The sequence below is a fragment of the Sinohyriopsis cumingii genome, unplaced genomic scaffold, assembly GCF_028554795.1.
Source record: "Sinohyriopsis cumingii isolate HCF-2022 unplaced genomic scaffold, ASM2855479v2 utg001621l, whole genome shotgun sequence".
NCBI classification, from domain to species: domain Eukaryota; kingdom Metazoa; phylum Mollusca; class Bivalvia; order Unionida; family Unionidae; genus Sinohyriopsis; species Sinohyriopsis cumingii.
In genome coordinates, this window is record NW_028316027.1 from 784475 (window position 1) to 845422 (window position 60948).

The window sequence follows — 60948 nt, forward strand, 5'->3', positions numbered from 1 at the left end:
CAATAAGTAAAACATTTTGTGATCATATGGCCTCATGGGGAATAAAATGAGATGCTATGGCGACAAACGGAATGCGATATACGTCCATACGATTAACATTGTCAGACGGTATGGGTAAATGGAAACTACAATGCTACAAACTTCCATACAATTAATATTGAGGGACGATACGCTGACAAAACTGACTTTCTGCCGACAAGAAATCATGAACATTAGTCAACAGGAGTAACGTAAGTATGACCCTATGTCGACATGCTGAATATAATAAAAACTCGTCAGAATGGAATGTGTTGTTTGTAAGGGTTAGTTTTTCCAACCTTGGAGTGCATTGCAACCTTCATTCCCTTTGCCGATCAATAAAAAGCAACTGCTGAAATGTATGGGTATGTCTGGATATTATCGTAAAGTGTGCTCAGATCTTTCCATAACTGCTGCGCCCCTGACTAATTTATTAAGTAAGAAGACCAAGTTATATTGGCCTGAAAACACGTGAGGAGGCGTTCGATAAATTAAAGGCCATACGTAGGAGTGAAACGGGTCATTCAGCTCCAAATTTTAACGTATCATCTATTGATTCAAGTAATGAGGGGTTGGTGGCGTATTAATTCAGGAAGATAAAGATGGCGTGGAACATCCAGTGTGCTATTTCTCATATAAGCACCAGAAAAATTATTTCACTGTCGAAAAGGAGTGTTTGGCTCTTAATTTAGCTTTATAACACTTTCAAATGTACATTAATTCTGCTCCTATATAACACTTTCAAATGTACATTAAATCTGCTCCTACTCCAGTTATTCCATTCAGTGATCACAACCCGCCTACTTTCATCAGCAAAATGAAAATTAAAAACCAGAGGTTGTTTAGATCGATTTTGATGTTGCAAGAATACAACATCGATATTCAATACATCAAAAGAAAAGAAAAATTAATTGCGAATGCATTTTCACGTGTATAAGGTTTTTCTATTGCTTTATTTTGTATGTATTATGTATGCTCATTATACGTCTTCCTTTGAAATTGTGTTATATGTGTTTTGATTAATATGGAAAAAGAAATCTTTATTGCATAAATCTTTCTTTTCCTTATGATGGGAGGTGTTTTATACTTTTTGTAACTCCTGGTACGTGATTTTATTTAATTTTTGTAAATTTTATTCATAGTTGAAAACTGTATAGGATATCGTTTGCTATACATTTTGTACATAACCTGGCTTTGTTAAGCACGCAAATTTCACTGCATCTTTAAAAAGATGTTTGCGCAACTGTTATAGGAAAACTCAAAATGGCGCCTATGGCGTAGTTTTTCAGTGACTGAAGGGATTCTAAGTTTTCAGAATAATTATGTAGCTTCAAATTGGTTCCGCGGGGTCACGTGAATATTCTTTATTCGACGTAAAATCAATAGTGTATGATGTTACGTGGAGCCTATTGCGAAGTACAGTCGCAATATACAGTGAATATGAGGAGAAAATTAAGCAATCAGATTCGCTACGATCTTTTCAATCAGTCATACTTATTGTGCTCCTGTTCTAATTCTGTAGATGTGTTTTTTAATGTTGTACATAGATATTTTTCTAGAGGAAAAAAACATTTGTTTGGACTTTCAGTGGAAATAGAAACTACTCATTATTTGGACTATAGCATTATTCTGGAACTGTTGAAAATTATTCCAAGAAGTTCTCGAAAGCGCCATCTTCACAACGTCACGGTTCTTGGACGACCAGTACATTTCCGGAATAGAAAGTTATAAGGAACTTTTCATTCATTTAGGACCTTAATAGACCTCTATAAGGACTAGTTTGGATTTACTTTACAATACTATAAGTTCTTCTCACATTGTTAATTCATAATTTTGACAATTAATTGTTTGTTAAGATCTATGAACTTGGTTTTGCTTCTTTTCTGTTACTTAAGTTTGTCACCATAGAATCGTAACAGAAACATTCTTTTCTTATAGGGAGTAACAAAGCATAACATTTTTAAACCTAGGCGACGAATGTCAGTCGCTGCAAGTATTGCGATAGTATATTTAAATTAGGTATTGCCAGTTCTGAGCAAATCGACATTCTCTATAAGTGGAAAGTTTCATCTGAGCTCTCATGTGACATTTTAGAATGCCGATAGCACTTTCACACCACATTAACTAATAAAATGTAAGACACCGGTTCACGTACTTGGTACCTTCTTATAGTCAGGCCAACATAAAATGAAGAAGCGAGCTATTTCTTGTGAAAATAACGTTTCTTGTATGTAAACCCGTATCAATGAGTGACGGACTAACCGGAAGCAATCAATGACGAACACCTTAATCTTGCTTCAAGTCAAGACACAATGATTATGTATAGATTTTATTACTGAATACCGCTTATTTCTAATTGATGGTTTGATGTAGATACGTCATCTGTGTATACTTATAGACATCACGACTGAAAACTCTTATCAGGAATCGACCGAAAATCTAGTCCAAGGGCCTACACGCATGTTGACAGGTAAATCTTCCGGCATTTTCCAACCACCTGAGGTATGCATTTCTGTATCTATCTTCTACCTGTTCTCTTCATGCTTCCATGTTAGCTATATGGGTGTAGACGCCGTATGTGGATATATGTATGAAATTAGGTAAATATAAAAATGTATTTACTGGAGGATTATGTCTGCGGGAATGGTACTTCTGCTTCCAGAAGGATTACATCTGCTAGTTGATTGAGTCGTAACCTTGACGGGCGGGGGGTGGGGATGACAGAGAATGTCCATTGTCATTATGTATATATTTGTGTCTGCCCATCTGTCCGTAACTCAATCTCCTCCTGAACAGATCCATGTACGTATGATGCCCATGTGATTGATATGTAGCCTTTCTTCTGGAGTCCATGGTATTGTGTTAAATACCAACTAAAAACAAACTGAAATCAGAGAGACATTTTAATAGCAAAATCACATGCTGTATATGCATTCGAACTAGAGGACGATATTACTGTGATTACCGAATTTGGAATACGATCACTTTATCACTGTCCCAGAGGTATGGTTGCCTGGGGATCTGGGTTACCGAGAACATATAATAATTGCGTGGGGATTTGCAATGGTTATGGATAGAAGTATACAGTGCCAGATGTATAAATGGAGAATAATTTTGCTTACAAATGTGGCTCTATGCTCACAGTAAGTATTAACAATACGGCCTCCATGGTGAAGGACTCACAGTACTAATAAAGATCCCATAGTAAGTCTTTGCAAACACCATGATAATAAATATTTAGCAACTTTAAATGTTTGAAGACTCAGAATCAAACCTATATTTATAAGTATAGAAATATCCTTACTGACAGCTTCTGTGTAGAGAAAACCATCTGAACCGCGGCCGTTTCAGGATCAAAGTGTGTTTGAAACATGTGTTTCAAATCCGTACCATAGTGTCAGCTGCTAATTTCAGTAACGTATTTTTCAATTACATTCATTTTCAATCAATCGATTCCACCCAAACTAATGTATACTGTAGTTTATGTTCATCAATTTATAGATTGGTTTCATTCTTCCACATCATTAGCACCATGAGTCCTATATCCACCTATGATTTACCAGACATTCCTAACATTGTAGTAGAACGCTTAAGTAAACATTTCACATAATTTCTACACCAGACTGAGCAATGGTGCATTTCTGGTAACATTAAAGTATCTGAGCCTCAGTTCAGAAAATCAGAACAAATATTAAACTAAATCTGGACGAGCTGCCTTTTTACTATCACCATTTATATATATCTATTTTAAGATTCAAATATATTAACGGCTTTGTCATATTATCCAATAATTGAGGTAACGGTCAAGGTGACAATCTATTTGTGTCTGTATTACTACATAGAAGGAGGTTTAACTTACATAAAACAGTCCACCGAGCATAGTCAAATCAACACACTCTTCATCCCTCCCCATTCAGGTCAAAAGGTGCCATATCTGAAAGCATGTTTAATATCCCACTGAAAGATACTCTGAGGTATACATAATGCATTGATTTTGCCTGTTATCCACAAATATAATCATACTTTTGCATTGATGGTAAAGTTATTTTTACATAGATATGTGGTAAAAACTCTAGTGTTATTGTTCTCTGTAGCACGCAGAGTTCTATATCGGCTCCCATTGTAAACCTATGCAAAAACCATATTATAAATTCAATAAATTATAATTCTAAGTTCAGTAATGAGTTTTCCTAACTCAGGTCTGTAAAATGACTAAAATTCCATCAATAAAGCATTGTCTCTGTTTTTGTCATTTACTAATAGGATAAACTCTCAAAAGATGTATGTACTTAAATATTACTTTCAGTATAAGTAAATACTGGCCAGCCAAATCCATATATACTGTATTTTACGTTCAGCTATTTCTAAACCTGTTCCCATTCTTCCATATCACTCGTACCGCGAGTCCTGAGCGAATGGTGCTATGATGACATTATAGGCTTAACATTAGAATTGCCTTCCGGTCTGAAGGTGATGAGATTATAACCTTTGGGACGGTTAATTATCTTATCTATAATCTACCTGTGTAAACTCGTGCACTCCCTCCCTCCCTCCCTCCCTCCCCCTCTCTCTTTCTCTCTCTATCTTTCTCTCTCTATCTTTCTCTCTCTCTCTCTCTCTCTCTCTCTCTCTCTCTCTCTCTCTCTCTCTCTCTCTCTCTCTCTCTCTCCATAAATGCATTTATGTATTGGTAGACATATTAAGTAAACAGGAAAAATGGTCACTCGGAGATTACGTCTGCTAGAAGTTAACTTGAGTGGTGACGAATGGAAATGTTTCATGTATAACAGCAGAAGCCTCCTCAGTGATTAAATTATTGTTTTCTTTCCACAAAGGCTTAAAACATATGACAATTACCTCCCCATATATTTTCCTTCTGTGTGTTGAGATGTTGACCCACGTGATCAGGAAAAATTCAAATAATACGGGAATGCAACTAAATCATAATCTTATCTCACAGTATGCAGATGACACTAAACGCACTCTTGATGGTTTCTAAAGCCCCTCAAATCAGCAGTAGAGCTTATTTATCAATGATCCAAACTTTTCAGGTCTTACTTTAAATATAGAATACTGAAAAAAAGTTTGGAATTGAAGTAGAACAGTTAGTTAAACTAAATCCTGTTAGGGGTACAATTTAGAATGGGATTTATATCAGTTTATTTATTTAGGCGTAGCAGTTTCTGCGTAGGTAAAACATATGATTACATTAAACTATAATAGCAATGCAAGGCAAATAAAAAAGTACCCCTCCATGGGTAACAAAGTTTACTAATCCCATTTGGTAAAATTATAGATGTTTAAAAGTTTGGCTTTATCAAAACTTACTCATTTGCAAATGAGTTTGCCAAATCACCTCATAGTGTTCTCCAAGAACCAGATTATCTTTTTTACAGTATGGTTTGGGGTGGGGCAATATCACAATGCATAATGCTAATTATTACGTAGTTTCAAGAGGGATGACTTAGAATGGTTGATTTTACTAGAATTGTTGATTCTATTAGGATAGCATGGATCGGAAGAATGATTACTGTCCAGCACAAATGAAAAAAAAAAAAAAACATCTTACATGATTAATACTAATCAATGATATGTATTCCTATGTAGAAGAGATGTTTTAATAAGAGTTTACTCTTGAAAACAAGGAAGAATTCTTTCAAATACAAATTTTGATGAATCATAATATCATTACTGGAAATGCTGGTGTAACGAACGAAACATAGATTGAAAAAGGAGTCTTCAATATAAATAACTTTGTGAATCAATATTGATAAGTTTCGTAATATATTTGGATTATATATAAATTTTCTAGAATTTCAGGTGCCGTTGAGTGCCGTACAAGATTAGAAAAGTAACGTTGATGTCCGTATCGATTCTAATATACGGTACTCATGCATGCGGCCATGTTTTACTTATAATAATAGATAAAAAGTGTTACAAAACAACATACAAAACACTCATTGCGATAATCAGGAGCCAGCCTCGATTGCAAAATGGAATATATAGAATTCGACAGATTTAAATGAGAATAAGTGGAATAAGCTTCTTTAATTGCATATCATTGAATACAGTCTAGTTTAAAACGAATTCAAACAATGATATTACAAAGAATTGTTAAAACTAACATTAAAAAGTAAAATTGGAAAATTTTGAAATTTTCTGTGCCCCCTTTGTAAAACCTATATTAGAAGTTTCATCGTATATTTTAATAGAAGTGTCCAAAATCAGAATCAATCGGTTTATATATTCGACAAACAGTGAGCACAATCATGTTCTTAACTTGTATTCATCAAAGAGTGAATTTCTTCTTCGTATAATAGATAAAAGAAGAACTTATCATCCAATTGATGTATTTGTAGTACATTTGAAGTTCTATATGTATAACTGTAAATTTAATATCGAATTACCAAATATGAATGGTTTTAGCAAAATACGAAATCACACATTCTGAAAAAATATTCTGCTTACGTATACTACTCAAGCAATATCAGTTTTTCTTGAAGGCAATAATTCTGAACATAGTTTTAAAGTATATATTACCATAACAATTAAATTGTAATGTCATTCGCTTTTTTCAATTTTTCTACATGATTATCTCAATGTGTTCGTAAATGTTATAATTTTGCAATCTATCAACTCCTGCCTTGCTTTGCATTACAGCTTATATTTCTAATGACATCGTACAAATGGAAGCCATCATTCCCTCTCATATATGTAACTATCGTCTTAATCTATCAGTTCAGACTAAACATGACGTTTAGCATCTTCAAAATGACCTGATGTTACACAACGACACTTTGAGATAAAAAAATGTTTTTATAGCAGCATCTAAAGTCCTATTAATAATTCAATGAAACATAAACCGCCGCTCTTCTTGAAATAGATAATACCAAACATGCATTCTGGTAACTCGAAACATGAGAAAACGTATTACAATTACACCGTTACCAAAGTCCCATACAAATTTATTTATAACGCAGTTACTTTTTTCTTGCAATCCTGGATTTTCTAGTCTTATTGGTTGCATATTAGATCTACACTAACGAATTTGCCTGTTGAAAAAAAAAAAACTTGATATAATCAAATAACTGTGCTAGTACCATGTGACGGAATTATGTCGCTTCCGTTTGTTGCAGTATGAATGTAGTAGTGGAGAAGGTGGTGTATATTTACCTGGAATAGAATAGTTCCTGGAACGTCATATACAATATATTTCTATAGTTTCGATCCGCGTGGCAAAGATATCTATATCGTGGGATAATTTGTATCGTTATTTTCCTACAAATAATATGTAAAAGCCTTTTCAAACGTATGATATAAGCAATACTAAGGATGCAAGTCTCGAATTTAACTGGTTAGTTTCTCGCAGATTGGTGAGTGGAGAAAAAATCAACCTGTAAAATCATAGTTATGTTGACATTTTCCTGGAATCTGATTGATTGATTGATTGATTTTTTAACGGCGCATCAGCACTGTTAGGCCATTTAGCGCCAAACAAAATGTTATTTGTATAATATTTTTAAAAAATTATAAAAGGTCCTATATCGACCAGCGATATAAAAGAAGAAATGGTTGAAATAAAAAACGGTAAGATGGTAACGGTGCAAAATAAAGCTTCCCGATCAACGGGAGATGTAAATGTTCCATGTTAATGAAAAAAGATGAAAAGGTATTAAAATGGGACGGTATATATATTGCATAAAACTGCACAAGGTGATAGCATAAAAGTTTAGAGTAAATATTTACAACTTTCAGAAACTCTATAATACGAGTGATGTTTATAGTATCAAAAAGTTTTTCATGTCATGCACAATGTAATAAACGATCGCGCGTAGGTTGCAGGTCAAAACACTCTATCATAAAGTGCTTGACAGTGAATGGTTCATTGCAAAAAACGCACTCTAGTGGGTCTTCACCTTTTAGCATGTGGGTGTGAGTGATATAAGTATAGTCTTGCAATGACTACCTCCTCCCTACGTTTGGTTCTGTAGGAAGGAGTCCATTCTCCTAGAGTTGGCTTGATTACATGAAGTTTGTTATTCACGGCATCATTCCATGATGCCTGCCACTTCTGACGAAAGAATTTTCTGATACAAGGTTTAAAATCAGTAAACGGCATTTTCAGATCAGATGGTTCTTGAGTAAGGGCCATTTTAGCAGCGCGATCTGCTTTTTCGTTACCTTTGATACCAATGTGGCTAGGTAACCAACAGTATATTATATTGTGGGAGAAACTCAGCTAGGCATTTTTGACGAGTATGTTTTTCAATAATGGGTTCTCCAGTTTTCTATTGTGTAGTGACTGGAGTACTGATAGCGAGTCGGAGAAGATGATACTGTTTAAAATATGTTTCTTTTCTATATGTTGCAGAGCAAGGTCTATTGCTCTGATTTCGGCTGTAAAAATTGATGTTCCATTTGGTAAGCGAACTTGCGTTGTGTGATTTACACAAACAAAGGCTGCAGCAGCCTTTTCCTCCTCCTTTGATCCATCAGTGTAAATTCTGGTGTAGTTTTTAAATTCGGTGAGGAGTTCATGGTAAGAGTTGTGGAAGGCAGAAGGGTTTGTTTCGGATTTTTTTCCATCGTGTAGCGTAAAACGTACTTTTGGTTGTTTAATTAGCCAGGGTGGTGTTTCAGAGAGAGACATGTTCTGAATTTTAGAAAGATCTATATTTGTAGTGTCAAGGCTGGATGATAATCTAATGCCAAAGGAAGGTATGGCGTTTGGTTTGTTTTCGTATAAGATTTTGTATTTGGGCTGAAAAACAACCGAAAAAGCAGGATTCAGAGGATTTGATTTTAGTTTGAGAGCATACTATGCGGAAAGCATTTCTCTACGATGTGATAACGTTGGTTCGTTCGCTTCAGCTAGAAGGCGTTCACACGGGGATGTTTTAAATGCTCCCAGAGGCAGTCTTATTCCTTGATGATGAATTGGATCATGCATTTTAAGATATGACTTTCGGGCTGAACCATGCACAACGCAACCATAGTCTAGTTTGGAGCGAATAAACGTTCTATATAAATTCAGGATGACTTTTCTATCAGCACCCCAGTCAGTGTGCGCTACTACTTTAAGTAGGTTAAGTGCTTTTAAGTATTTAGCTTTTAAATTCTTTAGGTGTGGTATAAAGGTCAGTTGTCTATCAAAGACTATACCTAAAAATTTTGTTTCCTCAACAACTGGAATAGGTGTTCCATCCAGCGTTAGGTTCGGTTCATCGTGATGTCTTCGTAACTGACAGAAATGCATGCATACCGTTTTTGATTTCGAGAATTTGAAACCGTTTGCATTGGCCCAATTTTTAATTTTGTTTATATTTTGCTGCAGTTGTCTTTCAGTTGTATGCATGTGTTTTGATCGATAACATATTAGAAAATCATCAACATATAACGAGCAATCCACACCAGGAGCCAAACACTTGGTGATGTTATTAATTTTGATGTTGCTCGTGCTCTTGCTCGTGCAGATCTGAGTGGGTAGAGCCCACTCGTACTTTGAATTCTCTGTCTGAGAGAAAGTTTAATATGAAATAGGGCAGACGGCCTTTTAGACCTAGCCCGTGCAGGTCATTTAGTATACCGTACTTCCATGTAGTGTCATGGGCCTTTTCTAAATCAAAGAAAACCGCTTCTAAATGTTCTTTCTTAATAAATGCATCGCGAATAAATGTTTCCAGTCTAACCAGATGTTCATTGGTGGTCCGGCCATATCGAAAGCAACTTTGGAAAGGAGATATTAAATTGTTAGTTCCAAGTACCAGACAAGCCGAGAATTGATCATTCGTTCCATTGTTTTGCACACACAGCTTATGAGTGCAATTGGTCGATAACTGTTGGGGTCCTCGCTGTCTTTTCCGGGTTTGGGGACTGGTATTACAGTTGCTTCTTTCCAGATTTTTGGTACATTACCAGTAATCTATAAATCATTGAAGAGTTTCAAAAGAGATGTTAATGATGATTCTGGAAGGTGTTTCAAAAACTGGTAATGTATCTCGTCAGGCCCAGCGGATGTATCATGGGCCTTATCTAAAGCCTCCCTAATCTCCGATAACGAGAACAATTGATTATAACTTTCCGAATTGTTGGATGTGAATTTTAAACGTGACTTTTCTTTTTTGAGTTTTGAGTTTTAGGAAGGCTTCTGAATAATTAGATGATGAATTTTTGGAGAAACTGTCAGCAAGAGCATTTGCAATGTCACGTTTTGAACTCAAGTTGTTATTGTTCAGTGTCAGATGTCGGAGAGGGTTTTGTTTTCTCTTTCCGTTTATTTTGCATATAGTGTCCCAATCTTTCTTAACAGAGGAACGAGAGTTTAAGGAAGAATCATATTTCTTCCATGATGCTCTTTTACTTTCTTTGATTGTGCGGCTAGCTTTGGCCCGGACAATGCGATATATATTTAAGTTTTCGGGCGTCGGATGATATTAAATTTTTTTAATGCTTCTCGGCATAGTCTAATAGCTTCCTTACATTCCTTAGTGACCCAAGGTTTTTGGGTTCTTTTACAATGCGGCGAGGACTTGTGAAGGGATTCTTCTGCAATCTCTGTTAAAATAGATGTGAAATGCCGAATAATGTCATTAACATTGCAAACTGTATCTGCATTCAGCCTAATTTTACAGAGTGTTTCAAATTTAGTCCAGTTAGCCTTCTTTAAATTCCATTGTGGAATTACTCCATCAATTGTAGAGTTATGATTTACAAGGGAGATTGGGAAGTGATCGCTGCTGTGAAAGTCATCAGCGACCTTCCATTCATAGTCCAAAAGCAGCGAAGTAGAACAAATTGTCAAATCGATGCATGTGTATGTACCCGTGCCTCGGTGTAAATATGTCGGTGTTTTGGTGTTATATAGACGCAGATCGTGTCTGGAAATAATGTCTTCAACTTTGTCACCTCTGTCACTTATATGATTTGATCCCCATAAAATATTATGGGTATTAAAATCCCCGAGTACAACAAAGGGTGCGGGAAGCTGTTGAACAAGATTGTCGAGTTCGTTTGGTACTAGGTTAGTGCTTGGTGGTAAGTAAATAGAGCAAAATGTAATCACTCGATGTAGAGTGACGCTTACAGCAATGGCTTGTAAATTGGTGTTTAAATGGATGAAGCTATGAGGGGCTCTGTTGTTCACAATAACAGAGACTCCTCCTGAGGCCTTGTCAACATTCTGTGAGTAAGTGTTGAACAGGGATTAGTTTTTAAGTGTGATGTTCTCCGTATCTTTCAAAAATGTTTCCTGAAGACATAATACTGCAGGATCATGTAAGTTTAAAAGCAGAAGAATATCATTGTAATTTGCTTTAAGTCCTCGACAGTTCCATTGTATGATGGTGTTCTTCATTATCCTTTTAAATTAAAGATTGTGGACCTAGGTTAGACTTTTTGCGGAGCCGATTTGAGTGGTTATTTCTCTGTAGGAAGTACGGTGGTGAGTTTTTTGTTGTTAGATCTGGAGATACCTTGAGCGCATGGACCAGATTCTTCCGCATCCATGCTCTCAATGTCTCCAAACCTGTTATAGAGTTTGATGGGGTCATCTGACCCCTTTTGTTGTCTGTTTCCGTGAGACTTTTTTTGACTTTCCGGTGATTTCAGTGATTGGGTATTGAATGTAGTTTGTGTAGATACCGTGATTTTCTGTGCTTGGTAATGGGGAGTATTAGAGCTTGGTGTTGAATCGGGTAAATCTGTCTGTGTTTGAGCGTCCTTCGTTGTTTTAGGATTTCTCTTCACTACAGTGGAGAAGGATGGGCCAGGATGGGCTGTTTTCGCCTGTACAAGTTTTCTGGCTTGTGGATAGGGAATATTATTTGTGTATTTTACCCTCTGAATTTCCTTCTCCTGTTTCCAGGTATCACAATCTTTCGAATTTGCGTGGTGCTCTTTTCCACAGTTGACACAATGCGAAGTTGCTCTACAGTTAGCTTCCTGATGAGAATTGTCTCCGCATCGGCCACATATTTGACTTTTAGAGCAGCGGTCTTCGTGAGGGTCGTATTTTTGACACTTATAACGTCGAAGGGATTTGGGAATGTAGATCTCAACCTACACTTGCAAGAAGCCAACTTTGACCACTTTGGGTACTGTTGGCATGTTGAAGGTGAGAACAATGGTGTTGGTGCCCTGAAGGTTGTTATTACGTTTAATACTTATTCTGCGTACTGCAGTGACACCTTCATTTTTCATTCCTTCAATGATACCAGTGTCGCTGACTCCAGCCAAGTCGCGACAACGAATTACTAAATTGGATATATTGAGTGTGGTGTGAGCGAATGAGCTCACTGGAATATCGAAGAAAGTTTTTATTTTCTTGATATTGTCTGTCTGACCTCGTCGTTCACACTCCACAAGAAGGCAACCCGATTTCATTTTTTGACGCTCTTTGGTGTTCCAATCAAACCTGTAATTATTTTCTCGATCACAAACGGAGAGAGTGAGGTAAGCTGTTTCGTGGCATCTTTTGATTGTATGACCACGAAGCGTGTAAATGAATCCACACTGCATGGTCCGTCGTCAGAGTCAGATAGAGCTTTGGAACGGTTATTTTTATTTTTTGTGGAGGTTTCCATCTTGGCTTAATTAAAATTCGGCACCCGTGCTCCCCACCCACCAAGAAGCCCAACAGGAGGACACTTTTCAAGTGCCAGGGATACACAGATGCCATACTCAGTTGATAAAATTACCTTTGATTGACCCTGAAGTCGCCAATTTCTAAGGTCGGTTAAATGATCCCCCGATTGACCCGTTAAGCTACAGCCTTCTAGGAATTCTTCTAAGACTTGGAAAAGGGAAAGATAAAGGAATAGAATATAGGGGCAACGGTGGTATCAAGAGAGATACAAGGAGAAAGATAAAGAAGGTGAGAGAGTAAATAAAGACTTCCTAGGGCTCGGCGTGACCAGCCGATTTGTCAGAACCGGGCCCATCCCGACCACCCGTCTAAGAGAAATAGAGGCCAATTGCATGGAAAGCCTCTGCTCAACTACCAGGATTCTTTCCTCCCCCGACACGGGACGCAACCCACGGCAAATAGGTTGCCTCTACCTAGTCGCCTTTTACTACACGTAGCGAGGCACGTCGGGCCAATTCTACAACCCCGGACCCGCTCCTGGAATCTGAATTAATTACAAGACACTTCTATTACTTTCAGTTGTAAGTTTGATTTGAACTCACGTCCATAGTTGACGTTTTGGACCTTGAAATGTTCATGAATAATCAGCGTCACCAGGATTAAGCATGAGGGTATTAGAGACAATACTTCGCTTTTTTGGAGAGCCAGGCTAATACATGACACATCTATCTGCGATCAGCCAAACTAAACTAAACAGACCAGTGAATTAGCGTGTCATCAAAGTAAGATTTTTGCTTAAGTAGGGTCGATACTGGAGTCATGCGTTTGCAAAATTTACACTCTCCCTCTCCCCCCCCCCACCCCCGGCGTGACTTGGACTAGGTAGTGAAAAATAGGGCGAAGTGAGTGTAAAGGAGCCAGAGCTTAAAATGTATATAGCAATCGAATAATGCAGCAGTTTCGCTAACCTCAACTAATATCCAAACGAAATAAATGTTTAGTAACGTATGGAAATATGTCTTTTGTTAGGGAGAATTCTTTTACAACCTTGTTATTACAGCAATTATAACCTTGAAAATAACTTACTGTCGAATTCCGGCAACAGATATTCAAGTACAAGTTTTTCTTTCCAAGATGGAATTTCACCGACGTATTCAAGACCTATGTGTAAATATTAGGCTGGAATCTCCAAAATTAAAACGTATATGGATGAATCTCTGTTATGTCATTGTCTGCGTAACGAATTGTCTTTAAATACAAATTTATGGACGCGTGCATTTGTTGATATGTAGCACATGATATCTATTAATTCAGCAGAATAGACTTTCACTTTGTTTGATCTGTAAATGCAGAATGCGCTTTCACACAGAAACATTTACTGGCACAACTCGTCAACCAAACATAGTTGTTCGCATTAGGCAGTTCTTCATTGTTTCATAGATGTTCAATGTGACGCTTGTCACTTAAAATTTTGAAAACAATGAACTCATTAGTGGCATCTGTGCTGGAGGTATCAAATAACGTCTATCAAACCGAGCTACATTTTCTATGTTTCTTCTTCTGAATCGACCTAAAACTTAAACTCGTAGCATATAAAACGAATTTATTGGTCCTTAACTCGCTTGAAATGTTTCTTAATATTAAATATTTATCATCCATAAGTTATATAATAATCAATATACTCTTTTAACATATAGTTTGATCCTTTTACACGTGTTTTCCTCGACATACATGGTGACTACGTGCCATTTATTTTCCTCAAATTTATAATTTGTGACAGACTTATTTCGCTACTAACATAAAGTTTGGTCCTATTAAGCGTATTATCCTTGACCTGCATGATGACTTCCTGTCATTTATTGTCATCAAATTTATTATTTGGGTCTTGTATATTTCTATTTTTATGTTATGCCCAGATTAGGAATTACTTACTGTGACAGTTTCGAGGCTTAAGCTGGTTCTCACCTTAGTGTCTTTGCATACGTGAAGTCAATATATCCTTGTATGTTGTATAGTCTTTAGTGTATTAGTAAAATTATTTCTAGAATGTGGCAAATTTACGCAACAAATTTTGTCTGGATTTTGTTTGCAAAGTTATTTTTGGGACGACTTGTAGTCATTGTGAGATTATAGGAGGGACTGAAAGTCATGATAAACTGCTGAAGAAGAGCTCTTTATCGTGCATCAATATTTGCCTCATATAATTCTTGGAATTCATTTTATATTATCGTCCCCAGTTGCTGCCCAGTCTGGTATGTACTTTCCTAATATAGCATTATTATTAAACTTCTTGCACACAGGCACATATCAAAATGGACACACACACACACACACACACACACACAGATATATATATATATATATATATATAGAGAGAGAGAGAGAGAGAGAGAGAGAGAGAGAGAGAGAGAGAGAGAGAGAGAGAGAGAGAGAGAAGGAGAGAGAGAGAGAGAGAGAGATAGAAATATAATTTCTTCATCATGAAAGGGAGCTTGTGTGAGTATTTTGGAAATTTCATGTCGAAAAAAATTTATATACATTTGTTAAGTTCACTTCTCTTTTTTATACTTGAACAGGTCGCTGCAATCAGTACCTTGGTTTGACAGACGGTAACATTCGTGCCTTAGGACTTAATTCATCTTCTGAGGATAGCATCTATTCACTCAGACGTATAGGGCTGAAAGACATCGGGTGGTGTGCGTTGTCTGGAGACCCAAATCCATTTGTGCAGGTCATTGAACGTCACTTTAATACCTTATATTACGAGTCTTTGCTCTTAAATAGGTAATAGAAAAAAGTGAGAAACAACAAGCTTTGTAAAATTCAGCAAATATATTATTTCCCTAGAACACAAAGTGTAAACGTAAATATAACTTACGCTATTACGAATTAAATCTAAAATAATCATGTAATAACGAACACAAGTCCTAATCTATAAATTTCTGAACAAAATTTAGTGGTATTCCAACATAAATCCAACGCTAGAAATGTTGATGTGCCTGTGGTGGCTTGTGTCGTGGTGTTGTAACAACAGTTGGATCACAATAATACAATCAAAGCACATATCCTTATTTGCAGTTTCACTATAAATCCAAGTCTCTATTTCCAAGAATGTTATTTTTGACACTTTGAATATCCAGAGAAGAATATCTTGAATTAAATAATTTGAATAAATACATTCCAAACCAACGAAATACTGGACACATCAATAATACAAATGATTCTACTCAGATCCAAAAGCACGAATGACTAATTTTCCAATAAAAAAGATTTTTATATAAAACTAAGACACAAAAGAGTATCTAGTATGTAGAACAAAATTTCATCTTTTCAAGAAGAATCCTAGTTAGTATTAGAAAATCCTTTACTAAAATTATACTAAAGAAGATGATATACATAATGTTCTTGACTCGGACAAAATATTAGCTATGTACTAGTCCTTTACAGAATAAAAAAATCAATGATTTTTGTCAGGTTCACAATGCACTTGATTCTGGAAACGGTCATCTACATGATACAAATTTACAAAACTAATAGCATATAATAAAATAAAAAATTTGATTAAAAGAACAACTAATCAACAATGCAAATTAAACATGCATACCACATAGTAACATCACATAAAATGCGTCCTGATTAAATACTGAATAATATATATGTTTTATTAGCGTTTATTTCCTTTACAGCTGTAAGATGTAGCTTTAAATATATAGTTCAAAGATGTTCAAAGTAAATTTTCTGAAAACAAATTAGTAGTGGTAATCAGTCATGGATAACAAATTTCATCGGATACATTAACGAAGTATAATCATAAGATTGTACATATCGTTTGTACATGCAAATATTTTGCAACAATATGCAAATTATAGGTTTATATTCTAGTATGTCAAAATAAAAATACACAAAATATATGCCATGTTAATCATGTGAGTCAAACAATATCGGTACTGACTCTAAATTCTATTGGCTATTTTCCTGAGCATATATATATATATATATAATATATATATATATATATATATATATATATATATATATATATATATATATATATATATATATATGTCTGTGTATGTGTGTGGTATGTTTGACAGCTAAAGATTCTCCTTTTCTTTCTTAGTCGCCACCTCAACTGTTTTTAAGGAATGGTTAAATCATAGCATTTATATGAAGCTAATTGACGATTGCTGACAGTTTTACAAAGGTGTCCTAGTATTGATTACTTTTCCAAAGATCAGTGTGTAAAAGACGTGAAGTATTTGTGTAATAGTGCATACAACGATTTTTATATAAGTTACAATGAAATATATTCATTGTGCAATTTTCAACACTGTAGTCTATTTTAACTTAGAGTGTTTCATTTAGCTCACTTAGTATTGTAAAGCGATAATGCATGGCTTAGTGTGTGCAAACATTTTCAGGATTAGGAGCGAAAAGATGATGCACAGCGTCTAGAGACTTTATTTAGTACCACGAAAAACATTTCAACACACCGGCTGTGTATTATCCTTAGTCGTAAATTACCAGTTACTTTGTACACAAATGACATGCCACATATTGAGAAAAGTGGGGGTTAAAGAAGGAAAACCCGATACAGAAGCAAACCGTGCATATGACGTCCAAGCAATCGCATGTATCTAAGTAAACTGGGTCTGATCACACTACAATACTCATTGAAAATATATGTGCTATAAAACTGTATTACGGTTAACGCTTTTTAAAGGTCGACCTATTAATTGCGACGATTGTAGAAGGACTGCGGGTTCAAATCGATGGAAAGGGACAATTGAGGAATATATCAAATAAGGCTGGTGTAACGAAGTTTTTCGTTTCCTATGGATATCATGTTGAAGAGCTTCTGAAAATCAAAGACGACAATGATACTGATCCTAAGGTAAACTCACTGCTACGACGAAATAATAATAATAATAATAATAATAATAATAATAATAATAATTCCAATAAGAGTAACACTTATAACGTTTGTTGTTTTGATGTAGGTTTTGATGACAATTTCGTAAACTTGTTTGTAGATAGTATTAGTTTATGTTCTTATTTTACTATCTCTGTATTAAAGATAATAAATTAATCGATGACAAACTATAAGTCCATAAATAATTGATATATGCAGTCAGCAAAAAGTTTATATACGTTTATATACGTGAACATTAAATAGTATATAAATACTAATTAAATTACCGACACATCCCTCCACCAATGCTCACATCCTCACACATTCAAAATTACGTTTTCATTAGGGTAAGTCCTTACACTTTACCTACATAGATTACCCAATCTACCATCAATGTTATGCAGTTTAGCCAGCCATACAGCAAAACAAATGATATATTTGTCATACTCATTTGAAGACTGGTTTTCAACTGGTTCTTCTTTATTTTTATATTATTTGACTTATATTCGTATAATCGACATTTCAGTTAAACAAACGAAAGTTCAAACTGTTTGCACGTGCTCCGCTAGCAATTTTTATGTATATCTGTCTCTGTCTCTCTCTTTGTCTCTCTCTCAAGATATATATATATATATATATATATATATATATATATATATATATATATATATATATATATATATATATATATATATATATATATATATATATATATATATATATATATATGTATATATATATATATGTGTGTGTGTGTGTGTGTGTGTTTATGTATAGGTAATCCTACAGTTTAGCTGAACAATATATCATGTTATATTTAAGGATAACAAACAGCAAAATAAAAATCTGTTTGAACAAGGGCAAAGAGTGTTTGAAACATTAAAGTTATTTAGCATCAAACTATTTAATGTAAACCCTTAAATATATTTCAGATATTTTCCTTGGCTGACTTCTGCTCTGCAAATACTGTATTATTTCCAAGTCCATTTGCTTCACGGTATGTGAAAATCGACTTAGTGAGTGCATGGGACAAACCTTGTCTGCGTTTGGAGATCATTGGCTGCAGGAAAACAGGTGAAAAATAGGGATATAGATAAGAGATGATACACGTATTTTCCAGTGCAATCGTTTCACCTTATTCATTTACCATACTCGGTTAAGGATATGTTACTTTAAATCAAACATTTTGAAAAATTCTTTTAGAGAAGTTAATGCTCGAAAATGTATAGGATGTTTTCGATTATACGAATTTTACGTTTAATTTTGCAAACTCTTTAATTTTTACAGAAGATTTAAGGTATTTTTATATATATGGTGACTGCAGACAAAGGAATACAGTTGCCTTACCTATACAATTTTCTGCACTGTTCGACAAACACCAAGAAAATTGTTATGGTGTCCACTGGTATGGTTCTTCTTTTCTAGCGACATCAGTTTTTGTAACAGAACAGTGGGTTACAATTGCCATCTTTTTGCTCGATAAATAACTATTGTCATCAAGCTAACTTTGTCTTTTTAATATGAAGGGTTTAATAGGCTCATAGGAGATACATATTGGGACATTTGATCATAATGAACAATTGTTTATAGTGAACACCCACACATAACACACACAAATTGTTTAGACATAATGAAAATTAGTGTTTTCATGATGTTCATATTAAATCAACACTGATAACATATATAAAGTTTCATTCATTCTGCAGGATTGTATAAAACCCAACACAATGACACCTTTGTTCCCCATGTCAAACCAACACACATGCAAACTAAATCGACATAAAGACTTCCGTGATGCACCAGTGTTACATTAAGTGAGAAAAATATACTAGACCAGTCAAACTGTTTCAGAAAGTAAAACCTAGTAGACATTGAAGAATTGAGATTTGATAATTTGGAACGATAAAGGCTAATTGGTGAGCATTAACATAGCGCAATATTTGTATAGTTGAATGGTTTCCATAGAGGTTGCACCATGGAAAATACACAATCTACACATATTGAAGAAAGCTGCCATTTTCTTTCAATTGCCATCACAGTAATGTCTTACACAATTAGAGCTGTTTTACTTTGGAAATTATTTAAAATACACAAATTATACAACACTTCGGGCCTGAAATGGGTGTTTATTCGTTGCACAGTTGGTTATCTTTATACGGACTCTTTTATTAGATTTTGATGCGCCATGGGCAATTAAGCTTCACTTCTCTCATTCATTGCCGATGGACTTTGTAGAGACTCTGCCTTTGTGTTTTCATGTTGAACCTTTGGTGTTGGTAATGATTCATCATTGTTAATTACAGAGTCGATAACAATAAGGAACATCATGTTGAGTCCAGTCAGTGTTACGTCGTTTTTCCTCATTTCATCTAGAGAAACACGAGATGTATTTCATTCTGATTTCAAGCTATCCTCCTTTTACTCAACTATAGTTTGTTTGATCTTTTGTAAATCCAAAACCAGCTGCTACTGATTTCACATAAATATGTCCCACAAATGTGATCAAGGTGACATCAAAAAATAGCATTGTATAGTGTATTCCCGTTGAAGCACAATATATCTTAATTTTCAAGAGTATGTACGTAACCCGGACCTTTGGAATAGGTACGTGTATTGAATTTTTTAGAATTTTTAAATGCTCCCGCTGTAACATATATCTGCATCTAAACCTTCTTCAACAGGTTCTTTGAAAGATTTTCGTAATCTTTATCCAGCATCCAATATACACTATTACAAATGTTGATATTTAAAAAAACTGAACAGTTCTCGACAATATCAGATTATATGTTTCTATCTTAGTAGTTGTTACTTTAGCATCGTTTGTCTTATTTTTGCTGTGCTATCAAACTTCAGAGTTCCCTTCAAATCTCTGTAACATCTCAATACTTCTAAAATATCCTGGATGAGAAGGTATCAGTTGTAATTGATGTTTTATTTCACTTTGCCTAAAATAAAAAACTGGGTTTTAATCGTGCTTAGAAGCAGTTAAAACTTACTATTTATGGGATGTTTTGCAAATAATGTTTTGGTGGGGAAATAGGTGACAGTGACTGAGAAAATAATATCAACTGTGTGGCTGCATTCATGGCGAATTAGAACAAATATCGTGGTTCATATACTTTGACAAATAAACAGTATGAAAACATAACATTACATTTGTGCCACTGCAATAAATATATATGCCCTTAGAATTGTATATTTTCTACCGTATTAACAAAGTTGATGAATAATCAAGACAGTACATCACGTATTATATGTCTTCCAAATTTCAGTTTAAGTCACCAGCTCAAATCGGTATTATTATTGCTTTCCCGAATAAAAATAAAGCTGTATTTTCAGTCATTTGTTTTATCTATTAAATCTATATTTCATGCATACATTTAGTGGATTACAGGTGTAAACCCAACAGCGTCCGCAGAGGTTGGTCTTCCCATGTTGAAGGGTTTGTGCGGGCGTCTAAACTTGATATTCACGGCATAAAGACTTCCGAAGCATGTGCTGCTGAAGTCGACACCAGAAATGCTGTTGCTTTTCAATATACCCAAGGAACACAGCGATGCATAATTTTAGTGAATAACATGAGTACCTTGACGTGGATACAGAAGCAAGACTACACACTACGGATATGTGCCGACGGTAGTACACGTGTCCTCTTCTTATAACGCTACGTTTGCAATAACAACAAGCTTAATAACGGGGTAACCTAAATTGAAGGAGAAACTATTGATGTTATACACTTATCATTTAACGAGAGATGACCTTAAGAGGAGGTTGTCTTTCTTGGGAGTCCAGTAACTTTAGGGGACACTCTGCTTTCAACATATTTGCAAATCCAATGCCAATGAAAACAGATTTGTGAAGTTTTATGGCGATCATAACTATTTTCTTTGTGGTGAAATTTATATTTAAATTCATGTTTTTGTTCTATTACTTTAACTCCCACTTGGAATTATTGTTAATTTAGAATTAATTTGTGCATATGTAATAGCAATGGCAAATACGAAATAGAAAATACATGCCTCAAGGTAAAACTGGCAAAGAATTTTTCTTTTTATTTGATGCAGATTAGTGCGTGAAGGCAAATTATGTTTGCCATACCCCACCGACCGGGGCACAAACCTGAGTGGGAACGAATTGAAAAGTCTTCAATCTGGATGATAAAATTCATTCTTAGTTTGCACTTTCCATCATTCATCACGCATTCTCATGCAGGATCCACTGATAACAGTAATACCCTTTGGCTACGAGGCATACGAATTCGCAAGTTTCCGAATCTTCTCTTTTTTTACATAAGAATAACTTTAGCAAAACGTTGTACATTTATGGAAAGAAAATTTGAACATAATCTTTCTAAACTAAAATAAAAATCGCCTACCTGGTAAGTCCTAAATGGATCTCAGGAATTGTTTCTTTTCAATTGCAGTTGTGAGCAGTTTAGAAACGCAGATAGATTCCCAGATGGACGGTCATACAATTTTCGCAAGTTATGGTTATCCCTTCACTTACAACCGATATGATCGTATGACATGGACTGTAGAGATAGATACGAACATCTATCCTGACATCTATTTCATCCATATATCCCTTGTACGTACAATGAGATAGACGAAAATGCATTTATTGATCCATTCTTTTTTAATAAACTATTTTTTGCACAATTAGGTCTCCCAAAGCAGCTTCATTTCCAATGTAGGCGTAATGTGTTCCTGGAAAGGCTTTTTGTGTGCAAGAATTTTTGGAAATGATTTGTTATTACTATGCTATCGTATGTATAAACGATACATAGCTAACTGTTTTATTATCTATAACATCTGTGTCGAGACATATGCAGTGTTATCGCTCGTTGCTTTGATAGTACGTTTCGGATTCAGCATTATCAACTTGCCTTTGTTTTAACGTCTCCTCTTCTTTTCAAAACACAACAGAGTTCTTTTTCGTTTTGGAATTTCATTTAAAGTTTACATCCAACATCACAACGAATCTTTTAAATTTGTTGCTTTATTTTGGCAAGATAACAATATGCACGCTATTTAGATTATCACATTTTTTTATCCGAAGACCGTGAGAATAACATTCTAATCCTATTTAAATGTATATCTTTCGATTTATTATAAAGCCTTTTGCGTACAGGTCAAAACTTGTAAACATTATTAAACTTTATCTGCATAAATCTTTAGTTTATAAATTACCTAAAGATTATAATTAATATCAATTAATATAAATATGCAGACACAATCCATGGTTATTATCTAAATGTCACATGTCAAAATTTCTTTAAGTCTGAATGTAGGATCTGCAAAGAGACGTACTGGCTGTTTTTGGCTACTTTATACTGAATATGTTTTTATATCAGATGAATTTAGGATTCATCTAAGTCTGGCATATTTTTCACAGGATGTCGGGGACACAATTCATATGATGCAAAACATTAAAACATCTACGAAAAATAGTTTAGGTTTTCAACGCACCATCAACAGTTCTTTGAATGAGAACCAGGTTCGGCATCTCTCGTCTTTCCACTCCTGCACAATTATCTTTGTAACCCGTTCATACCGAAACATGAATACGAGGAATGGAAGTGGCTTTGTCGCGGTTGTGACGTCATCTAGTAAGTATTCGCCAGTAAATGTTAAGAGTATATAATTAAATACAAATGTATTGTGTCCCTTTAATTAGGATATGTACGTAAGTATTCGATAACAAATGTCAGGAGCATATACTTAAATATAAATTTATTTTTCCCTTTTAATTGGGACAAGTACTGTATAAAGTTTTTACTTCATGCTTTAATATCACATAAGTCTCGAAGAACAAACCTTCACAATATAACAAAATCAAACTATAACATATACACTAATGGATTGTACCTAGCCAGGCGTGTCAAGCTTCATTAATTTAATACGTTAATAACTTATACCATTGTTACCCCAATACAAGTAACCTCCATTAAAATAGAACTCGATTTGAAAATGCCAATATCCTGAGTCACAACTACTCAGGTTAGATATCAAGAAACGTCTTGAGATTAACATGTACTAGTTGTAAATAAAACACGGCGGGATTGGTATTATATTGGCTATTAGTCTGAACAATAGGTAGTAGAAGAATAATAATAATGAGATCATGTGATGTAGTGTTGACAAAAAAAGTCAAAAGTACTTAGCAGAAGATCATTGCATACAAGACGTTCATAGCTGAATGATACCAGCTGGTTAATGTTATGTAATCGAAAGATTTGTGTTAAAGAAGTCGGTTTAACAATATTTTGCAGGATACAGACGATATGTCGATGCGATCAATTACTTCGATGATTTGCCTGGATTAATCATAAGTGAATCTCTACTATATGGGCCAGGTCTTTCCAATCATCAGATGGAAGAGGTTATAACGTTTGACAATGATGCTCCTTGTGGCTGTATCTTAGATTTATACCCCGTCTACATGGACGTGGTGTGCAAGTCATCAATGTTCCTTGTCGAGAGGAGCAATTACATCTGGAAATCCACAGAGTCTTGGTGTAACTTAAACAGGCCACTCATAACTGAGTCCAAACGGGTCATGCCAAGAGGAAACCTGAAAATCACATTTCGCCCAAACCTATTCAGTGATCGCCAGGAGGGATTTGAATTCAAATATGTATATAGTGGGTGCTTGTATAATGATCATAATTTGTTTTTAATTCTGCAAGTTTCCTTAATCAAAGTCTATATAAAGAGTAGACCAAAAACTGTTTAATAGGGGAATCTTCCACTTTTATTCCAGCGATGTCGATGACGCGTAAGCGCATTAAGAAAATGCTGCATGTTGATAAACGGTTGAAAAAGTATACCGTATTTAATTTATTAATTTATCTCTGATCTAATGAATACCAAACATAGTCACATCTAGCTGTAGGAATACTAATATGCTTGTATAGTATTAGGGTTATGCTATTAATATCTGTTTCGCCCATACGTTAGAGTAAGACGCGAATAAAGTCGTTAAGGTCAGGGTAAGAATATAGATCGCTGTAAAGAAATCTTTGATTTCATTCCTGTAAGTTGGAATAAATTGAAGCACACATTTAATTTTATCTTATTTTTGTATTTTCCAGATCACAATACTCCTCAGTGCATGAAGATGAATAGTGGTACGTATAAAGTATAATAAATGCTAGAAAAGTCAAAGATAAAAGTAAAACGTAAAATTGTTGATTCTTGAATAATATTTGCAACAAACTAGCATACAAAACTAATTCTTATATTTTATCCTGCAATATTCATTAATATATCATGATTAACCCTTAACCTCTTGTTCATAATTTACAAGACCTACCATATATTTTCAACGAAGATGACTGGTGGTATCGTAGAGAAGGAATCAGTGTCCATATTCTGCAATAAAAAAGAGAAAGAGTATGGAAGCACACACCTAAGAGTCGCTAGTAAATAGAAAGGAAACACGCCAGAAAATCTGATATGAAAAATGCGCATATATTTGTTATTCCTTTGTGTCCGGTGAATCAGGTCGCTAAGTTTAACCTATTTATGCAATGTCCCATTAGTTTGATTGACTCCAGGTCTTTACGTTTATCCTTATTTGTAGACCATAACATGACCAAGAAGTTTTGTCTATCTATGGAGTTTAATGAACAAAAACCCACGTGGACTCAGGCGAATGAAATTTGCGTCAGTAAACATGATGGAAGACTCGCTACCCTGCATACAGAGGGAGAATTCCAAATGGCACAAGAACTTGTTCACCACTCAAGAGCATATTTCCATATGCATAATAGTTTTTCCAGCATTGCTTACATAGGTATGTACAGATATCTCCATCGTGTGTATATATATGTATGTATATGTATATATATATATATATATATATATATATATATATATATATATATATATATATATATATATATATATATATATATATATATATATATATATATATATATATATATACAAATATAGTGAGAGAGAGCGAACGACGGTAAAAGTGTGGGAGAGAAAAATATTGGTATATCTATCTATCTATCTATCTATATATATATATATATATATATATATATATATATATATATATATATATATATATATATATATGCACGTTTTAGGTGCGTTGTGGGCAGTCATCCCGAAAGTGGGTTTACGGGAAGGACATGATATAGTTTACATTTCAAATCAAAATACATATACATAGGTTGTATTTCTTACATAGTAATTATGTATATGTTGAAAATAAGTATATACACTTATGTTATAGTCCTATTCATGTTTTCGGTTCGTGGGCAGATATATAAATTTCATGGGCAGTTTTGACCTTTAGGTTGAAGATGACAAAGTAACTGCCCAAAAATACGTTCACGAAGAACAAACATATAGCATTCTGCCCGCGAATACGGCCCCGGCAACAATATATAGCGTACTGCCCACGAATACGTTCACAAGTAACAAATATATAGCATGACTTTCCGGTGTGCGCGCGCAAAATGGTTGTCAAGACACGACGATAAACATTAATCTATTAAAGCATCCTTTGCAATGGCCAGCGTACATATAGCGGACGTAAGGTTCGTTTTTCACAGCTTGTTTGAAATAAATGGATGATTATATATCCAGTGTAACAACTTGTCTTGACAGCTTATGGATGCTAATGTTTGACATTCATTGTGAAGATGATTGTTCACTGCTTGTTGATGAATTCGTAGCTTCTGTTAATCGATGTTATAGCTCAATTTAACTGTCATACACTGATATGTTTAAGTCTGCTTGCACAGTTAACTATGCAGAGTTATGGAAATATAACAAATTGGTTTTAATAACTTTCAGAGTTTGTTTTACTATTACTCAATATTTGTTTCAAGTACTATAAAGGCTGTGATAGGTTGGGTGGCTTAGATTACAAATCAGGCCCTTCTCACTTGGGGGGTGGGGGGTGGGTACTGCCCATTATGAATATTACTGGTCCTAGATGTCCAACCTGATATTTATGACATATAGGTTCAACATCTTACTGCCAGCAGAAATGGTGTTCTGTAGTATTTTTCCCAGTCAATAGTTTATGGATATATTATGTCATGTACTATGCTTGTTTAATTCTCTCATCTCAGTTCTGACGTTACCATTGAATGCTATAATGTTCCCAGACATCCGGTATTCTTGGTTATTAAAATTATATATATACACAGATAACTGAAGGTGAGTTCTCATTATTCCCTAACAATTGTAATTAGTGGGGCTGTAGCAATTGATGGTCTGAGAATTCAAGTTAACTGGTTCAAAACTTGGGTAAACAACAAACTGTTTTCTTCCTTTGACAGGCATCATAAAGTTTTGCATCTTTGTCACTCTGATGACTGTGGTACACAAGTTACAGACTTTGCCTTAGAATGAGCCTGATTTTTGATACTTGTTACTGAATGGGGTGGGGTAGGGAAGTAACAAAATTATTAAAGGTGGAATGTATGCAAACCATGCTGGAAATAGATATGTGCCAGCAACTGCAACATGTAAGCTTCAATCAATTTGGAATCTATAAGCTTTATCCTGTAAATATTAACAGTTCACACCCTGTATAAAAGATGATTTTGTGTTTGATTAACTGGAACTGTTAATTTATTATGTTAAGGAATTTATTGTTTTAACCCTAGTAAATGTAATATAATTAGGTCAAAAGTTCCAGTTTGTTTATTGTTTCCAGAGTTGATTATTGTAACTTGAAGAACCTGTTTCTAAGTGTTAAATGAAACGAAAGAGATATTGTTTACTCAAGTGATATAAAATAAAAGTTTAAAATGAACTGAAAGAAATATTGTTTATTCAAGTGATACAAAATAAATGTAAAAGTGTATATTCATTAAGAAGTGTATTGTCAATTGCAAATAAATGAAGATTTATCTTATTTTGTTCTTTACTTGTGTACAAAATTATACCTGGATTGGGCAATAATTACTTGGACTCCATTTGGAAAAGAAAAATTTATATGTTCTAAATACCTAATGTTCATATCATAATGCTCTTTTAATGGATGATTATGCTTTTCAGCTGACGTTACCATATTGCCAAGTGAACTAATAGTATGGCCTTCGGTGTGGCCCACTAATCACATTTGTAAATGAATTATGCATACAATAGAGAAATAGCTCTTAAAATATCTTAGGAGTTGAACAATGTGTGTACACAAATAAACATAAAGCAAATCTTTGAACTTGTATGCCACACATGCAAGTGAATTGGTGGTTTTCATATGTAACTTGTGTACTCTTATGGCTTTTGTCTATATTACTTTTAGCCATTTCTATTCACACACCAGAACACAACCTTTTTTGTCTGATTCAGGTACTAATGCAAAACTTATTTCAGCTGTAACTGAAGTATACAGAATTTTTCCTGATACTGAGGCCTACTGTGTAGACAGTATAGCTGTAAGTCATCAAATCAAATGGAAGACAACAGTGTGCAGTTGAAGAAAATGATATATACCCAGTACCATTTAGAGTTATCTTAAAGAAAAGTCACAATGCACACTGATACAAGTAGTTTTAGAAAATGCATTTGTTCCACATACATTTTAACTTAACCCAAAAGTTCAGTCTCTTGCCTAAAATTCAATCAGATGTATGCATTTATTCCATAAAACACAAAGATATAATGAACCAAATCATTTTCATTATTGAGTTAGGTAGTAGGCTATGTTAAAGAGTGCAATCACTTTATCGATTTTTTTTTCCATTACATTTTTATTTATTATAAAATGACATTTCTTAGTGGAGTGCTAGCAACTGCAACTTGAGGAATATTTTGTACATGCTGGCCTAAGTGTCATGAATATACTGTGCTACATTTTGCTTTATTAGGTATAATACTATCATGAGACTTGCTTGATTAAATCCTGAATTTGTCAGTTACACTTACAAGTCCACTGGTAGAATTTAAAATCTGTGACAGTTTGGGAACTTTTTTTGCAGTAACTGCAAATCACTTTGCCTTCACAGTCAATGAATTCAAGCCATTGATAATTGTCAAACCATTGTGACTGAAAATGTGATTGTCTCTTAGTTGTGTCCTATTTGATAATTTTGCTGCCACAGAGTCTGGATTGTGTCTCTGAAGAAATAGTTCATCTAGACTCTGTTGCAGTATAACATTTTATATGTTCAATTTAATGAATTTTCTTTCTTTGAATCATTCTTATGTCATAACTTGCGAAAATAGTTTAGTTAACAATATTTATTCAAATAGAAAAGATAACCTCACTTGACAAATCATCCTACTAAAGTGATCATGGCATACACTTTTATCTTTGAAATTCAAATATTGCCCACTCGTTAATTAACATAACTAATATTGCACATTGAAGGTAATCATATGTATCATCAGTTTTAAAAAAATAAAGACATAATACTATCATTTAATCACTGCATACAGGAAACAGACACTTGTGTCTGTAAAATGCCTTTCATTGGATTACTTTGGTTTATTAAAACCAAACAGCGATCCACTCAGGATTTTCTAGGGTAGATACAGAGAATATATTATGGTCATTCAGAACGCTATCAATACATCAGACCAGATTGTTTTTATTATTATTTAGGCAAAATAACTTAGTAAGTCAGATGGCAAACATGAGGATGGTGATAGGTTATGTGGAATTTGCATTGAATCATCTGATCCCAGAAGATTTGATACAATGTCACTGGTTGTGGTAATCATCAAGTGCAGTTGCACGGCACCATAAGACTTATCAAGATACCATAAGCTAGAAAGATGAAGAAAAAGAAAAACGATGACCCAAAGACAAATCCTGCAAACTGTGTGCAAAAACGATTCCACAGATTATAGATGAAAACTTTACTATATTTAGCTTCAAGATATTAATAAATTCGGATTACTTCCTCCAGTCTGCTACAGTAATTCATGCCCATTGCACTCATAAATTGATTATAGTCCTTGCAGTATTTTGTGTGGGCCACAATATTTTAATTGATGCAACTGATGCTCCATTCTTCAGTTCAGTGTTGATTCAAACATAGCAATGTCCCTTTGGGATGTGTGCATAAATAAAGAATGCCTGTCTCTTCATTACCACACTTGTTGAATTTATCGTGTCTCTCTGAAAACTGTACCATGTGAGAAAGAATTTTATAAAGAAACTGGACATAAGTATTGCTAGACATATACTCAGACCTGAGACTTCATAAAAGACTGCTTACTTGTGAGGCATTATTAGTGCTAGGGTTTGAGGTAATAACTTGCTATATGTTTGGTAAGGCAAAATAAGGGGCCTTATGACTTAAATTGAAACTGTGAAAAAACAAAAGGTTCAAATGCAATAAACTTTTGTTTTTCCTCATTTGTTATATTACAGTGCCATGAAAGGTCATTTCTTTTATCTTTTTAATCCCTTGCCAATTTTAAGTCATCATCACTAACCAAGTCTCTAAATCAATTCTTGGCATATTTAGCTAAAATGGTGTCTACTGTTCCATTATATCATTGATTGTTTAGCTTGCTTGTATGGAGCTTAACACCATTTTTCAGGACATCATAGACTTTACATGGCAGCCAACATATTTATTGGAAGAAATCAACACACATAACGCTACTGGCAAGCTTTCCCATATACACACATTGGTTGGACTAGAGAGAGTTGATTAGTGATGTGTATGCCTAGACCATTCTATAATCCAGGGCCCCATGATTGAATACAGCTTGAAGAAATTAACCCTAATTCAATTTCCTTGTTGCATTTAAATCATAACACCCACCATGCAAAGTGACACATCTCAAGATTTTCAAATTTGTATATGTTTTGCAACTTTTAATTCTGAGTTGATGCATGTGGATGTGGAAATTCAGTTACTGAATACTTAGCTACTTATATAAGGAGCTCTCACACTGGTAAAAGCATGCAGTTGGGATTTTATTTGCAAGAGGGCAATTAATTGTTCAAAATACTGTTTTAGCTAACTACATATGCGAAGGGTTGATGTATAAAAAAGAGGATCAAGAAATCCTAGCTAGTAAAGATAATTGTATCCAACTTGATAGAAAGTCAGAAGGCCTTTTAATTTTGTACAGCAGTTTCATTAAGGAACCAACTATAATACCATTAGAAGTTTATGAGCAGCAAAAACCACATTTAGGACCAACTAGACATCAAAACCATATGCATAGTTCCATTTACGGCCAACCAGACATCAAATAGGTCATCTAGTGAAAGCACAATGTCAAAATGACCAGCCATCTAGGAGAAGTAGCAAGGAAGGGGTTTTCCAGATGCCCATTAAAACAGCCATATTGGAGGTCAGATTGGCACTATTTTCATTTACGTCCAACTAGACATAAGAAGTCTTTCACTGATATGACGATTCATTCAGGAGAAGTAGTTATAACAAGATTTTCAGGATGGCCACATTGGTGGCCTTATAGGATGTCTGTACAGCACCATAATTCTCATTCAGGACCTGCTAGACATCAACATAAGTATTTTGTACACATGTTGACACGCTGACACAATTATCCATTCAGAAGTAGCGATAAAAAGTTTCTTAATATGGCTACTGTGGCAACCACATTGTATGTGTGAGTGGCACCATCTTGTTTTTTCTTCCAGATATTTTCACACAAATATCATATTTAAAGATAACATGAATTCATACAAGATCTTGTCGGTTTATTTCATAACAGATTTTTCCCTCATATTAATATAATCTTTTGAAAACATTTATACATTATAGTTCTAGAAATTTTTCATGCTCTCAGAAACTATTAAAATCACAGCAGAAAGTGTTATGTTATATCTTTATTCAGCACTGAAAAATATTTATGAACTCTTAAAGTTTTTTCCCCTATATTAACTTAATTTAATGAAGATGTTCAGACTATAACCTTTCCATTGGATTTATTTTTTCAAACATGGCGTAAAAAGTATGTTATAGTAACCAATTTTTACATTGCCTTCACCATCGCAGAAATCTCTATAATCAATTTCCTAGTAAAGAAAAGCCAAGAAAATAAATGGACAGTTAATATTCACTTCAGGATCACAGACCTGAGGCAAATATGTCATTGTTAAATCAAACATTTTTATTGTGTTTCCTTAGACCTAAATATATATATATACTTGCTGTTACTCTAAACGAAGGCTGGTGATCCAGTTGATAACCTTTTGGGGGTTTTAAGGATGTCTTTAAAATTAAGGCCTTAAAAATGTTGAGATCTTATATTAAAAATGACAATTTGAGCCTTGCAGATTCATGTCCACAGGTGCCCAAATAAAAAAAGGGGGGGGGGTGCAAGGGGCAAGCTTGTTGGTGTGTTATAAAATAACTGACTTATCATCGGTGTGCTGACAGGTAATGTGTAATTAAATCACTGTTGTAATATTAATAATGAGCGAGTCTGCACAAAGGAATTTCATACAGCTAAACTAACTCAACAACTAGAGGCAATTAAGAAATATATCCACATTCGTGATTCTGTCAAATGGCAGATACAACAGCATCAGGAAGCTCAAGTGGCATTTACAGAAGGTAAAGAGCCGCTATACTTGTTATGTTTTTAGGGATGTGCTTGGATTTTGCCCTCAAGCTGGAGCAGTCATAGGATATATAATAAATCGCCACGGTCGGAATTTATCCCCAAGCTGGGGTAATCGATGGGTAAAGTCTTATCCACAGTCGGGGATTTATTCAAGCTTCAGGTGCAAGTTTTTGTGCATCTCCATGCCCTTGCATAAAACACAGTTACACGTTTTTTTATATAGATATTTTTCAGTTGTAGACAGGAATAATATGTATTTGCGAGTGTTTGAAATGAATGGGTTCATTATGAATTGAGTGGCACTACATTTCAAAAGCAAAATTAGATTGAAATGCAAGAACTGTAGTACGGAATTAGTGTTGGTTCTGGATCGTAGAATGGAATTGTGTGTGTGTGATTGGATTTTTAACGTAGCTTGAATAATTTTTCAGTCATATTGCTACGATGTCTGCAGTGTGGCAGTTTATAGTGATGTATAGCACTGGGGCATCATGCTGCAAACATGTAGTATGATGTTGCACCCAGTCACATTATCCTGACACCAGGCCGATCAGTCCTAACACTAACCTCTTAATGCTGAGCGTCTAGCGAGGTAGCTGTTAATACCATTTTTGTAAGTCTTTGGTATGACTTGGCTGGGGTTTGAACCCATGACCTCCCGCTTCTGAGGCGGACGCTCTAACCACTAGGACACTGGAGTGGTCAGAATGGAATTGTAACAATTACAATGGAAGCAATTTGTATTATGCTTGTTGGGGCATTCCTCACTGATGGCTGTCAGTGACATCATCATGGGAATGTGTAACAGCCACATTTTGTAAGAACAAGGTGTAGTTGGTGAACAATACAGACACTTTTCTGCCATTTCCACTGGCATCATCTCATATGATGTTATTTAAAAAAACTTCCTACAACATACTCACAACATATAAAACCTATATGCAAATCTGATGAAAGCTGCTTGTGTTTCTGAAACACATATTCCATACTGGTGGCAAGAATGTCCAAATCTACATTACAAAAATGAAAACATTACCATCCACCTAGGAGTTGCAAATGTATGAAATCCTCTTGTTGGGTAGTTTTACTAACAGGCTTTACAGCAGGGCCTTCCATTAGATCTAAATGTGGCAGGTAAGTTGACAAAGTAGGGTGGGGGGTTGGGGGGACCTACCCCAATGGGGATAATTCATTTTTTTTTAAAGTAGCATGGTGTAAAGTAAAAGTAGATGGGCTGATAAGGAATCCACTGAATTTACAGACTAAAGGTTCAGACATTTGTTTTAAGAGAAAAATGAAAGAAGGAAACAATACAACAGATATTTTAATATGACTTTAATGTTTATTTTCTAGATTTAATTAAGATTATGAATCAGAATCAGTCTCCAACTCCACTGTAAAGTTTATCTATTACTTCTTCTGCTCAGGCACCTGCAAATTAAAACAAAATTGTAATGCTTAAATAAAGTCATATCATCTCAGCACTAGTTACATATGCAGAAGTCATGTTAATCAGCATTATAAAAATGTATGAAATTTTCTTCACTGCACTTGTGCTTCCCTTACTATCGTTAAGCCATGATACAAGATAACTTTGCACTTACTTATCATTTCTGGCAAGTGGATGGTGCAATCAATTTGCACAAAGATGAATTTATTTCATCCAAATATTTCATGTGAATAAAAATTCCAAATGGAGGCACTTGTCCGATCAGACAAGATATATGCATATTGTAGTTAGCTGGACTCTAGCTTTGATAGTCCTGGGCAATAGGATAAGCTGATTTTGTTATCAGTTTAGAAATGCATCCGCTTTGCAAATACTATGCTTTAAAAGACGAAACTGAATCCAATATTGATGAAATAAGAGTCATTTGGATTACCTTGTTTTTTATCATTCTGCATTGGTTGGGTGCATATTTGAGGGTCTCTGATATGGTCTCTTCCATTCCATTTGCCTTTGCTTTGCCATTAGTTTTCAAGCAGGCTTCTGCAAGAGTAATACAATGTTTTAAAAAAGTTTCACAACAAAGGATGCATTGCATTTTTCTAAATGCCAGCAATAATCAATGGAATATTTTTAAAACATGTACTTTGAAATGTGGTCTCAAGTTACTTTATCAATTCATTTAAAAATCTCTGGCAAGTCACATGAAAAACACAATTTAAATCAAGCCATACTTACTTATCAAAACCTAACATATCACAAGCTCTTGAAATGCTTTTTTCCCTTTACGTCCCTTTGGACTATACTCTGGCCAGTCTTTTTGTTTTAAGCTTTTTCATCATCCTGCAGACACTATCCCCAATTGTAAACCTGCCAAGGGAGCTCAAGTAGCATATCTGAAAATAATAATAATAATAATAATATTACTAATTTGATTTTGATATTATTATTAGTAGTAGTATTTCATGATCGATGTGACAAAATATGCTTGTATATAGTTATTTTTTGCCATGGTTTTGCAAGCAAATTTAATTTCTCTAACTTGAAAAAAATTTGATAACATAACTATGCAACACAATGTACTAATAGCAATTATAAACCAAATTAACCACCGTGAATCTATTAACTTCATAAATGACATTCACTCAAGGATTGAATTAAAGTAGCCACATAATATGTAATAGTGTATATGTAGTAAAATACCTGTTACATGTTCATCTCTAAACATGTTTTGGCCTACATCCGTAAGACAAAACAGCCAACCACTACATGTTCACCCCACCCCCAAAAATAATTATACAGGCACTGCAGAACTTGCATAAATTATTTTGAGGTTCACAACAGCAAATAAAGGTTATAACAGTTTTTTTTAAATAGAAAATAAAGCCCCAATTTACCATCTTCTTGGAGAGTTTGGGATTCTCCTCCAACCTCTGGCAAAGGCCCTCTAGTTCCTCCACTGAATCACATGGCATTGCAAGAATTTCTTCTCTATATTCTGTGTCTGGGCCTTGTGTATGAACTTGGAGGGCCAGCTGCTCCAACAAATTCTCAATATTTGTGTCCAGTTTCATAAGTACATTGAACTGGAAATCTGTAACAGATTTGTGATGAAATTAGTTTTGAAAGATCAAGATCATTATTATAAACTCCTTAAAAAGATCTGTACAGTGAACATGGGTTTAACAATGAAATATATTTATGGAATGAAATACATGGTTTTTGTACAGTTTATATGAAAACTTTTCCCATAATCCTTTATTTTTTTATTCCCTGGATATGTTGTTTCACTGCTGGTGTCTGTAAAGTCTGCATTCAATGTAGATGGTTTAGGCGTCTGACTTACACAAGACAATGGTATACATCAGAAAGAAAAATAAAAAAAACCAATGGAATGATGAACAGTCGACACATCAATGAAAAACAATTCATTGTTTATTTGCACAAATAAGTCTTGAACAGTATGTTTTATGACCTATAATTTAATTAATTAACATCTCACAATGTTCTGAAATAACAGTATCTAAGCTACAAGAGCTTGTGCTTTCATGTCATAATCTTCCATTTTGCAAACAAATTTTGATGTTGAATCAATGTATATGACCTTAGCATTGAACACTAACATTCAAAATGTCTACAAGATGACAAGACTATTATCAACTGAAGTGACAACAAACCAATGAGTTTTACGTGCATTGAACATAAGCATTTTTAAATGCTACAAAATGTGTTTTTAGTGTATGGCCACAAATTACCCAACATTTTGTCAAACATAAAACAGTTCTACTACCTTAGATGAGAATTAAATTCATAAATACAGTGTATAGTTGACCTACTCGTATTTAGAGAGCTGTAAATGAAATAAGAGATTATATAAAAGTCAACACCTGTAGTATTTGTTTCATTATTCTATAATGTACATTTTTTTTCCATCCTCAATACTTACTACTTGCAGAGGAACTGGCAGAGAGAAATCTTTATATTCTCCACTCCAGAGTGGATGGGGATGGTGATGGTGTTGTCCTTCTGGATGCAGCTAAGAGTATAAAGATTATCACTACTCCTTAATTGCAGTAAAAAAGAAACAAAGAAATCAGACTGGATTTTTTGGCATGTAAACAAAATGCATACTGGTTGCAATGACCACTGTATATAAAGCAGTGATACAATATATCACAAAATGCATTCTTTTTTAACAAAACATCTAATCTCATATATACAGCATCATGAGTAAGTAAGTACTCTTAAACACATCTTATTAAACAGACAGAAAAATGATGAAATTTATACATACTTTTGATAAAGAATTTCCAATTGTGGCATGGTATAAAAGCAATTGATAAAAAATAAAAAGAGAACATACCAGCAGGATAAGAGGAAATCTTGGAGTCTGCAAAATACTCTCCATTTCAGGAGGTTTTGGATGAGATGGCTGACCAGAAAGGTTTCCACTTGAGATTTTCATCTTTTTTCAGTTCTTCATTTTCATCTGAAATGTCAATGAGAACTTGTAAATACTGTATGAGTCCTTGAATACACTGACTCCTTGTGGCATACAGGGTTTGCAGAACAATCGCTAGCAATATTCACCACTTTTAAATCCAGCTGGTGAATTTTCACCATGAAATGCATCCGAATGCAGTGAATAATCCTGGATTAAAGACAAAATAGTGTACAGAAATGTGCAATAAATTAGTCAAGCTCCAGACAAAACAAAGATATGATTTATCTCTGATTCATAATGACTTTTCTTGTGCTACACATTTTACCAATGCAAATTACATTGAATTTTGTAAATTAAATGGTACAATTAAGATATGTATGTCAAAAGATTACTAATCTTCAGCTTTCCAATTAATGCTAAACACAAGTATCAAGTCATGTATTTAGTCTCTCACCACCAATAAATGCATTTTTAAGTAATCATCCTAGAGTGCACCAAAGTCATGTGAACTTGATCCAATTCCAACATTACTGCTGCTTGAGTGCTTAGATCCAGTATTGCCTTCACTAACTGATGTTATTAATACCTCTCTCTCATCAGCATAATTTCCATCATTTTTCAAAACTCCCATTGTAAAACCTCTGCTGAAGAAACTAACACTACACCATAAGGATTTAAAGAACTACTGCCCGGTTTCTAATCTCCAATTCATATAAAAAATCTTACAAAAGGTTGTTCAATCCCAGCTTGCATCTTGTCTGAATTCAAACAGTCTTTTTAGCAATGTACAATCTGCATATCGCCCTTGCCACAGGACACAAATTGTGTCTGCAAATAGATTACACTCCAGCCCAGTTGATCTATGTTGTGGTGTTGCACAGGGGTCTGTTCTTGGACCTGTTCTCTACACTCTATACACTCAGCTGCTCTCAAGTGTCATAGATCATCATCCAGTGTCTCACCAGTTGTACACTGATGACACCCAAATATACAAATCTAGCCACCCAACTGAAGTTGATGCTACCATCCAAGGTGTAGAGATGTGCATTTCTGATGTGAAATCATGGATGACTTGTAACAAGCTGCAGATGAATGATGATAAAACTGAGGCCATTCTGATTACAACACAAAGACTTTCTCATTCACGTCCTTTACCTCACACAATAAATATCAGCAACACCAACATTAAATTCACACAATCAGTACAAAACCTAGGTGTTACTCTGGACAGTACTCTCACATTGCACCAACATGTCATGAACATATGCAAGGCTGCATATCTTGAGCTGAGACGCATCAGCTCCATTCTCAGATATCTTTCAGTTGATGCCACTAAAACACTTGTGTGTTCATTACTACTTTCAAGACTGGACTATGGTAACTCAATTCTGTCTGGTTCATCTTAATATCTACTGCAGAGACTTCAAAAAGTTCAAAACATAGCTGCTTGGATCATACTTAGAGTACCACAATCAGAGCACACTGCTCTGTACCCAACACTGGCTATCCATTCGATCCAGAATCAAACACAACATTAGTTCTCTGTGCTACGTTTCACTGACAGACTCTAGTCCAACATACCTATCCGACCTCACCTATGTGTACACACAAGCAAGATACTTACACTCCTCTTCCGACAATCATATACTCATTATTCTCACTATGAAAACAGAGTCACATGGACAGCATTCTTTTGCATACCAGGGCCCAGCAACATGGAATGAATTGCCTACTGAACTTAGACACAAAGACGCAGTGATCCCATTCAAGAGTGCTCTCAAAACTACTTATTCTGACTGCAAAAACAAAGTTAATGACTTAATAATGTTAACTACCTTAAATATTCTCAGCATGTTTTTTATGTTTTCTAATTTCATGGTGTTTGTTTTTGTAATCGTATCATTGTGTATGTTTTTATGTTGTCTAATGTTGCAAAGCGCTTAGAGCTTCTAAAGATTAGGCGCTATACAAAGTCCTCATTATTATTATTATATTTAGCTTGGATGAATATTTTTTAAATCAGTGGCCATAACTAAAACAATGGGATTTTGTTTTATGATCATAAAAGTATGTTGGACACCATCCATGATGTACAATGCTGTCTGACATTTCTATGCACCTAAGGTTTCCATCTCAAATATTAAAGCAAAATGCATACCAAATTTGACAGATTGACGAAAATAAAAAAAGCAATGCTTACCATTTGAAAAGAGGCAATTGTCACTAGAATATTCTATTCAAAATGATATTAATTTTGGACACAGGGGATACCACCCCCATGTTTTCCTGACTCGTGATATGTCGGCCTATTCTGTGCACAGCTTTAAAAGATGTAATGTTTATCCATCGAGCTATAGAAATGAAATACATTTACTGTAGACTGTTTCTGTCAGCAGTTAAGTTGAGTAATTAGGTCAGGTTTATAGCTAGTTTACAAAATTCAATGTAGAATGCCAATAAATGACAAGATATATTTTTGCAAACTAAAGTGATCTTGAAAAAAGATTAGTAAAGTTTAACATTTCATAAAAAATAAGCTATTATGTGGAAGAGAAACAACAATGAAATAGGATGCAATGTGTTTGCGTCTTGTTGATGGGGGAAAATTACTAAAGAATTTAGAAACAGACTATACGCTGGGGAATTTTTTGAGAATTTATGTTCTGGCGACAAGTTTACATATTGGGTAGCAGATGATTTTGCATGTGCGGGACAACTTCTTGCAAAATTGGAAACTTGGATTAAAATGCAGTATTGTTTTAAGGTATACATTACCATATTTTATATAATGTATTGTATGATTCTAAAAGATGCATAGTTAATCGGAATTTCTGGGTTACAGATTCAAGAAGGTCATGGAGTGGGTCTACATGTTGACTAATAAATTACTATTTGATCCCCTAGGTGATATTTCAATTCTAAATTAAAACTAATAATACTTAATGTATAACCAAAAATGCGACAACCTGGTGGAGAGGCGAAAATGGATATAAAAAACTTCCATATAGCCTCAGCAAATTTAAACTGAATAAATAGGGAAAAAATAATTAAACTAAACAACAAGACAAATTATGATATGATTTTCATACAAGAAACACATAATAAGTTGACTAAAGAACTAATAACTTCATATGAGGAAAAATTAAATGGGGTTATAATTGTGAATGATTATAAGGAGATGTAAGGGGAGGGGTAGCTACTTTTATCAAGAATAAAATGGGAGTAACTTGGGAGCAAAAAAACAAGGGAAACTTTTTTGCAGGAAGATTGATACATATTGTGATACAGGACACTCATTTTATAAATGTATAAATACCTGCTAATAAAAACAAAAAGCAACAATTCATTGAAAACCTGTTTAAATATGTAGAAACAATTTCAAAGGCCCCCCTCCAATCTGTGTTGATATTGATGGAAATATTGTGGATCTGATGTGCAATCTTACTGCATGCAAATCTTTCCAGAAAGCACCTATGTACTGTTTAGACACCGGTATTTGGTAACAGCCATATCTAGCGCAAAATTCAAAATGGTCATAGGACAGAAGGTTGAGTAGCTACAATGTCATAGCCTCAATGTCTCCATGAAGTAGGGATAGTAATATTTGTGCTAGGGTTGTGCTATTCCATGTCGATTTACAAGTAACCAAACAGGATTTGATTTGGAAATATTTTTCGCAAAAAGATCTCTTCTGCCAATGGTAGCTCAATGGCTGGGAGAAATACTGGCAAGTCAGATGTGTATGAAATGTACAGCAATGTGTGCAGATAAAATTGTCAAAAATGTTTGCAGGTTTTAATGAAAGGGCTATATCAGCCTTGAAAGTGCCAGAAATTATCATTATAGCTGTGGCTTGAGTCTACATGTTTTCAGTTAACAAAAACAGAGCATCAAAGCTAGTAACTGGCATCCTTGTTAATTTGACTAATAACTATTTTTAATTAACCATTTCAGATTTATAAATATATACTCAATAGTAGTGAAGTGGGATGATATAGCGTCAATGGGACTTACCATTAAAAACCACCCTGGGACGATATAGCGTCAATGGGAAATTTAACATTATGGAAACCCTTGGGACGATATAGCGTCAAGGGGAATTTAACATGGGAATATGGGACTGTTTAGCGTCAAGGGGAATTGAACAGGGTGGGACTGTACAGCGTCAAGGGGAATTTAACATGGGCAAAAAAAAAAAAAAAAAAAAAAATCTTGGGCCTGTTGAGCATCAAAGGGAAATGGAACAGGGTCAGGACCCTATTTTAATAAGGTCCCGACCTGATGGGTCTATGGAAATGGAACAGGCGAATATTGAAACAGGGAGGGGTCTCTATTTTTTATTTTTTTTAAAACAAAAAAAACAAAGAAAAAAAAAAGGGTAGGCAATGAAAGTCAAGATCTTTTCGAGACCTATGAGTGGCCCTGAAAAGGGCCTTTGGGTTTCTTCTTCTTCTAACTCTTCCACTTCTTCAACCATCTTCTAACTTTTACCAATATTCCTGTCATCTTCTTCTTTATTTCTGACTCAGGCATCCAGTCAGGATGACCTATCACTCGGAATTTCTCCTGTATTCTTATCCAGTTATTGTTGAGTTTCTCAAAGCTTTTTTTTCTCTTTCTATTTTCTTCTTCTTTTCTTTCCTTAGACCACTTTTCTTTGATATTCTTTACCTCTTCCGTCAGCACTTTCCTCATTACTTCTTCCGTTTTTGTCAACTGGTCGAACCCCCATTTTACGTATCACCACTCCATCCAATACAATACTTTTTCCAGGAAGCACCCGACTTGGATGACATGGTCCAGTGCTTCCTTCAAACTTCCCACTCTGACATAATTTGGGTCAGTAAATCCGCTTGACTTGTTGACTTCTTCTTCTATCATCCCTGCGATGAGATCTCCGGCCACCTTTAGTCCTTTGACTTGAATAGTTAACAAGTCTTGCCTATTTCCATCACTCCATTCCTTTTCTATTCTTCCTACAACATATTCAACATCCATTATCCAAAAATAGATATCTCTTAATAGATTGAATAATTTTGTCACCTCCATCTTCTTTGTTTATTCCGTGGAATGGTCTGAACGATTGTTGTTGTTGTTGAGTTGAATTATAGTGGCGTGCGCTTCGCATTGAGCATGTACCACTGGTTTATGATGCCACAGGCACCTAACTGATTACTCCTTGGAGGAAGGAATGGAGCCACTTCCTCCAGGCATATCTGTGTTCACAGAACACTAATTGATTGGGCCGTCAGGTCAAGGTACTTTTGTGTACACATCAATCTGATTGTAAGGCCTATGTTTTGTTTGAGTGGGATTGGACCCAGCACACACTCTGTCATTCATTTGCATTGATTAGCGACTAGTGGGATTGGACCCGATCTAGTCCGTATTTTTAATTTATGATGCGTGCACTGCACGTATGTGTTTTGATGTCTGTCCGTCGCAAAGGGCGAAAGTGGTCAGGCTCGGGCGGAGTTGTCTTGCCACAGGTTAGCAGGGTTTTTCCGATCCAGGGTGTTTTTGTTCTAAATTTCCGTCTTTGGAATTTTGAATCATAAAAACTCTGTGCTGTTTTTAAGAGAGATAGAGGTCTATTGAGGTCGATGTTAGCTTTTAGGTGACAGTATTTGTCGATTGGTTTTGCAGCCTTGTGCTGCTGGCCCTGGATGGAGTTGGTGTTTTTTCCATCTTACTGAGTAATTGTTTTTGGGTCCTAATTATCTAGTTGTAAATTTTGGTTGCAGCCTTGTGCTGCTGGCCCTATAGTCACTGGGTTTTTTTTGACTACCTTATACAAGTAATTTTTGGGGTGGTATTCTATATATTTGTTATATTTGCAGCATTGTGCCGCCGGGCCCGATAGTCGTTGGGTTTTTTTGACTACCTTATATGTGTAAGTTTAGGGTCTTAATACGGGGGATCCCTGATGGTCTATTCTTGCGACCACCTTATACGTTCTATTTTGGGACTATATGGTTATACCTAGTTTTTGTCTTAGCTGTCACCTATGTAGAAGATAGACTTTTGGAGCTGTTAGTTAGGGTGTTAGGTGAGTATTAAGTTAGGAGAAGTGGAGAAGGTTTGTTTTGTTTTTCCCACCACCCACCCCCTGTATATTTCTTCCTGGTATTTGAACTAGGTGTTTTTTAATTTAATGATATTTGTTTGTAGAGTTTTATCAGTCAGTGGGCTAGTTTTGATAAAATGAGTTTTTCTATTGTTCAGAATTTGGTACTTGTTTTGTGAGTGTATTTATTTTGTAATACTTTTGGCTAGATTCGGATTAGATTCCCTCGTCGATCACACTCGCCTCTCATAAATGGATAGTTCGGGGAGACCGAATCCTTGTCTTCGCCATTGGTCCAAATTTGATATATATATATTTTATGTAAGTATTTATTAGTGTAATTTAGATAATTTCATTGCTTAGCCGGTTTCGGATTAGATTCTCTCGTCGATCACACGGTCTGAATGACGAATACTGTAGGTTCTTATAGTTAAAGCGCAGACGTGAAGGAAAACATCCCCCTAAGACTAAAATCTTATATTACCAAGATCATCACTTAAAACGTACAATTCACAATCTTCTCCTAGAGCAAAAGTAATCCACATAGTAAGTAATTTCAGACCACTGCCATTCAGGGTAACGTTCAAGAATCTCATTGAACTCTTTTGATGTAAACGGTCTAAAGCGATATAATAGTATGAATGCACCCTTGACCCAGAGAAATCTAACACACTGGTTGACTTTTTTCACTTATCTCTTGTGAATTTCTCGGAATAAAAGTTCTACAGTTATCCATTGAGATTTCACTCTGGCAAGCCCCTGCCAAACTTCCTTGTAAATCTTCTCTTGCAGTTCTTTAGGTAATGATTCAATATCGTTTTTGAAATGAAGTTTAAATACTGGTCTCGATGATGTCCAACATTTGACTCCTAACCAATCTGGTTTCTTCTTTAACGACATGGTAAGTTACTTCAATGTCTCGGTCCCACTAAGGGTAAGTAATGACAATTCGGTGACCAACGAGCATGTTCTAGATAGGCCGAATCTTGTGGTTCCCAGTGGTGAAGTGACACACCGCAACTGAAGCACTTGACTTTATCCCCTTCGTGCAAGTAGAAAAATCTGGCTCTGGCTAATTCTTTGGGGATCGGTCCTCCCAGATACTTAGGCCATTTTCCTTTGAATGATTGAAGACGATTTTCAAAGTCGCAGTATTCCGACAAACACACAGGGAACGAATATTCGTCTTTCACAGGTTCGTTTCGATGAGGGCTGGGTGACATGGACAGGAGTTTGCTCAAGTCTGGATGACATCCGTAGGGGGGTAGACGTGAAGGTGAACATCCACATTTAAAATGAAACCCAGTAAAGTGTCCAAGAGGACGAGCAGCATCGCTTTCGCATCCCTCAGGTTTGACACGCACAGCATCACTTTCCATGAGAGGGGTAGTGAGAACAAAGTTCTCATGATGCTTTACGGCATCGCTAAGGTCACAGCGTACAGCATCGTTCCCATCGCAAGGCTCACAATCACATTCCACTTCAGAAGCCCCAAACTTGAATTGTGCCTTTCTGAACTTGTTTTGTGTTTCTCTGAAAGGATTCATCTTGTTCGCTTGGTCTTGGTAGTCACAATGAACTATCGATCTTGACCATAGCCCCTTTTTATACTAGTCACAATGCAGTCTCAAGCTTGTACATCGTTCCTTTTTTGTATCTAGTTTTTGAAGGTACTGTCTCTAAGGTACCGTCATAATTGTACCGTAGTGTAATGGGTGGAAAGGCCATAGAAAGGTAAGGGCAGTGCAAAGACCATCGAGTGTGTTCCAGAATAGCTGAACCTTTATAGATACATAGATCCATTCGTAACTTCAGTCCACAAGCGAAACACTGTACTTCGTATCCCAATCCTGACTCAGGTCCCAAGTAGACAAATCCTGTTCTAGCTAAAACATGCGAAGAAGGTAATCCTTCCCTATCCGTAAACTATTTCTGAAATGTGTCCAATCGACGGGCACAATCACAATAGTCAGGTAAGACGACTGGAAAATGGTAGGGTTTGAACTTGGAGTTCTCATCAGGTTTCTCACTTGATTCTTGCTGTGGCGTAGTCATGCTTCTGGTGAGTGGCTATCCACTTACAACCAATGTTTTATACCGACATGTCCATATGGCAATATAAAGTGATTGGGAAGCCGCACTCGCTTCTGATACACGATTTGACAGACTTTTTCCAAGGGTCGACTGACGATGTGGTGAGTGGGTAAACGTACAATCTTGTTCGGTTGATAGGTGGTCACTTTAAAGTGTTCATCTTCTCTAGACTGCAAAGCTTCTTTCAATACGCCAAAGTTCACCACTCGACTGGTACGATAATTCAGAGTCAATCCTTTCACTTTACACTTCGTGTGCACTTCTCCTTGTTTGTCCCGGTATTCGTAGCCGTAATTTTTAAGACCGCCACTGGCGAAACTTAGAATCTTGTCGTCAGAATGCTCGTCTGTCCAGGCTCCTAAACGGTCTCCTTCGATGTTAGGGTGCTGTTGACTCGGGTGATCGATGTAGATGCAACTATCCGTGTTAAAGTACAGGACGCGTTCCCCTAACAGTTCTAAAGCTTCGTACAGTTTTAAGCGAGCATGAGCTGTCACGTAAGCTGCAATGATGACATTTCCAAAAGGATCGGCTTCTACAAAGTCCAGATCTTCTTCGTAATTGACTAAGATCAAATCTTCGCGAACGACGTCCACGTGTTTGATGAATTTAGTTTTGTTGTGAATCATCTGGAAGTAGCAGGAAGGTTCTGTCAAATATTCTGTCTTGGGTAAACACGGTCGTTGTGCCATTTTACCCCACAAGCAATTTAACATCACTTTGGCAAACGATCGCCTGCCTTTGTTTTTCTCGATGTGATCTAAAGTAATGCCTTCTTGTGCCCAGTATTTCTCTTTGAATGTCTTTTGGTCTTCGGGAGTGTGATACCAGGACGGATAACCACTGGCTTCTTGCTTTAGTTTCAAAAAGGCATCCACGTAGTCTGCCAAAATGCCTTTCTGAGTGGGGTCACCCTTGTTGTATTGTTCTGTCTTGGGAAAGTGACAAATTTCATACACTTCTAACAGTTGGTACCCCATGTCCAGAGCTTTGAACAATTCTACGCTGACCCACGTCCCCGTCAAGGCCCGTTCTTCCTGGGTGTGCTGACAAGGCTGGTCTTGGTTGCACGTTTCAGCACAAGTACGGCACAAGGAAACATCAGTTTGTCTTGACAATGGTGAGGTAGAACGGGATGGTACAAGTCAGTGGGAGCCAAAACTTTACATTTGATCAAGCCTTCATATTGTCGAATGTTTTTCAAATCGATGTGTTCCGTCAACAATTGTGGGTGCCCTGCAGGAAAGCGACAATATTTGCACACGTAGGGATACAGTGAACACACGTCTAAGTATTTGATTTCTTCTCCTTTCTCTTCGTCGGCTTGGTACAGCAAACTGGTGGCATTGGTCCTTCCTCCGTACAAACTATCCCTCGTGTTCAGGGGGTCCATGAACTGGTAACTTTCCACGAGGTGTTTAAACTCGGGATCGGTTTTCAAACGGTGATGGTACTCGTGTTCCCACATTTCCACCACTTAGTATCCTTCCTGTTCTAACTTTAGGCGTTGCTGACATGTGGCCTGGTACAAGTCTTCCATGGTTCATTGTAAAAACTGATTTTTAGTGCCACGGTCAGGGTAACAGACGGGGCATCCGTGAAATAAGCAACCTTTAAACTCGTACACAATCTTGGGGTTTTCTAAGTCCCAACCATCGACCGAATGCATTCTGATGGTCTTTTCACCCCCTCCGTTGCGGGCATGCTGAATCCATTTGTCTTCCTTGTCGCACAAGTAATGTAACCAGCGTAGGGCTTTGACCGAGTATTGACGTCTGACATAGTTGGTCATTTGAGGACTGATGACAGCCACGGTGTTTTCAGGCATGAATCATTGCCGGTACACTAAGGAACATGCTTTGGCAATGGTGCAAGCTTCTTTGAAAGGATCGACCCCTCCGTGTTCCATGAACAGTTCTCGAAATTTTCCACAGCAACGCCGTAAAATGTCCACGTCGGAACGACAATACTTTAGCATTTCTTCCTGAAAGTCGAAAGGGTCAGAGGCGTGAGCCTGGTACCAAGCGTAGAAAGCTTCTCGTTGTTCGGTACGCATGTTGTCAGGGTCGTAATAGTGAGCCTCGGGCAAATGGGGTAGAACGGTGTGTTGATTGGCTTCCGTATTGAAAAAGTGTGGAAAGCACCCTTTAGCCATTTCTGTCATTCCAAACGTTTTAGGCATTCGACTCAAAGGCATGGCTAAGTAACTCATCGAATCTTTAAACTGTACTTGTCCCACTTGCATGAAAATGATTTTGGCTCCATTCAAAGTGACTTTAGGACGTTCGGTGCCATGTTCTGTATAGTATCTGTGAAGAAACTGTCCATCGTATCCGGAGAAATTGTGAGCCATCACTGTGGCATGACGATGACAATCTCCGTAACGTTCGATGTCCTCTTGGATCCACGTCTTGTCGATGGGGTGTAAGACCCATCGAGCGAAATCAGCTAGCGTGTTCGGTCCTCGAAAGATTTTTTCACGTCCTCCAGAAATCTTGCTGCAGTGAAGGCAATGACTGAAAATAGGTTCTTGAATGCACTTCTCGCACGCTCGATGAGCCACGCAGAAATTAGGAATGTGAATACCAGTCTCTTGCATGCATTCAAAATCGAAAAAGATGAAATTGCCTTTCTTCTTGTGACCGATCTCTTTCTCTGGTTGGGGTTGGTATTTTTGCACATAGCATTCGTGTTCCAAGTCCACGATGTGGCAGCAAATGTGACATTTTTTCTTTCCTCGACACAGGTGTGCCTTGGCATTATTGGTAAGTATGCCTTGTCCACAGGTAGGGCACAATCTCAGCAGCTGACAAGCACATTTCTTCTGTGAACCTTGCATCTTCAAATGTTGTTGGTAACAGGCAGGGCTGACAAACGTGCGCAGACCAGTTGAACAATGCACTCGTTCTTGTCCTTCGCTCAGACAGGGTGGAGAGGCCAAACATGCTGAGCATTTCAATCCACATCTCGGTGATGAACCCTTCTGCTTTCTCTAACAGTACTTCGGACTTGAAATCTTTAAACTTCACCGTGTATTTGTAAGTTGTAGTTCTAAATTTTCTAGAGGGATGATCTTCCGTCTCTTGAATGGAATAGTACTTTTCACGGTTGACTAAGGTTGGTGAACTTTGTTTAGAGGGTTTGGATTCTGGTTCACTCATGTCCTCTTCAAAATCACTGGCATGAATTTGTGCCAAGACTTCAGCCCTGGTACGAGGCGATAAAGCACGTTTCTGCCTCTTACTTTCTTCTTCCTTCTTCTCAAATGAATTGGATCGTTTCATCTTGATAGCAAAAAGTCAAATGACTAAAGTTTAAACACCATGGACTAATTTATAGTCATAGCAGACCAGCGTATATAAAAGGGTATGTGTCTTGTCCTTTCACTATTCATTTCACTCTCAAACCGAGCACAACGATGGAAGAGACTACCCAGATCGAACGTTTCATCAGAGCTTTGCGAGGGGTCATCCAAAAATTCTCTTCAGACCAGCCGAGGGACTACTCTCCTTCCTTTCAAGATAAAAGTCAAGATACTTGCTATATCTGTCAGAAGAAAGGGCATTGGTCTTCAGAGTGTCCAGACAGTCAAAAAAGAAAAAAAGGGGCTAGAAAAGACAAAAGTCAAGATACCTGTTATTATTGTCAAGAAAAAGGACACTGGTCTCCAGATTGCCCAAAAAAGAAACAAGGAGTCAGAAGAAGAGAGGGATTCTTCAGAGGAAGAAGAGGAAGAAAACAGGTGAAGAAAAAGAAACAGGAGAAGAAAAGAAGAAGAGAAGAAAGTGAGGAGGAATAGGAGGAAAAGACTGTGGTGGTGAAGAAATTCAAAAAACTCAGAGAGTGAACAATGAGACAGAAGAAGTTTATGAACTTTTTAAAATGCTCTGTTGTGAATTGTGAATTGGATTGTAAATATTTATAAAAGAATAAATTAGGTATTAAAAGGTAAGTGTCTTTGGGTTTTGATTTTAAAATAAGAACCTACACTCACACACTCATACACACGTACTACAGAGGTAAAATGTTTTTTTTATAGTTTGAATGGATGTTGGCAATTGAAAGTCTATCTCTTTTCGACAGACGTGGGTGGCCCTGAAAAGGGCCTTTTTTGGTGTAGGGGTGAGTTTAAGCAATCAACATTAACTGCCTTAAGCCTTTGCCACGGCCAAGGCCTACTTCTGGACTGCGTAGTGTTGATGATGATGATTTGGTTGAAATCACTAAGGGTGGCACGGGAGGCTTAGTCACAGGGTTGGAGTGTTTAGCTCGGGAAGGTCGTATTCTCTTTGGTCGTAATAAAGAAGTCTGATAACATTTGTTTCAGACTTCTTAACTCCGCTAAAATGTCTAACAGTACCGTGACCATTTGATTTTCACACCATTGTTTCTTTGCTGCTGCTTCTTCTTCTTCTTGTTTTTTTCTTACCTCTTCTTTTTGCTGCTGTTGCTGTAGGAGAAAAGCTTGTTCCGCTTCCTTTTGCTGTTGTATAAATTTCTCCAATTCTTCTTTCTGTCTCTGTCTAAATTTCTCCACGTGTGGTAATGAAGGAGAAGGTGACGAAGGTTCCGGAACAAATTCTTGCGAGGTAAGAAAATCCACAAAATCCCAATTCACCTCTTCTGAAAGTAAGTCCGGTTTCCCTTGGGTAGTCTCCACAGCTGGTGCACCCCAATTTATCGTTTTCTGAGTTTCCGTCATGTTGAAAAACTGTCGCATGAATTGACTGCACACAGGTGCTAGCAAATCTATATAGACCACATGATGTCACAGACTGCTCTCTTCGGATTGGATGTGGGCTGACTGAATTTTGTAACGCGTGTTTGGATTGGTCAGTGAACTCCGTTTCAATCCTTCCTCTCCCTATAAATAAGTGTAGTTCACTGCATTCCTTCACCTGTTCTCGGCGCCTCAACATGTGGACCAACGTTCAATCTTCTACGCTTGTGTCTTCGATGATGTTCAGGACAGACATACCGATGTACATCCGATCCAAGTGGACAGTTGTCCATAGGACAGATACCAGCCTATGGATACGTAGGATCTATGTGGAGAGGCAAGGATGTCTCAAAAGAGTTTTAGTCTATGGTCCTGCAGTCAGGCGAAGCCTAAGGACAAGAAGAAGTCACAGATGCCCTTTATGTTAAGGGCATATTAACATAAACCCAAAGGCCCTTTTCAGGGCCACTCATAGGTTTCGAAAAGATCTTGACTTTCACTGCCTACCCTTTTTTTATTTTTTTTTTTTGTTTTAAAAAAAATAAAAAATAGAGACCCCTCCCTGTTTCAATTTTCGCCTGTTCCATTTCCATAGACCCATCAGGTCGGGACCTTATTAAAATAGGGTCCCGACCCTGCTCCATTTCCCCTTGACGCTCAACAGGCCCAAGATTTTTTTTTTTTTTTGCCCATGTTAAATTCCCCTTGACGCTATACAGTCCCACCCTGCTCAATTCCCCTTGACGCTAAACAGTCCCATATTCCCATGTTAAATTCCCCTTGATGCTATATCATCCCAGGGGTTTCCACAATGTTAAATTTCCCATTGACGCTATATCGTCCCAGGGTGGTTTTTAATGGTAAGTCCCATTGACGCTATATCGTCCCACTTCACTACTCTCAATGTGTTTATACCAATATTAAGTTTCTGTATGTCACTGTGTTTAAGTTTTGATTTTCTCTGTTTTATTTCACTTGATACAAACACATGCTGACTAATCTTGTCATGTGGTGTATCTCGATCATACTGTAAAAGTGCATAGCTTAACACAGGTTTCGAACTCTTGCTATGAGCAGCAGCAGTAAACATGGCATGTACCACTAGAAATCAACTTTTTTTCTTCTTGGCTATAAAATCATTAGGTACTAATGTGTAAACTATTAAGTTGGTAATTTTTTAAATATAATTATTGTGCAGATTTACTAAATGTACTTTTGTGATACTAAGTCCTATGTTTGTTTAAAGGTTCTAACAAGCTGGGGTTTTTATGCAATATGTCATAAGTATATAAGGTGTTGTGGGCTGCATGTATGAAGACAGCTCAGCAGCTTTCTAACTAATATTGCAATTACTATGAGCTTTTTTAAAAGTTATTTATTTTCTTTAAGTTGTTTCTTACTGTTCTGTATATAGTTTAGAAACTTTAAGCAATATTTTGGACTAGTCCGATAACATAAGACACATCACCCAATATATTTGTTGGGGGGCTGATGGGTCTTACTGCCTAACGAAGGGTGCTGTGTGGAGCGTTTTGATGTCGACTAACAGTGTAATGAAAGTCAAATTTTCTGAAATATCACACACAACTGGTAACCAATAACAATGCATTTCTACAAAGTAAAGTTATAATGTTTTTGTCAGACTTCACTTATCCTGATGTCTTTTCTCTAATAAATTCAAATTCTCACAAAAGAACCGGACCTGTTTTCAAGTTTTGTTGGCCCACATTTCAGTTGGCTGGAAAGCGATGAAAGTCAGGAATGCCAAAATCGGGTTAAGCTGAAACATTATTCTTTAAGGAAACAAATAAAAATATGTTTTGCCTATTGGAACTGTAAGCAATGTTTTGTTTCATTCAAGAAACATATTCCCCACATGAACCTACTTAAACAAACTTTGGCGTACCTCGACTACCATTGCATTGCAACAAATTCAAATGTATGTCAATGGAACATGAAAATGTGTCCATTTGCTAGTGTCATATTTTCACTCCACCAGGATAAAGACAGCACTGTAAGTATATTAATTACACATAAATTAGTGGAAGAGTGTCGATATAGGCTGCCAAGTGTGTGAGCTATTCCTGAAACTTGGACTACTCATTCCGATGACAATTGACATTGGAACACATATACATGGCCGTTATTTGGGTAGTAAGACATAGCACTAAAACAAAATATTTTGGACTTGTACATTTTTGTTTAAGATTTTATTTAAGCACAAAATATTTATTGATGGAATTTAATGTGCTTTTCTCTATTCTAAATTATATAATTAATATTCATTCCTAACTTATTTTACAAGCAAACTACATAAAGTTATATCATTTGTTATAAGAACTTGGCTATATTGTCAAGTGAGTGTTATCTTCACATACCAACACGTGTATGTACTGATTTTCTGTATTTAAGACTCTAATTCCATGCCTGAGAAATTTTTCTTATGCTGCAATACATGATTCAATTTCTTATACAGTATAGGTCCAAAAATGTTCTTAGGGATATAGAATACCCAAGTCATTGTGAGTGTTATCCTTGCTGATTTGATCTTTGCAATACAATTTAATCATTACTTAATCCATGATATGATTGAGGTTTTTTTAAACTAGTAATTTTTTAAATTACATTACATTTTTTTGTAATGTAACAAATCCAAATCACACACACACACTTAATCTAGCACTTCACACACATAATTCCAATGTCTTCACAAAAAGCTCAAAATGTCAAAGTCACTGTGAGTGTTATCTTCACTGACATAATATTCTAACTTCAAGTCAACAATAACTTATTAATCTAGCAATCCAGAAAAGCATAATTTAATGACATTTTTCTTTCATAATTTACTAGTTGTCTAAGTCTGAGGTGGGCAAACTATTTTTCAATGTAGCCACAGGTGTGGCGAATGAGAAGTGAAAAACATCATACGATGCCACAACTGAGCCAAACTTACATGGCCAATTTGCCACTTGTGGCAATTGGTCACAAGGTTGCCCACCCTGGGTCTAAGTCAGTGTGACCATTGTCATTACCAGCCTGAAACCCAATTTAATGCCATTTGTATAAATTCATTTCAAATAAATATTATGATATAGTTGAAGTGTAAAGTCAAGCGAGTATTCTGTTTGCAGATTTTACATTTTAGATATTACAGTAAAGTCATATTTTCTCTTGTGTAGTGAACTTTATTGCAACTGGTTCCAAAATAGTAAAACTTATTCAGTTTTCATTCACCAGAATAGGTATTAATACAATCCTGAATTAACTGTATGGTACTAAAATATACCCTGATCTTGTGTGAGATTGTAATATACAGAACTATACCTCAAGACAACAATAATATATTGAATTTATATTGTATCAAGACTGTCATGGTTATGAACTCCAACTTTATTCAGGTTTTTTCATAATAAATGATCATCTTGTGTTATGGCTGAAAAGAAATCAGAGTTCATTTTAACTCCATTCTCTCCACATTTGTCAGTTGTTATGAGGCATACTCATCATCAGTGTTATAGTAAAATGTAATCTTATCTGGATCAATCTTGGTGGTGTAATATATGAATGGAGAAAGAATATTATCATCCAGATTAAAATATTTTTTATTCAGACTCTACTGAAAATTTTAGCTGGATATGGGATACGGAGCCTGATGTGTACGAACAAAGCAATGTGTACCATGACCTTTTTAATTTAACATTTTAAACTCCTGCAGAAGAAAGAGATTTTTAGATCCATTAAATTGTATTAACAAAAACATTTCTTCAGTATGATTTTCCTTTACTTAGTAGTGACAAAACTCATATTTTAAAGTTGTTGTTTTGTGTTTGGTTTGGCTTTTTATGGTAAAGCAACACAAGTAAGTTATTTAGTGCCAAGGCACTTTAAGTATAGTGCCTTGCCCAAGGACGCACCATGGTAGCTAACCCAGGTTGGTCCGATGGTAGAATTTGAACCTACCTTATTTCACAGGTCCAGAAAGCTAACCACTGAGCAACTACAGCTCCCCATCTTATAGTGGAATGCTGGTATACTTTATGATCAAGAAGGATGGGTTGGGGTATGCATGTTGCATCTGAAAAAAGTGATGGAATTTTTGTTTACATAATATTTTAGTCATACAATATGAATCATTTTCTATAGATTTAAGATGTATCAGATCAAGTTAAGAAAAATTATATATTCTGTTTCCTGGGAATGTACTAAAATTCACTGTTAACGTTTGATTTTTTTGGTAGTAAGCTTACTTGGTATTTTTTTCTTTTTAACTTGAATACCTAATTTGTTAACATCCTGTCCTAAATCTTCATGGTTCTGTCTATAAAGTGACAACTGTTGATACATGTAGGGAAGTTTTTGTTTATATCTTTTGATTTTTGTGGTTCTGGAAGTTGCAGTATTTGTTGTTGTATTATTAACCATTTCAGTAATTTAATGAATGCAGAGTATACTGCTCTATAAATGAAATTTATGGGAAGATAATGTAAAAGTATGTTTCACTGCAAATATAAATTGTTTAAAATAATAATATATCATTTATCATATGACTATTCAATTGTGGTAACTAGTATTCCATCCAATATCTATATATTAAAATATGTCTTTTCATACAGTTGGTGATCATTTAGATACAAGTCCAATTGAACATAATCAAATTATCAATGCAGGTGTTTTTATTAGTAGTAGTATTGCAAGTATAAGTATTAGTATTAAGATTTCATATACAGGTATGATAAGTGTATCATAATGTTTAAATGATGCTCCTTGTTACAACATAAAATATGTTCATTGAAACAAATGGTTCACTGGTAAATTGGCAGTAAAGGTCTTCACTGAATTATTTTGCATAAACTATTTTACAATAAAACATATATGATGCATCTCAATTATGATGATGTGGAGGAGGAGGATTAATAATAATGCAGTTTAAGTTATCTTCATCACATAAGTTCTAGCAGATGTGTCATTTTTATGTGGCTCATTATCAGTTTGAAACTGGTCTATGATTTCCTGGATCTGGACATATCTGGCCCCCTGCTGTTGTGCTGCTATGGTCTTTACAGTTCATTAGGATATCAGTTACACTTGGTTTACATTTAGAACCCCATGGGATGGAATGCCCAGTTTGAAACTGAGAGAATGGTTAATTATCCATAATATAACTCCTGCAGTTATTATTAGGTTTGATATCAAGGTCTTTCATTAAAAGCTTTTCAACTCATGTTCTGTTCTACCATACAGATAAATAAAGTCAAATTCAAGGCTTTCAGAATTGTCCAGTTTGTTTCATGTGTTGTCAGTTTAATGGGCAGGTAACTAAATGTGCAGCAGACGGACTGTATATTGCCACTGTACCACATAAATATCAGTGCTTAGTCTGCTCTCAGTGGCTGTGGTTTGATTAGTTACAAGTGTCATCACATGTGACTAATTATTAACCAATGTAATGAAACTTATATAATTAGAAGGCTGTATTTAAAAACTCTAAAGATCTTAAAGGTGTGCTAGAGGGTAGGGTTAGCAGTTATAATCCCAATTATGTTGTGACGAGCAAAAAGCACTGCACACATTTGAGCTTTTAGTTTGGTTCTGGTAGGGTCAAAACATGCAGGTACATTTTGATCTTTAAAAATTAACATAATTCCCATGTAATACTTTCCAAACCTAAGTATGCAATTGATCTGATAAAAGTTTTGAGATTACTGTTTAGGCTCTGTTCTTACAATACTAGATATACCTGACTACTCCACAGTGAAATGGCCAACTGTTAAGTTATATAAGCCAGATGAGTAATGTTAGCCATTTGTTTAAGTGTTTTCTCATTAATTTCATTTGTGTCACAGAGTTGCATGCAATATTTCTTTCTAGAATAAATTTATTTTATTTTCTAATTGTGTATTTTATGGTCTCACTGGACAGTTTATCTGGTGAATTTTCATCCGACAATGACCAATTACAGAAAAATGAGAATAATTTTACACTGAAGATACTAACAAAAACAAACTAATGATTTTTGTAGAAAGCATACATGTGAGATTTTGACTGCAGTAATCAGGTTAATTCCTGATGCAGCTATTGATTTCTATACTGAACCATCACTGCCACCATCTCCTAAATTTTACATTCATTTTTGACAAGAAATAGCTATTTTCAATATTTTTCTGTGACAAGGCAGCTAAAAGAATCAGTATGTGGCTTATGCATGAATAAAGTTCACTAGTACTATAACAAATTAGCATACTTTTTTCATCAACCCTCAACCATCTAGATTTTTTTATATTTGCCTCTGTAGCAGACACACATAAAGGTCAGCAGCTCATTTGCAGATCAAGCATTTGATCTCCAATGCTCATCTAACTGTGACAGGTAGTCACTAACAAGCCAACCTATTTCCATGCCTAACTCAAAGTAAATCTAAACCACATTATAGATTTAGCTTATGTGTGAATTTAGAAATGCTAGGCTTGTGATAATTAGGTTCATGCCTTCTACCTTAAAAATTAGGTGTATGTCAAAATACAAAATTATCCAGTGAGACCTATGATGTTAATTTTAATCCCTATGGGATTTGTGACATAAAAAACCCAAATGCTTTATGTATTAAAAGGTAACTAATGGGGGCAGGATCTGCAGTGAATCAATGGTATGTATGATAGACTCCTGATAAAAATGTTTGTGTTACAATCCTGTTATCAAGTCAACCAGGTTACCAACTGCAATGAACCCTTGCCTTACTCCAATTCCCTCAGTACTCAGTAAACAACTAGTGTTGCTGTACATAACAAAACCAGTCCATATTGATTTTACCTATTTTACTAAATCCTGACAAAAATAATTCTCTAAATAAAGCATGATTAATATGTGAAGGTCTCGCATGTAATCAAACTCTTCCAAGCTTTTAATGATATGAACCGATTTATCAATGTTTATCAAATTTACATGAAAAACTATTTCTTATTTGTTATCAAATATGTTAGATGTTTTGATCATATAAGCATTTCTGCTACATTAGATCAAAATAATCTTTTTGTCAGAAATAGAGCCCTTATAGTATTTGCAAGGTCAACCAATCAGATGCAGAATTTGAGTTTAATATGAATGAATATTTTTTTTACAAAATTGCTCCTTTGCTATATCTTGATGAGATAAATCTATTTACCAAGTCTGATAAAATTAATGAGAAATAGTTTTAAGAGCAGTAGCAAGAATGGCGAGTGAGATGTAGAACCACCACATTATTTGCATAGAATTTGCTTACAGCCTCAGACATACAAGCAAATAATTAAACAAGTCAGATCTAAATTTGACCATAAACACTGTTGTGCAAGTCGTAAGAAACTCTGCCAATCAGATGCAAGGTCACTTCATTAACATACCTTTATCACACTCATAATAAGCATCATTGTGAAGCTTGACTATAGAAGCCCAATGGCCAAGTATGATCAAACTTGAATCAGCAGTAGTGGTTATAACCTCGTGTATTTGTATGCATCTTCACTTCTTCAATCTAGATCTCATTTATATAAGCATGTATTCTAAATTTAGTAAAATCTGCACTATATGCATAAATACTGCATGCGGTGGTAACATGCTCAGTCAGGTGAAAGATCACTTTATTATTATTAATGGTTAACACTCATCAAACTTCGAGGACAACTTAATGATTTTAGTCTATATTGTGGAAGTATGGCTTTTAGGTTGGTTAAAAGAACTCAACTAATCTTATACATGATCACCTCGTGTATATACTTGGATTTTGCTGAATTCCTAAAGCATGGAAAGATGCCATAAAAAACCAGCTAGTACATAATAATTTTGATAAGCAGGATGATAAAATAACGAACTTGCGAAAACAAGATTCACTCAAGTTTATTTACAAAGATCTTTGACAGGAAGCTAAAAGGCAACACACTGCGAAGCAAGAAACTTGGATGCAAGTATTAAATAAAAATATAAGTAGTGAGGAGTGGTCTGATATATATAGCCGGGCAAAATGCTGTACCAAGGATACCAAGTTGATCTCTTTTAACTTTAAATTAATCCATAGAATAATCGCTACTAATGATTTTCTTAAAAGAATTAACATATTTGATGACAACAAATGTACTTTCTGTAAGAGTGAAACTGAAAGTATTGAGCATCTCTTTTATGACTGCAGTATTACTTCACAGTTTTGGTACCGTTTTAATGAAGTTTTTGCACCTTTTTGCCCAAATATTGTACATCTGTCCAAAAAAGAAACATTTTTAGGAAGTGAACAACTGGACAGTTTGGGTAATTTTCTGCTTATTTTGGCAAAATATTATATTTATACTTGCAGATTCAATATGAAAAATCCTTCTATTTTTGCTTTTAAGCAAATAGTTGCAATGCATAAGAACATTGAAAATTACACTGCCAAGGTAAATAAAAAAGAGGACCAATTTCTTCAAAAATGGACCTCAACAATGAACATTTAACTTGTCTCTGACTTGAGGGTAAACAGGAACAAAATACTGTAATATCACAAAAGCCATGTCACCTAGATTTTGGCCATATGCATGTGTATATGCGTGTGTGTGTGTGTGTTTTTCTTTTTTACTTTCTCTGTAGATTATATTTATTATCCCTAGATTATCTGATAACCAGAAATGTTTGATTGTAAGGTGATCCTGGGATGGTTCCCCGACCCAGTGGTCAACCTATTACGGGGTTAATTAAAAAAAAAAAAAAAAAAAAAAAAAAATTGGATTTTGCTCATTATTAGATTTATCCAAGATGTTGATTTAAGCCCAAAACCAAGTTTTATATAAACAAATTGATCAGAACTATGGACTCCAAAGTAGCTAATTTCTTACTGTTGAAAGACAGAAGGGATGTGAAATAAATAACACACTCTGGACCATTACATAAACCCACTTAGCCTTTTGACCAGTTGAGATAAAATAGCAACAATAATGTTAATTCAGATTGATAAATTATGTTTTCTCACATTACCTCTAGCCCTTTTCAACATGGATGGTATTTTTCTTCCACATATGTCAGCTCTTAATTAGTGGCCCTTTTCCATCATGAATGTTGTAGGTGAAACTCTCAGAATTAGGCTTTTTAATTTGTATCTGAAAAAGAAAAAAATTATTGGTCTGCATATATCAATGTCACCTTTTCTGTATTAAATTAAAATACCATATGTGTGTGTGTGTGTGTGTGTGTGTGTGTGTGTTCATTTTAGAATTTAAGCATACTTGTCTCCATGTGTTTATTTTACAATTGATGATGATAACACATAACTGGTTCAATTGATAAAATGTTATTTCTGACTTCTTACAACTGCTCATTATATCTGAATTTACATTCAATGTTTGTTTTAATTAACATATTTTGGATAATGGGCAAATTATTTATTTTGTAGTTTATCATTATATCATTTATCAGTAATTTATCATTCAAATATTTAAAATATAGTACCATTATACTGACTTCATATTCTATATGATATCCCAGCAATACATGTTAAGCAGATAAGTGCAAATAAAAATGTTTAGAATGTAAAAGCTACTCCAAGCTCAAAGAAAATCTGCAAAAGATGATCTCCAACATATTACCAAACAAAAAGCGAAGTTAACGCAGTTACCTTTTTTATGATGTCTCAAACACCAACGGTACTGTACAGCTACGTCTTCTGAGTTTTACCGTCATCTTGTCTTTCAAACCAGAATTAATTTCTTGAACTCTTACAAAATGAAGAAAATTTTAAATACTATAATTTAAGCAGCTTCTTTACATGACATAAGATAAATTATGGCACAGTGTTATGTCTTTCAGCACGACGCAACTTCACATTTGGACGGCGTGCTGTGTGGGCATCCCTGACACAGCAACTGACATGAATCCTTTATTAGCAGACAATAATTCGGAATAAATCCTCCGCAAATCTAACATTCTCGATTTTTCATAGTTCCACTTTTTCACTGTTGCATTTGTTTGATTGTGCTCATGAAGTTCAATGAATCAAGTTCATCTGCTGTCTGAAATCCCGGTTCAGTTGGTATTTTCTTCCGCGCATGATGCCGTGTAAATACAAGTTACGGTCGACATTCAAAGTGGTTTAGGTTAATTTATTATTTTCCTTTATTAAGGTCATTTGCAGAAAGTGTTTCGCTAGGATGAGATAATTTTAAAAAAAATATATCAAAAATAAAACTTTCTTTTCCAACGCTAATACTGGATATATTTCAATTTGTGATTGATACTATAAATAAATATTTAAAAAAACATTTTAGCCCGTGGCTTCGGCGCGCCACTCGTTTTTGTGGGTTTTTTAAAATGTTGTTGGTGTTGTTTTGGTTTTTGTGTGTGTGTATCACACTAAGAAACATACCAGGTATTAGGCCTAACGTAGGAAAAGAAATTATCCTCTATTTGTTACTATTCTTACTGTAAAATGACGCAAAAGTGATCAAATTGCTATTAAGATTTTGTTTTATATAACACTTACCGCTCGTTTTCCTCGAGATAAAGCAGCCACTTCAAAATGATTATAAAATCTGTGACAGATGAAGAATGTGGTTTAAATAATTCGTAATCGCCTGCCTTAAATACTGTAGGGATTTGCTAATGTATTTCATGGCCCTCGTTTGAATAGATAACAACGATCATGTATATCGACCAAAATTTGTATATTCCTGCCCACGATCATGGATTTTGTATTAAACCGTATATTACACGAGCGCTCTGTGGCGAACTCGGGGGGGGGGGGGGGCTCTATTATACCCGCTATATCAGTTGAGAAATATATTGAACAGATCAGGCCCCAATACTCTCGCTCTGACAAACATTAAAATAATTATATGCAGAATATCGGTATGTCTCCCTCTTGCCGAAAATGTCAGCACCATATATATTTTGCAAGTAATGTAATGGGTATAGTAACACACACACGCACACACAAACACACTTTTTTTTTGGGGGGGGGGGCGCCGGAAATATGGCCCCCCCCCCATTTCCAAAAAATTAAAAAGTATTTTATGTTTGTGTCTTTCCCCCTCAGATGTGTTGTATGTTTTATTTAAAACAAAATTTTATATAAAAAAATTTAGTTTGTAGATATTTTGATGGGGTATTTATGTTTCCATAGTGTTATCTAAAGGGTTGTTCGTCCGAGTCTGGTTTCCCTCACCTTGCTCGAAGTTCCTTCCCTTGAAATATTTTGTGACCTTTGCTATATGTCGCCTAGGTCTCAGTGTTTGCTATATGTAATGGTGCCATATTGTATGTATGCTATATTTTCTTTATGTTTGAGACAGCAAGTATAGATCAACTATCTTTCCCAGTTGTATTTCTTCCTTTATGATGTTATATTGTATCTTTTAATTTGTTTTATGGTTTTCTAATTTTGACGATGGAATGATGTACTATTTAGATTTTGTTTAAAAAAAAAATAATTTCTCATTTTATTATTCGAGTGATAATATGATCGTTCCTCATAATAGGTTTTAAAGATGTTGATAGGTAGGTTACGCTCGATCCAAGGTTCACGCTTCTTTATTCTTTATGTGTTTCTCCTGGGTCGCGTTAGGCTTCCTTCATTTAGTTTATCTGATTATGCTTTATTGAAAGATCCAAACGTATGTATGAGACCACATTATTGTGC

At 35.4% G+C, this 60948-nt stretch overlaps 1 long non-coding RNA gene across 3 annotated transcripts; it reads right to left on the bottom strand.

Annotated features, from left to right (window-relative positions):
• Positions 1 to 33364: 33364 nt before the first annotated feature.
• Positions 33365 to 59990, bottom strand: LOC149771865 (uncharacterized). 3 transcript variants are annotated; one of them, XR_016418152.1, is made up of 9 exons: positions 58930 to 59990; positions 58293 to 58414; positions 53277 to 53391; positions 36355 to 36480; positions 35938 to 36054; positions 34889 to 35085; positions 34230 to 34387; positions 33928 to 34034; positions 33365 to 33475 (listed from the first exon to the last, which is right to left on the bottom strand). It is a non-coding gene; the product is annotated as an uncharacterized LOC149771865 (long non-coding RNA). The 3 variants fall into 3 exon arrangements; XR_016418151.1 differs by having other exon boundaries at positions 35938 to 36027; positions 58930 to 59989; XR_016418153.1 differs by lacking the exon at positions 35938 to 36054 and having other exon boundaries at positions 58930 to 59989.
• Positions 59991 to 60948: the final 958 nt, after the last annotated feature.